The sequence below is a fragment of the Aquila chrysaetos genome, chromosome 2 (assembly GCF_900496995.4).
Source record: "Aquila chrysaetos chrysaetos chromosome 2, bAquChr1.4, whole genome shotgun sequence".
NCBI classification, from domain to species: Eukaryota; Metazoa; Chordata; class Aves; order Accipitriformes; family Accipitridae; genus Aquila; species Aquila chrysaetos.
The window spans coordinates 52,226,872-52,298,960 of record NC_044005.1 but is presented as its reverse complement, the minus strand read 5'-3'; the positions used below and the strand labels follow the sequence as shown (position 1 = coordinate 52,298,960).

Below are 72,089 nucleotides of genomic sequence, written 5' to 3'. Positions count from 1 at the left end.
GTTAAATATTTATGTTTTAGAGCAAGGACAGGATTTGACTGAAGAATAAAGGAGTGAATAAGGTAGACTGCATGCTGGACTACATTAAGAAGAGCATGGCTAGTTGATCAAGGGAAGTTGTAACTACCCTTTACTTGCTGTTTGGGAGGCCACACCTGGGATAGAGAGTCTACTTTTGGCCCCAGTTCAAGAGGGAGAAACTGGAGAGAGACTAGAGGGGCTACCAAGCTGGTTGGGAGCCCAGAACACATCACCTCTGAGGAGACACTGAGGCATCCAGGCTTGTTTCTTCCTGGTAAAGAAAAGCCTAAAGGGTGATCTAATAGCAGTAGAAGCAGAGTTACAAAGACGACAGAGCCAAACTTTTATCTTTTGTGGCAAGGTATATAAGAAGGGTCAATTGTCACCAAACGTGGCTTGCGAGGACATCAGGAAAAAACTTTTTGACTAGGAGGGTAGAGTAGGGGAACCAGGTAGCGTGTTATGGGTGCCTGATGCTTCTCATTAGTGCCCAGTGAAAGGACAAGAGGCAATGGGTGCAAACTGAAATACAGGAAACTCCATTTAAACACAGGAAAAAAGCTTTTTTATGGTAAGGATGATCAAACATTGGAACAGGTTGCTCAGAGAGGCTGTGGAAATATCAATCCTTGGATATTTCAAAATCTGACTAGGGAAGGTCCTGGACAACCTGCTCTAGCTGACCCTGCTCTGAGCAGGGGGGTGGACTAGACAATTGTGAGAAGTTACTTCCAACCTTAGCTATCCTCTGATCCCCTGAAGTTTGTCTGTGGTCAGAATTTGGAACCTTGCTTCTTCCCCCCACCCCCACCCCCGCCGAGTATATGATAGATACAGTCAGCTTTTGATTATCAAAAAGTGGATTTTCAGGTTGTGCATTAACTATGAAACTTGTGCAGAGACGTCAAACCTAGCTCAGTTTGAGCCAGCTCAGGTCCAGAACAGTCTCTCTGAGTTTGTACGGTGCCATGCATCGCTAACTTGGATCAGTACTACTTGAATGACTTTTCCTGAATATACCCTCAAAGTACAATCTGATGGTTTATACCAGCTGTATTTTGACACTGTCTGGGTAGTACTAGCTCAAGAAATTCAGAGGCACCTTTATTTAAATCTCCCTACTGATACTGAAACAGCACAAGTTTGGAGTTTGTTTAAAAATCAGGTTCTACTGGTGTCACACCTTATTTTCTCTCCCTATATACATCAGATTATGCTCAGTTTTTAAGAACACAATTTAGGAAGGAAGCCACTTTTCAAAAGAAAATATCAAATGTAATCTACATGTGTCACCATTGCGGAGCTCTTACCTGATTCTTCTCCCAGGTGTACCAGTACACTCACAGGTGTACCACAAGCTCCTTCTACTGAATTTTTCTGTAGTTTCTTAAACATAAAAGAAATAATCTAAGCAGTTTTACCTAGTCTTCAGCAATTCATTTTTTCTAGCTAATTTCTATTTTAAGGTGCCTGGCTCCCTTTCAAATGTACTACTTTAACATCGCACTATGCATCTGCTCAGTTTTTGAAGCTGCAGACTTGGGAAATTGTTCCTGGTGGGAAGACCTCCAGAGCCTGCAGCTATATAGCTATACTGTTCATATAACACAAACCACAGATCTTTAGCATATACATTGATGTTAATACATTGATATTGCCCTACCTATTGGAAATTAGCTGATAAAAAAAAAAAATTGAAATGATGGGTAGCCAGGAAATAGTGTGAGGATGGCCATTTTGCACAAAGCAGTTAATGCCAAATATGAACACCTAGGAGACTGAGCCCTAGTACTCTTCTTGACTGTGTGCAAGCAGGTGGTCAACTTTTCCTCTACCACCAAAAACCAGTATCTTGGAGGAAAAGCAGCTTATATCAAATTGCCTTAAAAACCCAGTTGCATCCCAAGACTACTCACTTTGTCTTTGACAGAAAGGTTTTTAGAAGAAAGCTTATCTTAAAACCTGTTTACTTTAACAATAGTAAACAATTTATAAGAACAAATTGGGTGAAAGATGACCTAACTGCTTCTTCTCGTACACTGATCTTATCAGTGCATCCTCACTTAGTGGCGATGTCTCTTAACACAAAGCTGCAGTTACTGGGATCCAGAGCTACATGAGCCTCTCCTTTTGGTCTTTATTGAAGACAAGTAATTAATCTTGTGAACTGAAGGAGCAGAAAGACACTACCCGACTACGTTTTTTTAATAGTGATTAGTAAGTAGTTCAAAAGGGCACTACACATTGAAAGCTTATGTCAACCCTAGTATCGTTTCAGTGACTCAGCTGCATTACACTGACAGTTAGATGGTGAAAAATGAACATTATGTCAAAGCCTGCACACACTGGAGGAAAGTAATAGTACAATCACAGCATGCTACGTGTCCAGGTTCAGTCTTCATAGACGCCAGGTCTCCTTCCCTTCCTTTCACTGGAGCGGCAGTTCTGCATAACACCGAACTATCACGGGGTCTGAGGAACGGCATTGGCAGAAACAAGTTCCTGGGAACCAGTCAGTCATCGGAGATGAGTCTTCGTGTCCTACCAGAAATGTGACTTGGTGGAGGAGATGCAGCTTCTTCTGGTTCTTTTAACAGAAGTTCACACGGGAGTGAGGGGCTGACCCATCTTGCCCCTTTCTGGTAAAAATCACACCCATATCTTCTACCTCACCTGCAGAGTCAGACTCCTCCAGGTCACATTAATCTTGTGCTCTTCTCTGTCCTTTGGCAGGGCCTTTAGAGGAAAGGCTGCTGCCAGCACTGGCCAGGTTTTTTGGAGTAGGTGGCCATGCTGTGCTACATGCTGACCTCAGCACTCTATGTGTGTTGGAAACAGACTGTAATGGACTGCAGCTGTAGACGGACATCCTTATCTCTGGATCGTGGTAGAGCAAGAAGCAAGAACGTGCCTTACAGCTGAGGCCCTACTGTGGATATGCAGGCATTTAGGCAGCTTTAAGACCATGAAAAGGCATAATAGAGGTGCCTGCTAAATTTTAGATGCCTTCATGATAAGGCACTGCTGGATAATAGCTTTCTTCATCACTTTTCTCAGACATAAGTTTTGTCTACATTGCATCCATGTTGGGTGCTCTCGATCCTTCTCAACAAATTGGAAGCAAATTTTTTTGGTACAACTGAGTTATATTTTGATACATTCAGCATAAGCATTTTAATGAAGTTTTGGAATTCTGTTTCCAGGACAAAGTTTGAAATTTTGATATATTTTCTTTTCAGTTCCTCCCTTTCCTTGGCAATCCCCTGCTAGCATTAGATTAAAGTATTTGCCTTTCTGAATTGTAGCCTAAATGGTTACAGCTGTTGAATCATCCCAGGCTAATCAGGATGAATTATGGTATCTGATATTTGAATAGACTTAGCTCTCTCTTCACTGAGCTTTGTAAATCACTTTGCCTATGTCTATACAACCTTTGACACGGAACCATGCTCCTGGCATGCTCCCGGCATGCTCCCTGACACAGCTGCCTCCCAGGCGGCTCACGGACAGCCCGTCTGGGCAAACCTGGTGGTGAGATGAAGGCTGTGGGATGCCGCTTGTTGGGACGGTCTCCAAGATCACCTGGGGCCAACCTTCCAGACTGGCTGCCTGTCTGTGAGAATGGCGAAACTGGTGCCACCGTCAGCCACAGGATGGTTCTCCAGGCTGCGCCAGGAGCGGTGAGGTCCATTGACAGCAACCAGGGCCACCCAAGAGTCCAGATCACCTGAAACACCCATACAGAGGAGGCACGTTCGAGGTCAAGCTGGGAAGTTGAGTCAGCTGGCAATGGTCAGGCTCGGGCACAGCTGGAAACATCACTCAGGCAGAAATTAAGGGTGAGGGTCTGTGTTTAAAAGCATCTCCCAAGGAAAGAAGGGTAGAAACCCACCTCTCAGCTCCTTCCCCACACCTCTCTGGCTCAAGGCCATACAGTTGTCTTGAAAGCCGGCCCCCAGACCAGGCAGCCAGGCCCTGGAAAAGAGGTTGACGCAGGGTCGTGACAAGCAGTGTAGCCTTGCCCTTGGAGATAGCTGGATATAAGCTGTTGTGCGACATGGCTCTCCCATTCTGAAAACAGGTTTGCCAATGTTTGCACTGCACTTGGACAATGCAGCATAGGGTGTATATGCTAACGTTTCTTATCTTACATCACGCTGTCTTTGAAAGCACAACTGGGCCTGGCCTAAGACTACGTGGCTTTGTGGGTCATAAATCTGTATAGCACAGACCCTACCCAAAGACTAACAAATAACTTTAAACAAGCTTTCAATATTTGCATGTAACAAGTCATTCATACTTTCCACATGCAGCTGGATTCCTCCGAGAGCGATTCATAATTCTTACACCCTAAAAACACCCAGAAGTCCCAGTTTTCTCAGCCAGATTGCACAAGTGCTTTGTTTTTCTTCCTTAGCACATTTAACTATGGTAATTATATGGAAGAACTTGCATTTGAGGTGAAGGATAAAAGCATTGGCTATTTGGAGGGCACTGTTTGGACTCACCTCAGTTATCCGCTATACAATTATTCCGTCTACTTTGTCTAAATGTTGAGTTTTGAACTCTGAGGTGCTGGAAGCGCATTGCTACATTTTTCTTTTTATTTATTAGCTACACTGATATTGCTGGTGATATTCACACCAAAGCGTGCCTCCTGACTAAACAAGATGGATTGGCCTGTTTCTGCACTGCTTAAGTCTCGGCTGTTTGGAAGGATAGGTCTTGTCCTTGCTGCACATCAGCAGTGTGTACTGTGCTACAAACACAACCCCGTCCTCCCTTGCACACAGACACCACTGGCCATGTTAATGATTACCACAATATTCACTCCTCAGAAGGTGTGAGCCCTGCTTCGTGCGAGATGTGGAGAGAGAAACATGCCAAGAGAACCAGAACTGGGATGGATGATGGGCAGCCTCTCCATCAAGTCTGTACCCCAGCACGGACTGGCCCCAATCGGTGCTTAGATTTTTCAGCCGAAAGAACTGTTGGTAAATACTAACGCAGAGAGTGAATGCAGACTATGCTGTACTCAGGGAGAATGTGGAGCTGGCATAGGGACGTTAATTAGCGTTGCACAAAGTGTTTCATAACGTCCCTGACTTAATTGCAGTGAGAGAGGGGCTCTGGCGTACACATTCGTTGAGTGCACAACCCTGCAGTTCTTCTGGGTCCTTCGCTCCTTGAGGTTGTGACTGCATTTCTCCCCTCAGCTTCACATTAGCACCCTCCTCACCTGAGGACCCACAAAGTCACAAGACCTTATTGTCAACCTCCTCCTGGCCCTGTCTATGCTAGCTGTTCACAGCTTCTAGGGAAGGGAACTTGATGGCATCTGGTGTGTGCAGGATGACGCTGTTCTGTCCCTTGCATTTGGGAAGAGCACCACTGAGCAATACCAGTTATCTCCTTGGTGCCTTGAGCGGGATGCTTCGAAGGAGTGGTGATGCTGTTGGCACACGCTTCTTGGAATTGTTTTGGGTTTCCTCTCCCCGACTCACATGTTCTACTTTTTTCTACTTTTGACCCTTTGACTCTCTTCCTCTTTGATGTCTCTGTAACTTTTTGCTGATTTTTTCATTTCATCATCCTTTACTCTGGCTGGGTAGCTGGTATTAGACATGAACTGAAGTCTCTAAGGGGAAATCTATGGTCATAAGCAAACGCCCAGGGAAAACTAAGAACAGAGCAAACAAATATGAGTAGCCCTGAGGACTCCCAGTTTTATACTATCACTAGCTGAGAGATGTCCTGAATCAGGTGTAGTTTCTATGTGTTTAGTAACCTGTAATGGATTTTTCATCCACTAACCGGTCTAGTCTCCCCTCAAACCCATCTGTGTACAACATCCACTACTGCCCATATTGCATGAAGAACCACGCTCTCATATTTGTTTGGATCAGAATTTACAGTATTCACTTGATGCCTTCCTGGTTTTGCACTGGAGAAAATAGTGAGCAGCTGATCCCTATTCACCTTCATGCTCCTTATGATTCTGTAAGCTCTTCATGTTTTCCCTTGGTGGTCTCTTTTCCAGAATAAAGAAGACTGGCCTACTCAGTCATTCCCTGTACCTTTAAATGATCATTAAATGAACTTCCATTTAAAAATATAATTAATTTTTCTGGTTCTAGGGCTGTTGCTTATAAGCAATTTATGTTTTCTCTGGATAATTAATCTTTCATGGATATAGAGCCACCACTATTAAAGGTCATCTTGTGCTGACTCTACTTACACAGAAAAATATCCATAGCATTATCACTTCAGAAGTAATTGTTTATGATATCCTTTCAACTGTCTTGTAAACGGGGCTAATAAGAATCTTTTACCCCTATACCACAAAGACATTCTTATTGGTATAAACTTGGAGGCTTCCTGTAATGCAATACAATAATTTCACAGTTTAATAGAGCATTGTCTTGCATCTGGTTTTCAGTTTAATTGAAGCAACATACTAGAAGAAAAGAGCATGCCTGAAAACTCTTGGAAGGTACAACTTGAGCTACAGCAAGCATAAGCCAAGTGCCTGCAAATGTTTGCTTGTGCTGTTTCTCTTGTAGCAGTTGCAATAACCATATAATGTGCATGTGAGCCTTCAAGGAGGCTTGTCTTGAAGGCTTCAGAGATGGTAGTTCAAGTGCTGCTGCCTATAAATAACATTGCCTCCCGTGACTCAAATTTATTGGCCTTGAGTCTTCTGTTCAGATTTTTGCTCATTTGTAAATGTAAAGCCCACACTGTCAAAGATAATCTATTAGGATGCTCTAAGAGATTTTCTTAACCACAATAGACTAAAGGATCCATTTTATATGATCAGACTGTATTTTTTGTAAATGGTGTTTCTTTTTATTGGCACGTGAAGCTCTATTGCTTGTCTCTCTTTACCTATATGATATGTAAATCATCTTGCTGATGCCAGCATCCTAAGAACCAGGTATGTGAAAGAGCTTTTGCAAATAATACTTCTCGCCCTTTGACCATTTAAAAAACAAACCAACGAAACAAAAAATCCTCCTGTAGCCAAGACGTGATCTGTTTAACTCAACAGGGGGTTTCCAGGACTTGGGTGAATTTTAACCACCCTTTTTGACATAAGTCAAGCTGTGCAAAGCAATGAAATTCTGATTGCTGTGTGGTGAGATGACTGGATAGTGTTACAGTTCCCTCATTAAGAGGTACTGGAGTTAAGCAGGGGGAGTTGAACTTTCCTCTGTATTAAAACAACAAGTGTGGGAGACGAGGAGAGCAAGCTGGAGTAAGGGAGTTCACCTTATAACAACAAAGACTTAACATGCAGTATATCAAGTCTCCTGAACTTTGTCCTGCTTGGTAGTTTATCAGACAACCAAGATGAATAAAATAGCAAAGAATGATTTAAAACTGTCCTGATTTCAATCTTCTGGCCTAATTTTCAGCTTCATTCTTTTTCTGTTCTATCATTTCATTACTGTGTGTTCCCCCTCCTCGAGATGTTCACAGTTTATACTAGTCTTAGAGTTCAAAATACATCCAGATCTCATTAGCAGAATAAAACACAGTGAAGATGGGTGAGATGTAAGGCAGGAGTTTTGCTAACTTAATGGTGATTTCCCCTTTTTCAGCATTGTATCCCATTTACACTAAAAAAGAAACGTGGCTCAAATGGTCTCCACTAATTGTTTTTGTCGATGTTAACAGTACCTAACCACTGTTAAAATCCATGACAATATGTCTGTGGCTTTTTGCAAACAGCAAAGAATTTTCATACCACCAAGACATGAATAAACCTTAAAATATGAACTGACACTCTCAATCAAATTTTACAGAAAGTCTGAATGAAGATTGGAAGAGTGACATTTCAGTTCACAAAGTTAACATCAGCATATTAGAGTTGTGGGGGACTGGTTCCAGAAAAAGAAAAAGACACCACAACAACTCACAAGACCAACGTTCAACCTTGCTGAATTACTTAGGAGCAATCAGTCCCAAAATAGTTTGCCCTGGAAAAAAACAAAGGATTGAAGTCTTGATGTTGAAGCAAAATCAAGACACCGAGAAACACTTCTGTAGATTACAGGTGAATGAAAGCAAGTCAAGGAAGATAATTATGCAATAAGTGAGCAACGGAACAGGTGAAACTGGGTTTCACAAGGAATTCTGTCCTACTCTCCTTGGGAATTGCAGCTCCCTCTCGTATCTCCTAGTCTTTCTTTCCCATGTGCTCAGGCTCTGTTATAGCCATGCATGCACTGACTGGCTCCTCTATATGCATAGATTGATTAGATGGGTACATCTTCTTGGTTGAGCTGTAACAGTCTTTTATTCAGAGACAGCACTAATTCAAGGGTTTGTAAGTATTTTTGCCAGGATAGTAAAGTGCAGAGTGGGATAGCGCAGTTTATGCAGAGAAAATGTACGCAGCGGTACAGAAGAAAAAAGAACCTGGTTCACTTGCAGTGAGTGTGAGTTGCAAACACTGTCAAAGCTTGAGCAAGGTGCCAGTTTTCCCAGCCAGACTCTACGCCCTGCTAATAGGGCCTGCAACACCTAGCAGCTGCAAAGGTCATCTTCTCTTCTGCCAGGGGATCTCAAACAACACATGGGGACTTTGTATCTCTGTGTCTAAAACGTGCCACGGAGTTAGAAGTCAGTAACAGAGGGCTGACGAGCAGACTAGAGCACAATCTTAATCACATCTTCCAAGAAAATAGAAAAATTTTGCTCAGTGATACTCCCTCAACGCTTGGAATCACTGTGTTTCCTAAACAACTTATTCACTTGTGGGTTAGATAGGCTAATGTCTGGGCTAATAGCCAGAGTTTAAAGAGGAAAAAAGCAGTCATGCACTTAATTTTTCCTTCCTAAATTATCTGCTTTTTGATTTATCTTGGTAGGTGTTTCATTGTGGCAAACGTATGGCTCTCCAATTACTTAGCCCTGGCGTGCAATGCTTCTTATGAATGTAAATTACTTGGAGCAGGGACCTCATGCTTCTCTATGGGGCCTAATACAATAGGCATAAGACTGGCTTCAACTGCTGGATACTGCAGCAGCATAAATATTCAAATAAAATGTTACTCTATTATCCTGTATGTTTGAAGTCTGGCCCACGCAGATCCTCTCAGCAGTCTGCAGGGTCTGTACTGAGGAGGCAAATTAATATGTTTCTCCAACGGAGCAAGAATGCATTCTCCATTGCCTTGGGTAACATCACCTGATAAATTCACTGCAGATGCTTCCAAATGTAGTGTGTGACTGGACTTATCTGCAGCATAACTAGGAAAAACAGAGAAATTTTTAGCCTGGATGCTTGACCTAGTAAATACTTACGACCTAACATAAGCCCCAATTCAGCAAGGTACTTAAGCACATACCTAAATACCCACATGAATAAAGTCAGCCACACTTTTAAGTGTCTTGTTGAATCTGGGCCATACAGAAGCTGAACACATCAAGCAACTACCCACATCAAGTTCCCGTAAAAGAAAATTGATTTCCAGAGTGTATTCCCTCTGGCTGTTAACACTGAAGAAGAGTGAGTGATAAAATTTCTGCTGCTTCTTCTTCTTGGATAGAGGCTGTGCATGTACTTGCTTTCACTGAAGTATTTTCCCTCTGGTATTAAAAGTGATTTGTGAATTTTGAGAACTAGGCCAGATAATGTGAAATAAAGATCCATAATACCAAAAATGGTACTATTTAGTCCCCAAACCTTTCATAATATCAGAAATAGTCAAGTAGGAAGATCCTAATACATACATTAAATAATGAAATAGATGAAAATTAGTAACAGGAAAGACTGTTGGATCTGGCTGAACTTTGTGGCATGTCTGTTCTTTAAGTGGTTTTGCAGTCTGTGGACTAGTCCTACTTTTTATGTGTGGGGCCTACAGCTTCAAGAGTGAGGAAACACTGCTCTGGAATATAATGCTCAGTTAGCCAGTGACTGGTCAGTATTTTGATGTGTGTTTTGTTGCCATTTTGAAAAATATCAGTGCAGTTGTCTAAGTTATCACTTACAGATGCTTCATGGATGCAATACAGAAGACTCTTCTCTATCTGTGGATCAACAATTTATCAGACATTCAGAGATAAGTGGAAGTTTGGACCACAGCCTCTTAAATTTTTTTAAGGTGACTAAAGTTCTCTCTTAAAGTACATTGAGTGCTGTCTTGGGATTTATACTAGGACTATTATTCCAGGGCATGAACACAGCAAAATCACTGCCTTTACTGAAATGATTATTCACAGTGCATTATAAAATAGTCTTGTTATGTGAAATTGTTAATTCAGAATGCCTTCTGGCTGGATTCTATGATCAAACGCGATTGCAGTGTATATGATCAGAAGGATCATCACTTTACTATTACTAGACACAGATACAAAAAAATATTTTGACTACTGGCCACGAAGGATTCAGAATGAATCCTCAGAACATTAAGTCTTCTGGAGATCAGTGCTGAGAGAAAACAGGCTTTAAAAATTATATTTTTTCTGACTCAGTTTAGTCAGATCTGCATTCATCTGCCCATCTTTAAAAGTGTCTCCAGTTAAACCTGCTGCTAGACCAGGTGATAGAGCTATTCTAACTTGCTGTACGGAGCTCAGGGTAATCTTGCTATGCAGCATTGTAGACAAACCCATGGTTACCAAGAATGCAACAGCACTGTCATTGCTGTTTTATCTGCATTGTGATAGTGCCTATGGACTGGGGAATTATCCTCTGTTCTAGCCAAATACGGTAACATGGCAGTCCCTTCTCAAAAGGGTTTAATCATCCAGCTAAAGCAATGATTTAATCAGTGTGTTGAAAGCAGTGATGATAGTAAAAGAAAAATAGGCTTGCATGGTTCCTTATTATATGCCGTTCTTTATATATAAGCCAGACATAAAAAGCTAAGAGATACTAATGTCTCTTTGGATGGGATGATAGCTTGGTTACCTTCAGGGCTTTGATAAGAAAGTGACCTTGTGGATTATGTATAGCTGTAAATGACTGCCTGAGAGAGAGGGTGAAATGACTGGAACTTTAAAAATTGCAGGAAACACTCCTTTTCCACACTTCTTCAGTGAAGTTCTGTTGCTTGGATCTCCTCGGGTATCTCTAGAGGGGCCCAAACTATATCTATGCCTTCATACTCATGTCTGTGAACAAAGTCTTGAGTTACGGTCTTATCAAAATTTTCAGTATAGCAATTTTTTCTGTAGAACACAGTCGATCTCTACAGACACCTAAGGAACCAGAAGTATTTCCTCACTGGCAGCCAAGACGGACCTCATTCCTTACTTCCCTGGTCTTAAATCAAACCTGAAGGGCTTCATTTTGTATCTCCATATTGACTTACTGGTCTAGAGAGTCCACGCCTCTGAGGGACTTTGTTTCTGTGTTGAGCACTGGTAGCTATCACTGACTTTGAGAAACAGCAGCTTGGGAAACGGGGCTACTGTGAGGCTGAGCAAGGACTTTGATCTCAGCTTGTCAAATAGCAGTCATCTTCCTTATGATGAAACCTGAGCACATTACTTAGTTTCCCATTTTACAGTTATGCAATGTTTTCTTAAGACCATTATTTGAATCTTCCTCCGAGTTGTGAATTAAAAGGTAATGCAAAGGTAAGATCCATTTCACAATTCCCAATGAACGAGAAGACTTCTGGACATGAAAGGAACTGGCCTCACATTTTTTGGCTGGGGACTCCTGAAACCAGATGGTATAGATTTTGTACCTAAGCTTATTCAGCGTTTACTGCTGGCTGCTATATTAGTCCTGGCAGCTGCTTGGAAACCTCCTATCCCCCTGAAAATTAACACCTGGTTTCAGAAATACTGAAGTACAAGTGATGGAAAAACTATCTAGCTTCACAAGAGGAAAATTCATGCATTACTACATGGACATTTGTTAGCCCAGAAGTAACTCCTCTTCTAGAAGAAGCAAAAGGCAAATCTACTGAAAAAGGTACCTTTGTCTCATGGAAAAAATTTCTAAACAATTAACAAATTTAAAGTGTCTGTAAATGCATTCAGATAAATAAATATTACTACGCATGGTTTAAATGTTTGGAAACTAAACATAAACAGTGTTTTCAGACTTGGGTATCTATCTCCATAGATCTTAAGTAGTGTTTGATGTTTTCAGTCCTGATAACTCTTACATCACCTGTTTGTGTCTGCAGGTGTTCAGATTTAGGGTAACAGTTTGTTCTTAATATCTTAGAGTCAGTTACCTTGTCTGCAAAGTGATGATCATGATTTCTGTATCAACTTTACTGTAGTTTTGTGATGCCTAGATACTTGTTTGTAAAGGTCTGGTAAGTGCTAAAGCCATCAATGTACGTGTGTGGGGAAAAAAAGGACTAGATTTTACAAAAGGATTGAAGCACCTTTGATTTTGCTTATCTCAGAAGGAATTAAGAACCATTCTAGTTTTTAATTTTTTTTTTAATATAAACTTAGATCAGAATTAATCCCCCTCAATTTTAGAAAATAAGTAGATTTTACGTATGTGAATGTCTAAGGTCTCTTTTTGAAATCGCACTTCCCTAAAATCTGCATATGTTCCCATGCCTGCTCGAGCACCGCCTCACACACCTCAAGGCAGCCCTGACAAACAGTCAAGTGCAATGAATGCCAAGCCCATGGAGCTCGTGCCTCGGAGACTGCAAAGACTCACGGGCTCCTGCCTATGGGGTGTTGTCCCTGTTACATACTCCAGCACTTTTTCAGCTGAATCTGCAGTTAGGGGGAATAGGAGGCGAGGTAAGGTGTTACTGGTGCCTTGAGCCAGGGGGGAAACTTCTCCTTTTGTCCTTTTCCTTTCCCCTTTTTGCCTCCTGCCCGTGATCAACTCTATGCATCTCAGACTGTCTCTAGGTAGAGATTTTGACAGTGCAGTACGCACTCCTCCCACCTTTTTAGGCAGGTAATAGAGGATCGTTACATTGTTCGGCTCCCCACACTGCTTTTTCAGTGCGTGAGCACCCATGTATCAGGCAATGACTTAAATTTACAGAACTTTACACAACTTGTTTTTGAACTGCTAATGTATGTCATGCAGTTAAGACCTCAGAGAGCTTAAACATCACCATTAAATTTACATTGTCTTCAGTTTGCAAAACTCAATGTGGTCAAAATCATGTTTAAAACACACTTTCACACTATAAATCAAGCTTTTAGATAACCTAGTAGAAAAAACACATGCTTTTTCTTAATAGCTGCAATTCCTCTTCCAGCTGTGCAGTATGTCCACACACTGATACAGAGGTTGGTGTTTGGCTCTGCATCTGTTCACGGGAGAAGACATACACATTCTTGAATTGCATTCGGGCACACCGTTTTACCAAATTTTACCAAAATGTAGTTGAGCTGCACATGAAAGCAACAGAGAAGGTGGAGAGCAGTACAGCTTTGTAGCATGTATTTGCAAAAATGCCTTTCCAGCACCCTTGTCCTTGCACTCCACTATGAACTACATTTTCTATTTTGGCTTTGACATGTGAATGAGTGCTAGTGCTCAGTCGACGTCTTCCTTGCCAAACGCTTTACTGATCTCTGGAGTAAGTGGACAACTACTCATGTAGCTATTGAGGATTCTTTTTTTTACGTTTTTGTTGGGCTTCATTCAGCAGTCAATGGGAGAAGACATCTTGTAAAAGACAAGCTGTATTTATTGAACATATTAGATAGTGAAGATATTGGTTTATGAAGATAATAGATGCTGAGGGTGCAACTAATCCTACAGAATTCAGAAAAGATTCTGTTTCTTTTGCAGACTGTAGCCTTTATTTAAGTTGAGTAACAAGTAGGATTGGTTGTATTTCAAACATGAACTTCATTAACAAGAAATGCAAGACACAACTGTGTATTAAACTTCTATCTCACTAACTTCTGAGCATGTTGCTTTATAGAACTGTATCACCTGAAAAGGTCCAAGTCTCTGAGACACCAAATTAGATGTCATGAGCATTTTATGTCTGAAGTTATATTTGTAGCTTTCATTGTTTGCATCTAAAAGGAAAATTCAAGTATATTAAAAAACTACTGCAAATGATTAGCAACTACCCAATAAAATCTATTAATGTATTTCCTGATGGGAGGAAGAGTTAACTAGAGAGTGGAAAAGTTAGCCATCAGCAAAGTATCCTCAGTATCCTCATTGTCTTTTGCATAGGTACAAGGTGAGAACTTCACTAATAATTTTCAGATGCTTCCTAAACTTTAAAGACTGGAGGAATATTTGGGATCACATGATGCTCTTCATGCACTGAAAAATGTATTAAAATATTAAAATTTCATTTAGATTTGGAAAAGGATCTATATGTTCACTCTGCTTGGAGCAATGCCTTTCAGGAGGCATCCTAAGGAAAGGCTTTTCTGTTCATGTATGTGTAGATTTGTTGACCTGCACAGATAATAGACAAATGAGGGCTGATACTGGCAAAACAGTATATGTGATATTAATTCATGTACTTGGTTCCACTGATTCCTGATACCAGAATACAGGTAATGCTATATAACACCGCATTAATCATCTAGTTATGCATATAGCAATTCATATCCCTGATACGTTCAGGCAGACTTTTTTCTATGTATAGTACAGCACACTCATATATAGCAGACTTCAAGCTATCAGAGAAATGCTAGAACTAGAAATCTGGAATCAAATCTAATCAAAGACAGAACTTCCAAACCCAATCTTGTACTTTGTTATGAGTAGGTATTCATGGGCCCAGAATGCAGAAGTTCCCATTTAATTGCTAAATTCAGTTTTATATATGTATGGAACAGCATCCCCAGAGGAACACAATCCAAATCAAAGCTCTGGATCCAGACACTGCTGCTAGAATTCAGATCTTTCGTATATACAGCTACACAAACACACAGAACACATTTTCCCATGAATTTATGCTCAGACCTGTAGCCACTTACTTGCAGGTTTAATTTTGTTGCTGTGCTATTGCACTGTTGTTTCCCGTTGCAGTAAGGTAAAGTCAAATTTTGAAATGAAACTGTTTCATGGAAGATTTAATAAATTCCTTATCCTGCGCTTGTCCCCTGACATCAAGCAACTCTTTGAGTGTCAGACAGCATAATTCTGAGCTCTGCTTAAAAACTGAGAACAGTTTAGTTCCGCAACTGATACTGTTGAAACGAAACCATGGCAAAACAATGAATGAACAAAAATAATCGCTTACAATGGCTGAAGCGCAGGGCAGTGCCTGTGGACCAGACTCTGTATCCCCATTTGCCAACTGGTACTTCTACTTACTCTTCTGTATGATACCTTTGTGGTGAGTACATTTGTCCTGGGAGAAGGATCCTCAGTCCATTTCCGCCTTGAATTTTGGGGTTGAAGACTGCATTCCCCACCTCCCAGAAGCATGCCCCAGCCACCGGGCTGTGGACATGCAGAGGCATCTACTTCCCATTCTGCCTGTTGAAATACGGTTGCCGTAGCAAACAGAACATGATACAGGACTAGAAAGAAAAAGCACAAGTAGCTGATCTTGTCAGTCAGTGGTAAGGACAGTCTCCAAGCACAGAGGAGATCCATGTTCTGGACCCTGGTCCTGGCTAGTTGGAGCACAAAAGAAAACCCAGAAACAATCCTGACGTGGGCCAGCCTCCTTATTCAGTCTGACCATTGAGCTTTTCTGATGTTGACATGCAACTTCTTGTTTAGGACTCTAACTTTCAGCCCCACTGACAAATGTTCTGCAATCATTACTATATACTTCTCCCTATATTTAGGGAGAAGAAAATTTAGCCATAGGTACCCGGGGTGTAGCATGCCTCTTGCTTTCAGACCCAAGACTAGGCCTAACATTATACTCATAGGTACAGATCTAGCCTACGAGATCAAAAAGAAGAGTCTCACTCTGAATGAACAACCAGATTCTGCTGTTTGGGTTCACTAAAGGCAACTGACTCACAAATAAAGAACAGATGCAAAAAAAAAACAACCGCAAAACCAACACCCCCCTCCCCCTCCCCCAAACTATTTCAAATTGTCCTCTGTGCCAGCAATCACCAAGAAAAGCAGTAAGGCTGTGAACTGTACATCAAGATACTGATGCCTGTGGCTTCTTTATACAAACATACGTATTTCAGGACCATATTTCAGCACCCTTGTAGCTAAGGGCAAATGAAGATTTGTCATCCACACGAAGAATTCACAAGTGTAAGAGTTGTGGCAGAAGGCAATTGTTAAATTTATTTACTTCTTTGTAAAAAAAAAAAATGTAATAGGCAAAACTAGTTAAAGTGCAATCCAGGTAATTATTGAAATCAGTGAGAGTTCTAAGTTCACAAGGCACCCAAATTGGATTAATCTGCTCAAAATATAAAGTTACAAAGAAACATTTAAAGTCTTGCATTTATGAACATGTGTTCTATGGTATAATTTTGTTTAATATTCGAGGCCTCTCAGAGGCCTCTAAATTTAATCTTGGACAAACTGGCAAACTTCTGCCTGACTAAAGAATGCCAAATAAAACCTAAAAAGGGATTGTTAGGATCAGAATTACTCATTGTCTCCAGCTGCTTTGTTCTGCACTGGTATTGTAAAGATGTCATAAATTCAGCTTAATTGGAGAGTTAAGCTAGGTTTACAGCTGTTTCACTTACTTGCAGCACTGCAAAACAGCTGAGCATACCAATGAGTATGGGCCTTCAACCGAATGACATTTACACTGGACCCCCCCCCCCCAAAGAACTATGTCTAGGCCCAGCTTTCCATATTCTTGTATGTGCTTATTTTTTTTTCTCTTTCTCCTGATGGCTCTCTTCCAGGACACTTTGCACGTAAGAGTAGACCTGGTGATATCACTACATCATCAGATAAAAGTAGGAAGAATGCTAGAGAGATGCAAACACATCTTTCAGCTTTCAGAACAGCAAGTATCTTTAGAGCAGTTTGAAAAGCATCCTGGAAAAAAATATCCTGATGTCAAGCATAAGCATATTTTTATTCACTCTACAAAGCAGGGCAGCATTCAATATGAATGTATTACCATTAAAAAAACACAACTAACTGAAAAAGCACACACCTGCCAGCTTTTCAGGCAAAGAGCTGCCTCTGAACTGCAATTTTATGTTTCCCTCTGCATTGTTTAATGGCAGCACTGAGTAGTTGGTTTGTACAGGGGCAAAGTGCCATCAGTCGGGATGGTAACTAGCAGCAGTTTGAGGCTATTGACCTGCCTCAAGGGAACTGTTCCATAGCACATCTGGAAGCTGGTGCATCACTGGTGGTATTAAGGAGCCACAGCCCACACCCAGGCGAAGGTACTTAAAAAACATCACAGCAACCTTATTTACTATGAAGAACATCAGCGCACACTGAAAAACCAAGCTTAACCTTTGCTAATATTCAGGCTAGGTAGTCTAAATACAAAATGCCTATCTGCAACACCTGGGATAAAGGTGAGAGACCTCAGAGCCAACTTCTGATTTCCAAGTGTGTCAGCTAACATTATAGTATGCTCTTTCAAAAAAATCTTGCATTTGTGTTGTGATTCACTCCGTGTTTTTATGGGGTTAGTTTTGTTACAATTGTATTTGTGCTGATGCAAAAGGTGTGACTTTCAGCTTAAAATAGATCTTTTTCTTAGCTTTGTGGTAGTTATACTATGTAAGCTCAGGTACGTAGCCTCATTTTCTCTAGAAAAACAGTATGGCACCTCCATTTATTAAACCACTTCTACTAGCTACTTGCTTCCACATACATTTCTGTTTTAACAGCAGGCTTACACAGCAGTTTGGGGTAGATGAAGAAAACTCGATATGGCTTCTCCTCTCCACAGACAATATGGTTATTCTTATGTTAAGGCTCCAATGCGTTTTCTTACAGCAGAGAGCAGCATCTTGCCTCTGTGCAAGGCTGCAGCTCCTATCTTTTGGTTTTATTAACCTGAAGCATTACACCCTCACGATTTTTCTTTGTGTCAAGCACTGTTTGAAGAAAGTGTGTTTATTCTGTAGGAAAAGAAAAAGGTTGCATCAGCAGTTGTTTATTTACAAAACTGTGGTCAAAGTTAAATTTATTTAAGCAATACTTACTGGTGTTGTTTTACATTCAAAGAAGTATATACAGCATCTTTTACTCTGTAAACTACTACTTCCATTTAATCACATTTGAAACTGCAAATGCTATTATCCCCAGAAGGGAAAATGATTCTAAGCTAATAAAAGAATTTTTAGTTCAATGGATAATTAATGTTTGATGCCTCTTTCTATACACTATATAGCAAGATATTAAAAAAAGTCCTAAAAATACATTCCTAAGAATAAAATTTGCAGTTAACTAGCCGAAAGGAAAAGGCTTTAGTAATTCCTATACTTCACCGTATTCTCCAAAGAAGTATTTTTCCTTTGTCTATGCTACAGCAGCAGCAATTTTTAAAAATTTATCTTTTTCATTTAGGTACCTTCAGAAAGCTACTGATTTTCAATACAATCTAGAATACTTTCACAGGGTTTTATATTTTGCTTATTATTGTTGTTTAAAAAAGGTGTTTGCAAATTTGAAAAAAGCATGACATAGAGTCATATTCAGTAAGATTTCTGTGCACTCAAAAGGAATGCAAGCGTTTCCTTGATGATGGAAACTAAAGAGTAATTCTCTTGTTCTCTAGAGCAACACATTAACTGACATTAAAATTTTCAATCACTTTTTTTCCCAGAAAAATAGATAGTTGAACTCCATGCATCCCACTCTTGATAGCTTGTATTAGATCATTAATTTCTTAACATAATTTTGAAGACCAATGATTTTATGTCTGCTTGCTAAACAAGGTCAGTCACTGAGGAACCATTTGTGGTGAACTGTTTGGCATAAATTGTATCACTTCATTCTCAGGGGACTGTATGTTCCTTTTGGCAGTTAACAAAACCTCTTCACTTCTGAAAATCTGCATGGAAAAAAACATATTCTGATTACAGCCTATTCTGAATTATTCATATTTTATCTGAAATGTTCTTTTTTTAACTCCCTTATTGCCTATGATGGTAAAAGAAATAAACAAAAATTACTTCATTTTTCCCTCTCATGTCTTCTTGAATGCAGAATACATGACAACTTTGTGCAGTAAGGACCACTCCTATTGAGTTACAGGCATATTCCACGTGCCTGAAAGTCAGTATTTAAAGTCTTGCTCCGGTTTAGCTGTCATTCTTCTTTTTTTTTTTTTTACCATGTTCACATATAACAATAATGTTATGGCTTGGCTTCTGTCACATGAAGTGATATTTAAGTAATCAGCAGTCAATTCACCTCATCTGGAACATAACCTGCCTGCCACTTTATCGGTTCTCTTTGAATTCAGTTTGCTGTAATCCATCATCGGGGCATTGGGGCAAATCAGCTGGCAGGCAGGCCACTGGTTATCACCTACTGTTTATTAATTAAAAAAAACCCAACTGTATTTATGGTTTTGGCCTGAGATATACATGTGTTCAGTTGTCTAATTGGCTTTAATGTTAACAAATACGGATGCATGTCCCTTTGTTTTAGTACATTCACAGGGCATGCAGGCAGTACAAGGCAAGAAGCGGGCATTTTTCATTTGCAGTGGCCTCATGACTGCTTCCTCCACTACTTTAGGAGAGCTGAGGATTAGTGACAATCAGAAACAGCAAGAGGCTAATTTTTTTGCTGCAGGGGTTGATATCTCAAATTGGGATCACCCATTTTCCTCTGCAGTCACTGCCAGAAAACAGGTGGAAAGGTGCATAGCTAAGGAGGGCATTCTGTAGCACATCATTTAGCATTTCAGAGCTGACATAATGTCCTGGTTTCAGCTGGGATAGTTAAGTGTCTTCCTAGTAGCTGGTACGGTGCTATGTTTTGAGTTCAGTATGAGAAGAATGTTGATAACACTGATGTTTTCAGTTGTTGCTAAGTCATGTTTAGACTAAAGTCAAGGATTTTTCAGCTTCTCATGCCCAGCCAGCAAGAAAGCTGGAGGGGCACAAGAAGTTGGCATGGGACACAGCCAGGGCACCTGACTCAAACTGGCCAACGGGGTATTCCATACCATGGGACGTCACATCCAGTATAGGAACTGGGGAGTGGAGGCGGGGAATCGCCGCTCGGAGACTAGCTGGGTGTCGGTCGGCGGGTGGTGAGCAATTGCACTGCACATCATTTGTACATTCCAATCCTTTTATTATTACTGCTGTCATTTAATTAGTGTTATCATTATTAGTTTCTCCTTTTCTGTTCTATTAAACTGTTCTTATCTCAACCCATGCGTTTTACTTCTCTTCCCGATTTTCTCCCCCATCCCACTGGGTGGGGGGAAAGTTAGTGACCAGCTGTGTGGTGCTTAGTTACTGGCTGGAGTTAAACCATGACACATAACCTGAAGAAAGTCAATGAAGAGGAAGGAAAAATACTGTTGTATATCAGGCTTCTAGGGGTTTCTTTCTGACTGAAGAAAAACTCAATGGGGAAAAAGCATGGTCCTTGTGGGAGGTGAGAGGGTTGTCAAACATTGGAATGGGCTGCCCAGGGAAGTGGTTGAGTCACCATCCCTGGAGATATTAAAAAAGCGAGTGGACAGGGTACTTCAGGACATGGTTTAGTGGGCATGGTTAATGGTTGGACTTGATGATCTTGAAGGTCTTTTCCAACCTAAATGATTCTATGATTCTATGAAAGCCAACGTCTCTCCTAGTGCAGCTAAACGGTATTGCTACCCTTCATGTGAAAAACAAAGTGAAGAAAAACCATTGGGCTCAGGCCTTCTTGTGGTCAACACCTCTGATCTACTCTCCCTGATAAACAGAATTAAAAAATTGGCAGTTCAGTAATATGTATCCATCTATCAATCTTTGTTTGAGTTCTCCATTGATGGCCATTACTATTAAATATGTTATGCTAATTAGACCAGTTTTCAGTAAAGTAAGATCCCAGGGAACGTCCTTAAGTTTTGCACTCTCCTTTCTTCTCTGTAATACATTTACATAAAATATATTTTTTTGGAAGACAGACAACAGGTATTTTTCAGAATATTGTTTAGGTTCGTGAAAGTTCTCAGAGAAGGTGGCCTTTTTGCCCGGTCTGGATTAGCTGATCAGAGTCAAGGTGCTGGAAGATCCTTCTGGCTTGTATGTAGTCGTGGAAAGCATGACATTTGCAGAGGAAACATTGTTCCTTCTGGAATTTGGGGGAGGAAGTATGACTGGCATCAAATGGGTGTAGTAGATCCAGGAGCAAATGCAAAAAATGTAAAAAATCTAAAAAAGTAATGGGAAAAGTTAGATGAATGCAGATAAAGTGGGTATCTGAAGTAACTATTTTTGGTGTTACTTATTCATCTTTACGGATTTCATTGGAAACACCTAAAATAAACAATTTTCTCTTACAAAGTTAAATAAATTAAACTGATACGCTTTTAGTTGATGGAATGTCAAGTGCATGAGGAATGTCTCTGAAGAGTGACTGCTGAGCTGTGAGTTATATGCCTTTATTTTTTTTATGAATGCAATCCCAACAGTTATAACAGGCAGATGGTGCCTGGCCTGTGGAAGTCAATTGACTTCAGGCAGGTTCTTCACAGCCTGACATACAGAGAGCTGATATACAGCATGTCCTGAAAAACAAAACTGAAGCTTAAATTGTAAACCCTAAAATCAGCAAATAGTCTGAATTTCAAATATAATTTATGGTGTTTTGCCTTTCTTATTTTTCACTGTTCAACACTGGGCCTGAGAACAGACAGAAACAGGCCTAAATAAATAAAAAAGTAATCTTAAAAACAAGTGATCCTAGAGACTTCTTTCTTTTCTTCATGAAAATAAAAGGTGAATGCCAAACACATCTTTGAGCTTCTAGTATTTACTGTTGCAATTAAATGATTGCCATTATATTAATAGTGACAGCCACAAGAGAAAAGTTTCTTCTTAAAATTGTCATTTCCATCTTCTTTTTCAAGCAAGAGATTTGCTTAAGTTCCATGGAGGAGAGGAAAACATACAATTTGCTCCTTTGTATTCTCTCTTTTCCTGTTTCTGTACGAAAGTATTCAACCACACCTGAATTATCCTATAAACAACAGAAAGAATATACAGCTGTAACAGGAGAGTCAGTCTGTGTACTCCAACCACTATGATCAAGCCTATCAACTACATTATAGAAGAGTTTACTTTTGCTGAATTGTTATGTTCTGTTTTAGAGATATCTTTTCACCACTGAAGAAAACATCAAAAGATTGCAGGCTTTGAGATTCACATCCAGGATAAGTTTCAAAGTCTTTCATCAACCACTGAAACAGGATTAGCACCAGAAAGTATTTAACAGTCTCTACCTGACCAGAGAAGAAACAGAGGGACCTTTGGCTTAGCCAGAATCTATAAAATGTGATTCTGAATTTCAAGATATCACACATTTAAAATGGAATTCTTCAGCGTTCTTTGGGAAGGTTGACTCTAAAATTATGAATTGACAAAGAGCTGATGAAGAGTCTGACTGAAGATAATGTCAAAATCCAGAAACAAAATAATTAAACTAATAGTTAGGAAGGACCGGCTGGGAGAGCCAATTTACCAAGTTAAGATGGACTTATAAAAGTTTCACGTCAGAAAGGAAACACTGCTTTTCAATTACATTTCCAAATATTACCCTTGTTTCAACTTACAGTGTATTAGAGGAGTGGATAAATTTAGTCTTTAAATTCATTTCTTTCCTTACAGAAACAGAGAACAAAATGTTTACTGGTTTGCAGTTCAGCAGTGATGGCCCCAAGCTTGGCCTCTTTTTAGTCACTGAAATGTATGGAACTGTTTTCAAGAAACCCACATAATCTGGAAGCAAAAGTGACAAAATAATGTCACTGAATTTGCCTTCATTCAAAAACACTGCAAAAGTGGTTTGTTTTCTTCAAGAAGTCAGACCTGGATGGTGGCATTTTAACTGCTGAATTTTCCTAGCTTTTATCATCGGTACCAGATGATGTATTTAGTTCTAAAACTCAGTTCAGTATTGCTGGAAAACTGGGAAGATGCTGTGCTGCAGCTGAAGCCATGAAACACATCCAGTTCACAAAATGAACTCATGTATGCTTAAAAACTGCAGTAGTTAAACAGTGAAAAATATAAAATTCTTGAAATAATATTTGAAAATAAGGTAACTGCTTGTAGAAAATAGATGCAGAACTGCTGCAGCTTTTTAACAGGCAAAACATGAAAATGTGCCTATAAGGCACAGAACTGCCTTTTTATAAAGCTGCATAAGCATGACAAAATTAACAATTTCAACTTTTCAAGAATTAATTTAAAATACATTTTGCATTATTCTTTTAGGTATTTAAATGATATTTCCTAACAGCATTAGAACATTGTGGATTCTATCAGAAAGACATAAAACAGTCCTGTTCAAAATCAGAAACATAATGTGAGTTTGCAGTCTTCTATGATTCACTGTAATGTAATCATTAATCCATGTGTTAATAGAAATCAAATTATTTAAACAGTTGTGATATTTATGAAATTTAGTCATTTAGTTAACTTATAATTTTTGTCCATTGCAATGCATAACGTACAGCAATATAATTTTTTCTTGTTCTACAATATTCCTGTATTAAAATTGGACTATTCAAAAATAATATTTACAGAAATATTTACTGATAAAGAGATGAAGATCTATATTCAAGGAGAAATTTTAGCTATTGAAGTTCATGCTTGTTCAGTAAAACAGAACCTATAATTTAATATTTTTACATTGGACTTCTGTTATCAATTGCTTGCAGTAACTAATGTCATAATTTTCAAAACATAAGAAAAAAAGAAATCTGGTAAATAAGTAGATTTGAGACAGCACTTTAAATTACTATTTTCTGTGGCTAAAAACAAAGAATAGTCCACTAGAAACATAAAACTATCAGAACCAACAAAAGTCTAATAGTATTAGACTTAATAGATTTTATTATTCAGTCATTTTCTATATAGCAAGCACATGACAAAAGATATAGTTACTAGTCTTCAGTCTCAGCATCTGTCATTTTATGCAGATCACTGCACAGTTTCAACTTTGTGTTATGTATTTTAGCAGTTTTAGACCTATAGCGGAGGTACTTTTGCAACTCATACAGTTTGTAAAATGCTTGCCCATACCAGTTTCCCCCAGTGTGAGATTGCAAGGCCCAATTCTCAGCTCAGGTAAGGTCCTGTGGAGCTACAGATTTATCCCAGCTGTAGATTTGAATCTGTTGACACGCTGAATTATTGTTGATCCCAGTGCAAGTTTCTATGGGTATACTATGAGCATTACAGTAGATGACCCTATGTAGCTCCTGAGTTGTAGCCGTTTAGTTAACTGAAAAAACAAATGTTTACTTCTAGAACGGCTGCTGAGCCATTAACTGTGATTATTATTAAACTGCAGAACCCCTCCCCTATGTTTTAGTGTGCTTATCCATTCACAGAAAAAATGTTAAGACCCTGATTTTAAGATCTGCATCGCTGTTGACGATTAATGGCAAGTGACAGTCAAAGCTGAAAGAACAAACCCTGATTTTCAAATATCTGACAGAGTATGAAGAACTGGCAAATCTTAAATTCTCTCCTGCTGTCAGATATCATACTTCTACTTGGACTGCATTTTGTGCATATCGCAAAATTAACTAAAATATCAAATCATACAAACTTAAGAACATGCTTCAAATAAACCCGATTCCTATCTGGGTGCTGATAATTTTGAACATATTAAGACAATGTATTTATCTTATTGATTTAACATTTAAATCTGCAAACATCCCATAGGCCAAAGAAAACAAAAAACTAATAAATATGCTGAAAAACTCCATACCTCAGTATGAAATCCTGACCCCTTCTCCAACTAAGTACACAGTCCAAATACACTGAGAATGCCAAGCTACAGGGGCCCCTCTGTGGGGAAACCTGTATTTCAGTCAGCAGCATCCGTCAGCCAAAACAGAAGTGTAGGGACAGCTAGAGAAAGGATGACACTTTAAAGCAGTGGCCGATTTCACAACGAGTGTGCGTTTCTGCGTGCAATTAAGTCAATGCCATACTTGTACTAACGTGGCATTTTATCCGGGTTTACGTGCAGAACATAATTTAGCACTCTAGGCTCATTTTAGTGCAGGTTTATGGTGCTAATTAGGCTCCTGGTGCTGCAGTCCACCCCGACCGGGCCATCTGGTGTCACATCTCCCAGCAGGGTCACACAAGGCAACGAAGGAGAGAACAAGTGTGTTGTACAACTCCCTCTGCTGCAGCAAATGAATTCTATCACGCCTGGGAGATGATTGCCAGCTTGAAGTCCACAGCTCTCGGCCCGAGGCTTGTTTAGGCAGCCAAGCACCGCGCCGGTGCCTCCGACCGGCGCCACATTCCCTCCATTTTGGGAAACCTCTGCACGTGGCAGCAGCCAGATTTGAAGGCGAGGTAAAGGCCGTCAGGAAACCGCCATGCCCGTTTTCTTTCTCGTTGATTAAGGAAGGCCCTGGGTGGAGGTTCACGTTAACTTGTTAAAGCCGGAGCTAAAACAAAGCTTCCGTGAGCGTGCAAGCCAAGCGGTTTGACACGTAGTTGCTCACGAGGGGAAGGACGGTCGCGGAGTCCACCTGGGAGCTGTTGTTTATCACCTAGGACCCGTTTATCACCTGGGTCTTGTTTATCACTAGGGTCTCGTTTATCACCTGGGACCAGCTCGGGGGGGTGGTGGGGGGTTTTCTCACCTCACTCACGCACCCTCCGCGCCCCGGCCTGGGACTTTGGAGCCGGTCAACCGCTGTACGTGGGGACGTGACAGCCGCCGGCACTCGGCGGGAACGGGGAGGCGAGGGCCAGACCCAGCGCCCCCGAGGGGCTGGGGAGAGCAGCGGGCTGGGACCGCCGCTGTGGCGGTGGCCGGGTGAGGGGAGGCGGAGAGGGGCTCCGCTCGCCGCCGCCTTCCCCTCACAGCAGGAGGAGGAGGAGGAGGAAGGGGGGGGCGTCGCCGCCGCCGGCGGGAAGTGCGTCACGGCGGGAGCGCGCCTGCGCCGGAGGCGGCGGATTCGAACGGCGGCGGTTGGGCCGGTCTCGGCGGTAGCGGCCTGAGGAGGAGGAGGAGGATGAAGCGTGCGGCGCCCCGCAGCACTCTGCGGAGGATAATAAAGACGCACAAGCCGCAGTTACGCCTGGCCACCAACGCCGACCTGCTGGTGAGGAAGGAGAAGGGCGGGCGCCGAGCGTTGCGGCCTGGAGTTGGGTGCGGGCCCGCTCCGCCCGCCCGCCCGCCTCCTCAGCGCCGGCGGCCTCCAGCCTGCCTTCTGCCGGTACGGGCGGGGGCCGGCCCGCCGTCCTCTGCCGCTGGGGCAGCGCGGCGAGCTCAAGGGGTGAATCCTCGAGCTCCAGGAGGGCACCCCCGGGGTCGTGGCGCAGGGCCGGGGGCGGTTGTGCTTTCGGCGGTGGCGGGCGGCTGCAGCCGTTGTGGTTGCCTGGGGGCAGGTGTCCCTAGTCGGGGACGTTTGGTCTAAACGTTTTATCGCTCGAGAGACGTGGACGCGGTGGACTGTGCGCGCTGGAGCACGTTGGAGTTGCTGCGGCGTAGTGGGATGTCGAGTTACTGCTACTCGTGGTGTTTCTGCAGTGAGGTACAGGCAGAGAGGAGGCAACGTTTGCGGGGAGAGAGACGATTGGTTAGTCTAATAAAATACTAATAAGTAGCGATTGCAGCTTCCTGCTTCGCTGGTGGCTACTGTAGTGTACGTTTCTGACGGTGAGTTTGGAGATTCAGGGGCAGGCTGATGCATAAATATTGTGTCACTACATGTACACGCTGCTGTTCAAAGAGTTCGGTGTAGACGGACTGAGAAATAGGAATTTGGATTATGTGGCTGTAATGCACAGATGTTGTTTATGTAGAGCAATTTGGTTGTACAGATATCCATTGACTGGATTGTGATTAATGAGTTGCTAAGCTGTTAAGGCATCCTAACTGATCATATTTTTGTAGAAGGCCAGCTAAGTAATCTTTGTCCAAAATGAAGGAATGACAACTCTTGTTAGTAATGTAACGAGGAGAGTAAGGTGTTGGGGTTCTGCTCATGGTTTAAAAACACCTGCCATAAAGGTGTAGGGATAACAGAGCCATATCAAACAAGTTTCAGAAAACTGAGGCCAACAAAGCTGGATTCCTTCTGACCTGCAGTAAGGGATTTGGGGCACAGGACGGGTTTGTCTCACCAAGAAATCACTCGACTACAGCAAGGAAACCTGACCTAAAGAGAGCTTGTGGTAGCTGCCATACTGAAAACCCCCCACTATTTGTGCATAAAAAAAATATTCTTTGAAGGGACTTAATAGGCTTAGCTTGCTTGACTGTCACACCTTCTTGTTTTCAAATGCATGTGATTGTCAGAGCATTAATGCATACTGTACACTAGTGTGGTCCCTGACTTGAATTGTAAGTCCACGTTTCGTATGTGTATAAAAGTTGTGTCTTGCAGCAGCTTGAAGGTTGGTATCTGGATATATGAAGCTAAATGTAAATATACAAAATTAATGAGATTAATATGAACAATATGGTAATTACATGAGAGGATTTACATGTAAAGAGTACTTATTTTTTCTAATTGACCTAATAAAAATAGGAGCGCTTCCTACTGCTTTTGCTATCTTTGAAGTATTTTTATGGACTAGGGACCTGGCACCTTGCTCAGACCCACTCAAAGCTTACTCAGTAGAATGCAGTAGTCAACTAATCAAAGTTACATAATCACTAATAACATTTTTTGTAGTCATTGGTAACAGTTGGTCTGTGTTTCCATGGTCATGCTACAGGTAGTGTAGCTGTCTGAAGAGGGCTAAGTGGGACCGTCCTCCAAATCTTGGCCATTGGTTCCCATCTCTTCCTTGTCCTGGCACCAGCATTCTGTGGGCTGCAAAAGACAATCAGTGAACTGAATTGACTGAAAGTAATTAACAACAACAATCTGATCTAGTTTAAAATATGGCTGTGCAAATACTCACTCCAACACAAAGGATGAGGTGAGAATGAATTTTAATCATGTAGTGGAAGCTTAGATTATCTCTTCTGGTGATGTTAAATTAAATGACACAATGTTAGGAGGCTTGGCTTTTTTATTTTACCTTTAAACAGGAATGTCCAGGGTGGTGATTGCCCATGATGTTCTTCAACTAGGCATGTGGCTAACAGCTTTTTAGCTCTTTATTTCTATGAATAAATAATCAACACAGCTGGAGTTTTGCTTTGTTTCAAAAAAGAAGAAAAAAAAAAAAGAGGGGGGGGTTTAGTCCTGTAGTTAGACAAGTAACAAATTTTGAGAGTATGTTTTTTAGTGTCTCTGTTACTCCCTACAAACCTTGTAAGAGTGGTTAGATTGCATACTTTAGAAAATTATATGGTAGCTGTCTTACCAAGATGAAACCATATACATTTTGAGCAGAGTGCTTGTGTCTTCTGCAGGGAAATATGAGAATTGGCTAGTTCAGTTTCTGGGCTATCTTCCTGAATGATCCATGCTTTCTGTTTGAGTCTACAGTGGTACTTAGCCAATCCACTGAGGAGGTCTGCCTACCTGGCTTATGATATAATCAGATTGTTTTCCTTTTCCTGACCTTCAGCAATTATTTTTCCTCAATAAACCAATGTTTTCTTACATGATCGTTACTAACAAGTTTGAAAGACATAAGAATTCAGATAATTTTGTTAAATACTTGCATGGAGTTTCCTCTTCATTTTTCAGATTCTTTTGATCAAGTCTCTTTCTGAAATTTGAAGCTTTGTCAGAACCTAAGTGTTAACATCTTTCTCTGTGTGCAGTGTAGCTAACAGATTTCATCAATCTTTCTCAAGGAGTGTGATAATATCTTTGAGAGAAGAGATAGGAATAGTGTTTAAGGTTTGTCCAATGCTCTTACCACTCAGTTATTTACCTTTTTGAAAATAAGAGGTAAAGATTAAGATTTTAGTACTGAAGTTCAGATATTCCCCCCCCCCCCCCCAATGGTCTGAGAAGAAAAAGCTGCAAACTTTGTTCTAGCTTGAAATTGTAGAAGAAAAGCAGGAACTCAGCTGCTTGTTTTATGCTAGAAGGGCAGGTTCGTATTTACATTGCAGAAAAAACTTAAAGTATTGCATTGAATGACCCCTTTTTTCTTTGTTATCGGCATAGAATGATGAATAAGTGTACAGTGAAGGCAAAATATCAGTCTAAAGAATTGTTCTGAAGTCATGGCAGCAAAACAAAATTACGGAGCTTGTCCCTACTATTCATTAGTTCTGTTGAACAGGTGTGTGGAAGTTGCTCTGCAACTTGTGAGTTTTTGTGGTGAGTTGTGAGTTTTTACATATGTTCTTAAAACTTTACAACCTATCTTTTATGGGAAATAAGCATTCTGTTGTGTAAGGTGGTTTTCATGAGTAGTTCAAAACTGTTCTTAAATTTTATGCAGAGGGACAATAATCTAATACACAGTAAAGCAATGTCTTTAAACAAATGTGGTATCACGTAGGTACTTTTCAGTAACTGTCCCATTCATGGCATTCAGTCATTCTGCCTTTCGTTAGCCTTTTTCAATTGCCTTGAATAATCCGGAATATTTATTAACGTGTGCTCTACTGTGGAATGTTCTGATTTTAGTTATGTGACTATGTTTAAGTCTACGGGAGTTCAGGGGAAGCTTCTCCACATGAAACAATTCACTTTGAAAATAGGAAAATAAAGGTACAGTGATTCTGAGAGAAGATGCAGTTTTTAAAGGTGGTTTTAAAATTAACACTTTTGCCTTTAGGTATCTCAGCAGGAGGACTTCCAAGTGTGGAAGCTTTTGTTCTGCTTCCCTCTTCTCCCCCAGGTTGTTTCCAGAAATCTAATCTCCATGTTGATAAGTCTAATAATGAGAGTTCTAATGTTGAACACTATTTTAGTGTCACTGCTTGATTCTGTCGGAGGTTATTTCTGTGTGAGTAACTAAAGACTAGTTTAAAAATGGCTTTGATATTTTGCTAAATAAATCTGCAAGAACATCTGCTTTTTGTGTAGTAGATGCTTCCAAACGATGCCAAATATTATGCAATTTATCTACTGCACGCTGGCTTCATTTAGTTCAGGAGTTTAAAAAAAAAAAAAAAAACAAACCTAAATTGCTTGTCATATGAACACTGAAATGCCTGTCCTCTAACAGATTCTTTGTGCTGCAAACCCACTGCCAAAGTGTTTCCTATAAACTCTTAACTTGTAGCTTTCCTTGTTGTATCTTATCTAGGCTTTGCAGATCAGGCATGGCACAATAACTATATCACCTAATTCATATAAATAAAACTGTTATATATTTCAGTAATGTTTTTCCGAGCTCTTGATTGAAAAAGTATTTTGTACACTTTACATAGCAAAGTTAATATTGTTTGAAAGTTTAATTTACAAAAGGTGCAATTACCAATTTTTCAGGTTGGACTATTAAAATAGTTCACATAATGTCTGTATAACGCTGGAGGTTTGTATTATAGGTTCCTTATTACACAGGGGTGCTTTTGGCTGGAAGTTTTTAGTCCAAGTTGGAGTAGTAGTTCCTTGCCTGCTGAAATTTTTGCTGCTTCTGTACTAGCAGAGCAGCATTCTGTATTGAACGGAATACTGCCCTACCAGTTCTTTTCATGTAAAAAGGTTAAGTGATGAGCTGGGAAAAAATGGATGGAACCTCCTGACAGTGCAGAATTTCTTGTTCTGGAGAAATTAATGTCAATGCTCCTTTGCACTGGAAAGGGGCAGAAGTCCTTGAACTTGTCTGTGGTCCATTTGGTGATAAGGCAGGGATGAATTTGCTGTTCATTAGAAGTCTGGCTGTTGTAGTCACTGAAAGCTGACTATATTTACTAGTAAGCAAAAAGGCTCCGTCTTATTCTCTGATATTTATGTTTATATTTTATTATAGAAAACTGCTAATAAAAATCAGATGTGACTTATGTTAGGTCAGTTGTTGTTTGCATGATTGTTTCTAAAGCACTTTTACAATTTAAATATACTAAATTTTAACTATATCTACAAGAGTCTTGCAGGAAGGAATGTCTTGGGAATTTAAGACTTGAACTGAGTACGTTGTTTTCCTGAAAACACCTTTCAGGAATCTGGAAGCAGTCTAATATGCGAATCCTCTGTGTCAAACAATGAACATATAAGAAACCAAACTGTGCTTAAACAGTTTGAATCCTTCTTTTTTTTTTTTCTTCCCTCTTTTAAAGGTGCATTTGAACTTCTTACTGTTTCTCCATCGGCTAGCAGAAGAAGCCAGGACAAATGCTTTTGAGAACAAAAGTAAAATAATTAAATCTGAACACACTATAGCTGCAGCAAAGGTAATAAAGCATTTTTAATATTTTTATTTTTGTTTAATGCAAAATGTATTATGACAGCGTATACAAAAGTTTTCTGTATTAGTGTTGGTATGCTTTTATAATCCAAAACCTGTAGAAACGTGATGTTCTTTAGTCCATCATTGGCATAATTCACTGTTACCAAGACATCAAATTAACTCTCCGTGCCCTATTAAATATAGCCCTATTTTTCTTGAATATTCCATGTTTAAATTCATAGTTTCAATATGTGGGAAAGTCTACACAGCAGTCTACCAGCAAGCATCTGTGGGCTGAAAGCCCAGGGAACAGAAGCAAATTCCAAAGTTGGAGGATCTTTATTTCAGATGATACTATATCAAGGAAGCCTCCTGTCTTAACTTCAGTAATATAAATGGAGCTTTATGGAACGAGTGAGAAATAGTTCAAAGAGGTTCTAATATCTTACACCTTCAGTTCTTACCTGCTTAGTCTGAAGGATGTTTGAAGTGGATTCTTGCAGCATTGTGTGGCTACTGCTTGAACAAACAGATTCTCTGTGTGGTGTTGTGTTCGGCAAGGGAAGAACTAAGAGAGGATTAAACTGTGGATTGCTATATGGGTAGTTCAGCATAACAAAAATTGTTGTATGAATATCTGTGAAGGAGGAATCCTCTGCATTACAGAGCATGGTAAGTTTTGTGTACGTGCAAAAGAAGGGAAAGAGGAAGGCGTTATGCAGCTTTCTCTAGAAAGAATTAGAGTAGTGTCAAAGTATGACCGAAATCCTTTTGTATTCTGTAGCTGGTTTCGCTCTCTAGGATATGTCTGCTTCACCTAGGTTTCATGAAGGAGCTCAGTCCCTTTAATTTGTTATCTGTTCAACTACCTACTACTGCTAGGCAAATTGGAAGAACAAAACTCAGTGTTATCTAGTATTTGGGTCCTGTGGCTTCTGTTTATCTTCAGTATTTTTTTTTTCCTCTGGTGAAATGTTTAGTTTGATACTTTCTATTACTATAGTAACAGAAATATATACAGGATGTGTATGGTAGCCAAGTGAATGTTACAGTTGGAATCTTATGCATTTGTAATTTCTTTTTAACTGCAATCTTAACATTATTTGAACATTTTTGTGTTCCGTTTATTTTTTTTCAAGATGAGAAGAAAGGAAAAACTGCCTGTATTTTAATAATGTTAACACTTAAATGGTCCCACTTGGGCTTTGAAGTTCATTTTTCAACTTAAACTCCAAACCAAAAAATGTCCTTCCAAGGGTCTGGGCACTCTTGATATAGAAAGAAATAAGGCATTACAAACAAAAATTGAGCATAGTAGCTGTATAATTGCAAATCTTACTTTTTTTTCTTTTTGTCTAGGCCTAACGGGGTAAGAGCTTCAGGGAATCTGCTGAGGGCTTGAGAGCGCTATTGCCGTTTCTCAGCATTCATTTTTAAAATAAGCCTTTTATTTTGCAGAACTCTTGGTGATGAATGTTCTTATTTAAAAAAAATACTTTCTGATATGGCACTTTTCTGTATGCTTTTGCTTTATTTCTAACCTTTTCCCTAGACTTTTACCCTTGGTGACTCTGTTCTTGGAAACAGATTGTTTGGCTAGGTGAACCTTTGGTCTGAGTAGCCTAGCATTTTCTTACTTGGATCTCTTACTGCTGCCTGGATTGTAGTGATAAAAGTGGTGATAAATATACTTTTTTCTTTTTGCAGGTTATTTTAAAGAAAAGCAGAGGCTAGAAAACAGACCACTGGAATTTCAAAGCATGTTTTCTGTGTTTTCTTACTAATGTGAGATCCTGTGAGCCAGCTTTTGCACTTTTGGAAGTATTTAGTTTTATTGATGTCTGTCTCCTGACTCTGAGTATCTTGCTGTTTCTTTAAAAAAAATAAATTTAAGAATCTTAAAATGTATATTTTCATACACTTCATGCGTAATTTTAAAATGTGTGTCACTTGTCATTTAAGACTTTTCATGTGCCTTGTTTCTTCCAAAACAACGGAGGAATGCCTATACCATAGTCACTCTTCAGGTACAATGTGTCATTTATTTTTAGAAGTGTGAAACTAATCTAAAAGATGCAGGTTTCACTAAATCCATTATAGATTATGCAGTTCAAAGCAGATTTACTAGCTAAACAAAATCGTGGCTTTAAAACAATTGCTGTACAAACTAGTGTATTAAATATCTTGGCTTTAATTTATTTATAAGTGTCTTAACATTTTTTTTAAATTACTTTGAAAAGTAGGCTAAAACTTCTCTGTTCTGGGGAAAGAATACATATTTTGTATTTCTAAATCATGCTCTGAACTGTTAAGCTGGCCTATTGTTTGATGTGGTGTATGAGACAAGTTGGTGGTCTCTAATTCAGTTGGTGCGGACAGATGCGCATTATGGAAAAGAAAAGATTTGGCACAGCTGATGTTTTTGAAGTTAGATCCTGTACAAATAGTGAAGATAAGTTGGCATGAGTGCCAAGCTACTTCCTCTCCCCTTTTGAGTGTCATCTTAACTTGTCAAAAGTCTGGAAATGTACTTTATATAAGAATATCTTTCTAAATTAAAATCATATTCTATTCCTAATCTGATATTTTTAAACAGTTGCTGAACACTTTGCTTAATAAATCTTTTAATAAAGATGTAGCTGAATCTTACGGTTTGAGCTGATAATACAGTTTTGTGGAATATGTGGTAGCTGATCCTTCATATGCACAGTGAGCTATTCTTAAAGAATTCTTAAAAACATGTATTGAGTAGTCTAATTTTGTTTAACACGTTACTGAGTATATTCTAGAAAGTCAGTGAAAAAGAATTACATTTTATAAGTATTTTTATAGTCTAAGGAAACTGGAGCAATGCCAGAACTTCAAATTTCATATCGTGTCCACATACTTTTAAAACTCCTATATAACCTATGAAAAGTCATCCTTTTACAGTATGCAGAAAGGATTGATGACTCTTCTGCTTTACTTAACTCATAGGGCTTAGTTCAGTCTGCTGCTTGTAAGGTTGACTAGATTCCTTATTCTGCATTTTCTCCTCTTACTCCCTTGGAATCCACAAAGAAAGCTGAGAACATATATGTGTAGAGGACATTTGGACTTAATAATCTGAAGTACATTCTCAGAAATAAGGGAGATCTGACTAGGTATTTATATTTTTCTTTGTAATTACTGTCTGTGATTTAACAATTTTATTGCAACACTAGATTTTCCTTTGTTATAAATGTTTTCTCTTAATTTTTCCCTGAAATATTTTCTTATAGTCTTGTACAACCACATACCTTTCCTCATTGTACAGTTGTTTAAGTGCTGTAGCTTCTTTTGGAACTTGTTTTGATATCCACTTTAACTTACTCTGTTTTGATTTGCCTAGGAGCAAGATCCACTCTGAGATTAGTGGAATGTTCTCATTCTCATGTGGTAAATGGATGATCAGCTACCATTGGGGAAGGGAGGCGAGGAGGGGTTAAAACCAGCCACCAGTGTACTTTTTAAATATTTTATACAGTGGTTTTGGCCTGTATTCATGGTTAAGAAGGTGCCTTTTTTTTTTATAGGAGAGGGACTTTTTTTCTATAAGCCCTGAGAAGTCTCAGTCAGAATCTGTCCTGTCACTAGATTGCCAGTACTTTGTGAACATTTCGTGATAGCTGAAGCAGGCAGGTATTCAAAAGACCTGAATAGCTTGGCCAGGTATTCAGGTTTCTCTCTTAAACTTTAAATAAATGCATACTGAAAATTAATGTGGTTGATGTAGTGTGATTAAGCATTCAGAAATATACAATGGTATTATGTTTTTCTAGTATCTTCTTCTTGAATGTTCATCATAATTTATGTTCAATTATATTCACATTTGGCAGCTCTTCTGTACTCCTTCATGTATACATAGGGTCTTTTCTACCCAGTACTCCTTACTTTGTTTTTTAAAAACAAAACTCCTTACAGCAGCAATGTCTAAATACCCATGAACACTTCCAATTAATATAACCTTGGAGGATATACTAATAATCTCTTTTCTGTTATTGACTCTCTGTTTAATGACGAAACATCAAAGCACGTAGTTCTAGAAAAATGTCTTTTTAAACTAGATCTGTGGTAGAAGGCCTAATGAAGTTTGGTTCTCATATTTGAATTCCTGGTTGATTCTCTGCTGTTAGGAGGAAAAAGGCAAGGGTTATTGAGGAAAGAGGCATGCTGATGCATTAGTAAGGTGTGTCTTCTGCTCAACTGTTTTCATGAAACCTTGAGGAATTTAGTGTTCAGAAACCATTGAGACTATTGACTCACTATTGAATTTCCTCTAGTTTTAAAGGTAAATTCAAGAGATTTTAGGAAGGAGAGGTGCTCAGACAATACCATTATGACTCTTGATTTCCTCAGGAAAGCAAGACAGGCAGCCTGAAAAATTAAAGGCACACTAAGACATTATCCAGTTTTTCCATTATCTTTCTTCTCTTTGCAGCTTTCCCAGTGTTGTTCTGTTTCACATCCTACCCTGCCCTTTCACTATGACCATCAATGAAAGAGGGGAAAAGTCAAAATGAAGAAGCAGAAGAATTTGGCAAAAGTACTTCTGGTGGCCCTTGTTTTCATTTTCAGCTTTTCATGTAGCTAATGTTAGTCCCTGGACCAGTGAGTGGTATCGTGAGTGAATAAGGCACAAAAGAAGAAAAGTGTTTATTGATAAGCAGGTGACTGAGGGGAAGAGATTGTTTTCCCTGGTGGGGTGGTGCTGCTGCTATTTTTGTTTCATCTCATGTATGGAGTGACTGATGAAAGAGGATCTGCTCTTTTCCAACTTGAGTAAGTCTTCTCGTGAGGAGTATGCACTATTCCAGCTCTCATGGTCACATCATTTTGCTTCCAAGATAAGCGAAGAGAGAAGATAGTAGTGAAAGCTTTAAAACTAGATTCATGCATACTTTTATTTTAATTTGTAGGGCATGTAAGTTCAGTATTTTCTGAGTGGTATAAATCACCTGATTATTAGGTTAAAACTATTAAAAAAAAAAAGTGTGACTATTAAGAATGGTATATCAGTGAAGGTTAGATCTATGGAGACATCTAGCTGTTTAACTCCTAATGGAGTCAACAGGAATATATGAATTTGTATACTTTTGTGGGTCAGGGCCTGCCCATATAATCACTGTTCTATTTGAATCTAAAGTTATATTGGATCAAGTCTACTGTTTTGATTCAGAAAATTGGCACATGTGCTAGAGAGGACATTCGTGCCTTGGAGTTTCACTGTGCTTGTATGTGGAGGAGTGCATCATTGCTAAAAAAGAATCTTAAGTTGCATAATACAAATAGTAAATATGTCTGGCTATAGTGATACAGTAAAGGAAAAAAATTCAGAAATATGTATGCTGTAATAAGAAAATTCTTTTTCTAGCCATAAGGTGGGGATAGAGCAAAAACTGTCTCTTTCTTCCCTGCAGTAACTTCCCGTTAGAGAAAATAATCTGTTTATGCCTACTAAAAAGTATACTATAGGTTGTGACACTTCCAGATACTCTTTTGAAGACCACTAAGCCTGCACTGCTGACGTATGTAGGGCAATTAACGTTTAAAAAAAATTGATTCACACAAAGGGTGTTTTGATCCATGCTGAGAAGGTAAAAGTTAGATATGCGAGGCTTTGGTGCATCTTGAAGATTTTTCTTTCTTCAAAGCCCAATGTTTCAGCATCAGGTAGTTTTGTTAGGTATAGGTCTATAGTTATTTGTACAACATAGCCCTGTTTTTAGAAACTGGTGTGTTCTATGGGCAGTTTTATGCAAGAGGTTTTTGTACAGGACATTGCTCATATAGCAGCCTTAACTATAAAACATAGCTCGTATTGGTTGAATTGCTGACTCGGCATTCCGTTAGTCTTTTATCAGCTTAGAACAACTAATGATAGGGCATTGTAACTCCTAAATACATAGGGTTTTGAGGGTCATGACTTATGAGTATATATTTAGAAAGTGTGACTTATATTACAAATAAAAGTGCTGATTACAGTAAAACAAAATTCCTCTTTCCAGAGTTGTAAACTATATGTCAAATTTAAGTTCTTCAGACTGTTTCAAAGCACAGTGTGTAGTTGTTTTTCAGTTCAATATGCTATATATATGTATTGGAACATAGATTCCTTGATATATTTTAATGGTACTGTACTTGTAGCTGCTGTGGTAGCCTACTTGCCTATGATAAAAGAGCTAATAGGACAAATTTTTTGCATGTTTGAGTAGTTGCAGTTCTAGGGTGAGAAGATGCTGACAGCATTTTTGTTGTGCTAAATACAGAATTGTTACGTTTTGAGGGAGTTGGTGAAGAGTCTTCCCACCTGACAGCTCGTGGTTCTGCAGATGTAGTCAGTTGGAATTCATTCATTAACTGTTTGGTGAATAATGTTGGGGGTATGTCACTTTCGTTACAGTCCACATTCATCAAATTCACACGGGCTTTGGTACATAATACTCTCCTGTGGGCTGGGTTATTAATGTTATCCTGACCAAACTGCTGAAAGATCTTTCTAGGTCATTTGATACCTGTAAGATCAAGTTTCTTACGGAGAAGGTCACTTTCCTGGGGGAATGATTTCAGTGCGGGGAGAACTTGGTAGAGCATAGAAAAACGCCTAAAGAGCCCTAAAATTACTTCTCTGGTTTACAAAAGAAATGTAGACACAGTCTTACTACTGGGTAATAATGTGATTGCAGCAGTTAAATAAAACCAAGAGCACTTCCTACAGGAATGGCTTGCTCTTAACCTCCTAGTACTAGGTCAGGCTATACAGAAACACTCCTATTTTGTTTCCTAAGTGTGTAGAAAGCACAGGAAGAGATGTCTTTTGGCAACGGAACAGATCCTGAATCAAAAATTAGAAAGGGCAAACACTTCCAAATACTTAAAATAAGGAATAGGGTTGGATTAGCTGGAGATTCCAATCCCTTATATCAGGTTTAAATTGGTCTAATTGTATTTATGCTCTAAAACTGACAGCCTACTTTGAATTTTTTTTATTTGTTTAACTTCAGCAGGTAAGTACACACACAGATTAGATTATGTAACTGGAATCAGTTTTAATGAGATTTGTGCAAGTTTTATAAATAAACCAGATAAAGAAAAATGTTTAAGTAACATGTAAGCCAGTTTTTAAAATTCTATTGTGTAGCTGAAATCTTCTTAGTACGAGCAAGCCTCTAGTCGTAGCTGTTGGAGGGTACTTGTGGATAAAAGCTAAAGTTAACGTACTGATGGTGGCTTACATTTAAACATGTTTAAATTCTTTATTCTTCAGTTTGTTTTCACTCTTCAGAGAAAATTATGTGTGTACAATGCTGTTTCCAAAATTGGTCAGCTGTTTAAATATTACTGATTTCTGACGGTTGGTTAGCAATTTAAAATGAGTTAAAGACAGAACCTAATTAAAAAAAAAAAAAGAGGGGGGGGCAGTAAGGGAAAGGTAAGCATATGGCATAGGGAATGATTGTCTGGCTAACCTTAACTGTGTTTCTGTAGTTTCACAGTTTGTTTTTCACGTTGAAGTTTAATTGTGTGATCCCGTGCTTTCCAGAAATAAAGAGTTGGATTTTGGAAGAGGAGGGCAGTAGTTTTTATGTACTCTAAGTAACAATGCTCTTCTAAAACTTTTTCCAATAAAGTTAGTGCTTTGTCTGTTCAACCTGAACTTAGGTTTTCTGGGATATGGGATATCTTCTTAAATTGTCATCTGAGTTCCACATGGTAATTAATTTTGATGGTACTTTTCCTGTTACCTATTCCAGAAGTTTATTTCTACAAATTCATATGAATAAACCTTGAAAATTCAGATCAGAAGCAGACAAAAGATGTTCATCTTGCTTGGTGTAAGAGCTTTACAGGAAACTTCTCCAGAATTACTAAAAATTTGCAAAATACATAACAGTATATGTAAATTAACTTACCTGCTTTTAGGTAATTCATCTTGATTTTGTTTCTCTTATTGTTTCCCTTTCCTTTTCTGGGTAAGACTGGAGATCACAGTGAAGTTTTATTTTAGGGCAGCAACAACATTTAAAAACGCATTACTGCCAAAAGAATGGATTAACTATCAATTTTCTTTGAAGGCATGTTAGTATTCTTAATGTGAATTTGGGCAATAATGCATTTTTTTTAATTTAAATGTTTAAATGACCAACAGGTTGTTCACCTATAGATGTTTGTCATAGATTAATAAAGTGTGTGTATAAGTGGCTGCAGAATTAAGAACGAGAATCCCTCTTCACCACTACTCCCATTAAGGATGAGAATCTCTCTTCACCACTACTTGTGGTTTTGGGGGGATTGGTTTGTGGGTTTTTTTGGGGGGTGGGATGTTTGTTTTTTAGTGGAAAGAAGGGAAAGTTACCAAAGATGGTTAACTTGATGAATAGGCACTCCTTCAGTTTGTTGGCTTTGAAATGTATACTGAGTTCAAGAGAATTTAAGGAAAAAGCTCCAAAGGAGCCATCAACAGCTAGGTGAAGCTTTCTTTTCCTCTCTTTGACTGGAGCTTATAAAATGGGAAGGAGAGAAGGAACAGTTGGCTAAGAACGGTTCCAGATAGGAAAAAACCACAACCTAGCCCCATCACTGTCATGATTTCAGATTTATACAATGTCTTGCAGACAAATGGTCTGAAATTAGTTGAAATCAACTGTCTCGGATGATACCTGTGCAGAAGTGTCGTGGTTTGAGCCCAGCCGGCAACAAAGCACCACACGGCTGCTCGCAGGTGGGCATCTGCTCCCCTCCTCTGGCATAACTCCTCCTTCACTGACCTCGGTGTCTGCAGAGGTTTTTCTCTCACATCCCACTCCCCCACTCACTGCAGGCTTCCCCTCTTAAATCTGTTCTCCCAGAGACGCTACCACCATCGCTGACGGGCTCAGCCTTGGCCAGAGGTGGGTCCAACTTGGAGCTGGGGAAGCTTCGAGCAGCTTCTCACGGGAGCCACCCCTGCGGCCCCCTCCCCTGCTACCGAAACCCCACCACACAACACCCAACCAAGAAGAAATCTCCAGTCTCCCAGTCAAGGCGGAACAGGACGCTTCCCCTGGTCTCAGCCATCGTGGCTCCGTGGCGTGTGCCCTCCTGGTAGCCATGGGGGTGTGAAGTAAGGATCTGCTCTGGGCACGTATACGGGTCTTGGGAGACCCACCGCTGTATCCATAATGTCCTGGGGGAGTTTCTTTGGACATCGGTACTGGAACGGCCTTGGTGTGTGTCCACGTGAGTTTGTGGCAGGTTTGCCCTGGAGAATTTCCGAGCTTTTTCTAACCTTTCCTGTAGGTTTTTCTGTGCTTTTATGGACATTAATATAGAATATTTTAATTAATTTGCTTTAGGTTATCCTAAATCGTGAGTAAATTCAAATATTAAATGTTCTCCCAAACCATTAGTCTTCAGGGAGAAACGGAGCGTAGGAGCTAGTAGCCCTTACACAAGATTTCTGAAATACCATTGCTTACTTTTCCCTGTTCACTTTAATATTTCTGTATATATGTAGCATAAACACAAACATTGTGAGGTTGTGAAAGTAGGACCTAGGGTTTGATGATACTTTTTGTTGACTGCAATTTTTGAATTTAAGCCTCAACAAGGTATGGAATAACTTACTGGCTTGAGGTGGTGTTAATTGCACTATAATTTTGTACCTACAAACACAAAGAAATTTTGTTGTTAATGTTACTCTTCACACTACCATGCCTTATGTTGAACTTTTTCTTATTTGTTAAACAGCTAGCTGGCAGTGCAGCTATAGCCAAGAGTTGGAAGAATAGGCAATATTAAAAACACAGGATGAGTGCTAGCACAGCAGTTTTACTTTGGCATATTATTTTCATGAACCTAGCATCTTTTGCAAGGTTTTCCTGGAAATAAAAAGAAAACACCTTTCCAAATCATCTTTACTTGGGTAGAATGGATGCTTAATTACACTGAACTTCTCCAAAACAAACGTTCATGTATTGACCTGAATTGTACCTTGGATATTTCTGCTAAGATGGTTTTTTCCTACTTCTTGCTTGCCCACTTTTACTCACAAGGGAAGAGGATGGGATAAGCTTGGATACTCCTTTCTTCTAAGGAAAACTCTTCTAATGGCTCTTTTTTTGTGAAGTTCCTGGTGAAGCAGAAGGCTACGTATTTCTAAAATGATGTCTCAGAAATTTGGTGATTTACCAAGAAGGTATTGTTTTGTCTCTACTAACTGTATTTTAAAGCATTTGTTCTGATGTGTAAAGACCTTCTCTGCATGTAGTGGATTTTAAGTATACAACTTTTAAGAAATTTAGATTTTTTTTTAAATTTTTTTTTTACAGTTCAGAAACTAGGTATTTTCTAATGTATAAAACTCCAGATGGAACTTAGAGTACCTGGGGCTATGTTTTTTTTCTCTGAAGAACCCATCAATTTAAAATATCAGGCTACTCTTTGGTTGATAATGGAGAGGATTTTTGTTAGATTATTTTAAATTTTTATTCAGGTTTTGTTTTGGTTGGTTTGGTTTGGGTTTTTTGCTAACTACAGGAGCTAATAGAGATTTTAAAGGTTTTTTTCTAAATATTTGATATCATATTCCTTTATTCAAGCATGAAAATCCAATTATGACTCATCTCCCAGAGAAGTCTTCCAGTTTCCATAACATTCCTAATACTCTTAATTTTGAAGACTAAGCAGAGTTTCTTCCCAGTACTTTCTGTTCCTCTTTTTCCAACCCCTAACTGCAATGCTAAAGGGAAGAGAGGGAGAGGAGAGGATGGTTGCAGTGTTGCAGAACATTTACACGGGAACCCAAGCAATAACAGCAACAGGTACCAGGCTTTGAATAGTGAACAGAGTAGGTGAAGCAAATGCTCCATGTTCCTTATCAAACTTAGATGGTCCTTTGGGGAGATAATTCACAAGATGAACCTTTGTTAGCAATGCTGTTGCTTTTGCTTAAAAACTGTGGAAATGCTCCCCCCCCCCCCCTTTCCCCCCCCCCCCTTATTAGCAAAAAAGAAGAAAGCATCAGATCCAATGTAAATATGAACAAAGACAATTTAATTTTTTCTTTAGTGTGTTAATTATTGATTGAAAAACATTTTGTTTCATTTTCTTTATATTTTTTTCTCTGTGGAATACATATTCTTCTGAGGAAACTTCTAAAAATTAGAAGCTGAATGTTTAAAGCGGTACTGCAACTAGGACTTTATAAATTGTACTAATACCAGTTTGTTAAAAAACTAACATGAAATTATTGCACAAACAAGCAAAATACTCATAATAGTAAAGAAACACTTTTGAAATACCAACTTTTTTCACGTTTTCTCTTGCAAATTCCATGTAAAATTATAGTGTTTCTTAAAAAGCTTTTGTATAATATTTTTAGAGCTTAGTATGTTTAACTCTTGTCTGCATCCCGACAAAAAGAAATGTGGACCATGTTTGAGACATAATTTGTGTAACAAAATATCTTTATTTCTGAGTTAATTTAATTTTTACATGCCTCTGTTACAGAGGAAGTATACTTTTAATAAAAGTCATGTGTTTAGAGCAGTAATTTTTGCATTCACCATAAATTATTTTTATGTTGTTACTGTTTGATGTGAAGTCTACATTTTCTATGAGTAAACTTCTTAGCAGTTACAGTATGGATCTCATCTTACTGTATCAGTACCACTGTGTTACCAATCACTATATTGGAAATAAATCTTTAGAGATCAGTACCAAATTTTGAGCAAAACTGTGACTGTACTTTTAATACAAGATGCACTCACAATCCCTTTTTACCTAGGCTTCTTGTTCTGTCCTTGGAAATGCAGAGAAAAATAAATTTTGGTCTGTTCTTATTTCCCATTTAAATAGGGGCTAGCACCACATGAAACACTTTCCTGACCTTTACCAATGTCAGAACATGAAACAGAGGAGGAGGATATCCTATGGTGTATATAGTACATTAAGGGGATTACCTCATCAGCATGAAAGGTCCATAACTAATCTACACCAGAGACATGTGAACTGTTGGAGGAGGACATTCTTGAGGATATAAAGAAACACATCAAAACATTTTCTCTGAGAGTTGTTCAGCACGTAAGTGGAGCAGCCGGCATGGGAATGTTTCTGAATTGCAGTGTCAAATTTGTTCTCTGTTTCCAGTGGTTTATATATATACACACACACACAGACAGACACATACATACCCATCCACCAAATTTCAAGGCTAAGATGGCGTTGATAAGACACAACCAAATTCTGCTTCTTACGGAAGATTAAACTGGGGGAGAGGTTGTTCCTAGTGTTTTCCTTACAGTGAGAACCAAGGTCCTCCCTACCTTGTTAACTGTGGAGACCTAAAAACAAAAACATTGCAGGAGGTAACTGATTAAGAGGGAAACAAATTTTTTTTTTCAAACTTCCTAAACCGGTTTGAAACTGTACCTTTACACTAGGAAAGTTTAATATATTCTTTCTCCAGTCTTGCTTGAGCTTGTATGAAACGAGTAGACAAACTATGAAGATTCAAGCTCTAGCACTAGGCAAATAAGGTGCAGTTCTACCCATCCACCATGCACAGCCCTATAACTGCTGCTATGATAGACTTGCTGTAGCTTACAGCATTTGTATTATCTTAATACATGTTTTTCTATTTCTAATCCTTTTTTCCTAACACAATGCTTGGTGATAGATTTGAAAATTTGACCAAAAACTATAAATACAGTTTTCCAGAAATAAAGAGCTCACATAAATGAGTCAACCCAAAGTTTTATTAGCCATGCTTAAGTCTTGCAAATAACATGGTTTTTAAATCTTTGGGTTTGAAAACCCTGTTGTAATTTTGTGTGTGAATCCTTGTTTGAAAGTATTCCTTATTATTAAGAGAAAAGAACCCAACACTAAATCTATGGAGACTTGCCAAAAATTGCTTAAATTATCCTTATTATGTCACAGTAATCTATTATTCAAACATGTGCTAGAATTGCTGGCTCTTATATGTTATAATATATCCCTTGAGTAGAAAAGCAAGATAACAGAGGAAGGCATCCTAAACAACTAAAAACATAATTTTTGTCCTGTTTCCACATTATTCAGTTTCAGGTGTCTTTTTTGGTTTCTCTAATAAGAAATTAGATTTTGTTACCCTATAAGACTGTCTCATGTGCTGATTGATCAAATTTTGTAGTATCTCTGAAATTCTTGTCATTAACTATCAGTTTTAATTATATTTCTTTTCAACAGCAAATGTATCTTATTTAAATGTTTTCTTGCAGCTTGCAGTACTCTCATTTTTAAGCAGATAATTCACAAATTTTTCCTTCTTTACCCTGAATTGTTGATGAATATTTCGGCTTCTTCAAGTGTATTCTCCATTCAGAATTGTTTGTTGAATATTCTTAGTGAGTCTCAGTTTTTAGCTCACTGATCAGTCTGTTTTCGCTGATTGCCATTTGAAAGGCAACAGTCTGTAATCAGCCAGTTAGTTTGCATGTTATGTTTCTTTGTCCTGATTGAACATATGTAATAATTCTTAGCTGGAAGCTTGCAGAAGGCAGATGTAAACATGCCTTTTAGTAAACACTTTCTGAAGTGTGCTTAAGCTGCTTAAATCCATATTCCTGATGAAAAACTTCATTTCATTAACTTGGGAGAAGCTAAGCTGAAATATATACATCTTTTTAAAAATCTAAGTTAACACTTGTAGAAAATATTTCATAGTAGTTGATCAGTTCTAACTGCAGAGCTATGTAAGTGTAATAAATAATACAGCTTTACTGAAGTTCAGGGTTTTGTTTTTTTTTTTGTTGGAGCAAAATACCATATTTGTACAGAACATAAGTAGTAGATGAAAGATTTGATCATGTGCATTGGGGAAAACCCTTCCCCTTAGGAAAAGTTCAGGAAGAACAGATGTAATCTCCAATATAAGTGGTTCTAAGAACCGAAGCCCTTTGATCTGAAAGGAAGCCAACTACTAAAAATTTGCAGACGAGAACTTCTTTACAATACTGTGTGCTCAGTTATGATTTAGACAGGCAAGCTACTTTCTCTGGTTATCTGTTATCTGTTCTGCAGTACAATCCAAATCTTAGTTCAAGTGAGGTAAATAACAGAAGTTATTAACATTTAAGAGGTCAGTATTAAAAAATGTAGAATTGTGTATCTTGTCTCCAGTAATAGGAGCCGTTCTTGTCACTGCCTTTAAGCATTGGATTTTCTTAGGGGCTCAGCTGACTGGGCATTGCAGTTGCTGAAGGGGAATTTTCAATTTGCTGAGATAAAGAACTTTTTAGGTGAACTTTCTGTAACGTCCACCATTTTTACTTTTGAGGATTGTTAATATCTTTTTTTTGTCTGTAGGTACATTCTGGGCTAAATTTTCCCCATTTAGACTTAGGTTTAGATTTAGGTGTAAATCCAAAGTCATACAAAGTGATTATACTGCTGAAAATGGGGGCAAGATTTTGCCCCAGTAGGTTTCAGGGATCTTGCTCTGAAGCATAGTCTCCACACTGCACTTAATTTTTCTATGATACTCGATGTTAACTAAGTAACAGCAACTGTACTACTGCTAAATTGAGGGTTTTGAATACTAGGCTTCCACACTAGCAGATATTTTTGGCAAGTATGTACCTTTACCGCAAAGTTGTTGCTATTATGGGATTGTTTTAGTCATATGCTGAAACTCATTTTCTTAAATGCGCTTTTAATTCTTTCTTTGTTTTGTTTTTATTGTTTGCATAAGAACACCACATGCTAATTCACCACATGATGTGTATGTGCAGTCCAAATATCACAAAGTCAGTTCCAAAGTCCAGACATTTACCAGTCTCCCTCTCATAAAGCATATAATGGCAAAATCCTTATTCCAAATTCAAGTCAACCAGAACTTTGGAGTATCTTCAGAGTAAAATACTTTTCAGAACAGCTGCAGGAATCTTGATATATAACCCACAGTGGGGTGGACATAACCCTCTAATACTGAAAATATACTACATAATTTACACATGATGACAAGATAAACGTTTTTATAAGAGTTTCTTCAAAAGAAGAAGGAGTAAGAAAACAACTAGAAATAAATAGAAACACTTTCCTGTTCTTCTAAGCCCACATCGGGTACAGCCATGATGGCAGCCAACACCTTTTTGGCATAGAGCCGTGCCAGTTGCTTCATCCCAAATTCAGAGAGACACAAAACTCAACTCCTCTTCTGGAACTCTTCCAACCATTTGGGGAGTTTGCCTTCCTGAAAGAGGCTGGGGGAAGGAGAACATATAATCCTTTTTCTCTTGCTTCCTGCTTGTTAATAAATTGAAAATGACATAGTCTACAAACATATACTTGGGTCCCCTCCTTATTTTGCTAGATTCCTCAAAAAGCAGAAATCATCAGAATCTTAAGTGTTATTAAATATTTTTATACCAATTGTTTTGTCCAAGATCACATAGTTCTCTTATGTAAAGCAAAATTAATGCATTTTTAAAGTGTTCACTGTATTTTATGAGAACGTATCACAAGCCATATAAAATAAGCTACTTAAGTTAACGTGAAGGGGAAAAAAGTTTTTTGGAATTTCCTAGGATTTTATATAGCCAATTTTGTAGCAGCATAGATCCATGACTTGATAAGGGTTTAGTGCATAATCTTTTCAATGAATGTAGCCTCAGTGTGTGTTAGAATGACAATCCTTAACAAATTTTCAAGAACAAAATATTTAGATAACTGTTTCTACCAAGAAACAGTGCCGAAGAGTTCTTCCAGAACATTATTTTTAAATCCATAAATATTGTAGCCTTTACAGGAGAGAAAGTGAAGTATTCACACACACACATATATGCTAACACATACATGTATGGGTACTCTTCTACATGCATGCATAAGAAGAAATGTCTAGCCAGCCCATTGAATGTCCGTCCTGGCAAGACACAGCCTCAGATCACAGTCCTGTGTTTTCATTCTCATAGCTGAGAACTGTAAACCTCTTCTGAACTGAAAGAAGAGCAAGAATGGAGTTCAAATGGAGATTCTCAAGTCGCAAAGGCTCTCTGGTTCACTGAGGTCCTTGTATGTTACTCCATCAACAAAAACAGTTAAATTCTGGTCATGGGGGACAACCAGATCTGTGCCATTTCATCTTACTTTCCCACATCAGAGGTCCTAGCACCGAGTGAGGTATGAGCTGCTGTCACTGTAGTTACTGTCATTGCTGAAAAGTGTTTTGAGTCCCATTGATATCCAGAATATGGTTGAACAGTTTCAAAACTTCTCTTACCTACCCCAGAAGCATTACGTTGGACAGTATTCGTACCATTTCAGGCAAAGCGGCAGACATTATGTCTGCTCCCCCCAAAAAAGTCTTGACCAGTTTTGTTTGGTTTTTCTAAATTTTGAACTGTGATGACTGGCCATTTATGAGCGGAAGAGTGCTGTTCCGTGTTATTGTTTAATATTATTAAGGAAATCTGGGAATGTGTCCAAGTCAGAATCATTGTAAACTTAGTGGAAAGGATGACTGATTTTACCCCGACTCTTGCACTTCCAACCTTTCATCTCCTGATACGAGTGAATTTTTTGAGTGCCAGAAGGTTTTGCTATCCTTTGTAGTGAGTAAAACATCTTCATTTTGCCAACATGCATTATTTGGATATGCTTTTGAATTGAATCGTAATTAAAGCAAGATGCCGTCTAGAAGAGAGGTGAGTCCCGTTGGAATCTATTTCTCATCCTTCATCTGAGGAATATGACTTAATTGTGCTAGCTATGGGGAAGCCCAGTTGCTCTTCTGAAGCCAGGAAAGGAAAAACTAATTTGGTTTCAACAGGAGGTGCTGGAAGCTGTCTTGTGTTCAGTTACATACAGGTGAATTTTATTTTAAGTCCCCTCTATTAAATATAGTTCTATGCTGTCCTGGTTCTGTTTCATTATATATCCAGAATATCTGGAGGAGTCTTATGATTCTGTAAAGATGAACTCACTTAAAGCATTGTTTCTTAATTTCCTGTCAGACCCATTTTTACCAGGTCGATATACTGAACATACTAGGTTTCAATCATATGTTAAATTTTAGGTTGGTTAGATTATCCGGCATTGCATTTTCTGATTCATTTGGAGGGTCTTGCTGTTAAAAATTTCATATTAACACCTGGTTATCTAAATTTACATTAAAAAGAATTTAGTCATAATTTTTTTCATTTTTTAGGTACTACAAGTGCGAAGAACGTTGTCTGTTGTGAGAAGAAATATAAGGAGCTTGTCCTACATGTATTGAGAGACTGGGTTAAAAGGCCGCTGCTTTCAAGCCTGAGCTCCTAAAACAGAGAAGTGCTTAAGTCAGCTTTTAGATATGTTAAGTGGGATTTTCCCAAACGCTGCATTTTAAAGATGGGTCTAGACTACATTTGTTTAAGTAAAATATACATGGCCTATAGAAAAGAAATGGTGGAAGGGTGGTCTAGACATAGCAAAACATTACTTACAATGCAGTAAGCTATGTCATGCGTTTCTTTCATCTTACTGTACACGTGATGCAATTCACCTTTCTGCTATTTTGATTGATCTCACATTCACACTGTAGCTTGTAGCATGAAGCCAGTTTCAAAACTTTCATAGGTTCTGTCTTTATTAAAATATTTTCCTGCTCTAATTTGTTTTGGTAAGTTTAAATCTCTCTTTAAAAAGACCATATAATCCTATACTTCCAAATATCAAATTTATTGGGTTATATTGTTCCAAAGCAAAAGGAAGGTTTTTGCGTCATCCTGAATTTCTCTCATTTGATTTCCATTTCATCCCACGTGGACTAGTAGCTTTGTTGATCCAGAGTTTTTTGAATTTTAACTAACAGTCCATTTGGAGTTGGGTAAATGTTTTTAAAGCAAATGCTGCAGAGCCATGAGATAATTGGATTTCCTTATTGTATTCTTTTCATTTCATGGCCTTTTCTCTATAAAGATAGAGGAAGGAGATAATCTTAAAACAAACTGTTTTGTAAAAGTGTTTTAATGAAATTAAACTTAAAAAGCATACATTTTCAGTAAATGTCTGTGCATGAAGGGTCTTTCTCTCTTTCCCTTAAGATATGCAAAGGATTGGTAGCTGGATGTTCTTAGTGCTGGGGCTGAGCTTTGGGATCTTGCTTTACTAAAAAAATCTCAATTTTAGGGCTCTGCTAGAATTCCTGAAAGCTTTAATCAGAGCTGGATATTGAGATAGATATCAAGTCAGAAGAGATTAGTTTAGCTGATAAGCCCCTGTAAAAAGTTTTCTTTTTGTGCTTTGCTTAAGCTTCTATGTCTGTCTTGACTTCTGTGGGGTGCTGGAAAGTACAAGAAAGAAATAAATGCTAATTCTGAACCTGATCTGGCTTACTCAGGCAAAAGCCCTATTAGGAAACATAGTTTTTAATCATAGGTATTTAAGTGAAGCAAAATATTCCATCATCTACCATTCTTAAAGCCGTACCAAAATTGTGATATGCTATTCAATTTCTTTGGGTTTAAAAATATTAATAAAAATAATATTTGACCTGACAAAAGAATTTTCTGATGTTAGACTCCGGCACTTTATGTGCTATCATGAAGATTAAGTAGATGGCTCATCATTCCCAGAGACTGCTAAACTTGTAATATGCTGAAGCTGCAAAACCTTATACCCATTTTGAGGTTTTCATGGCTACTGTAACTAAACATATTAGATATAGCAAGAGCAGCTACATTAAAAGCATTGCTGGAAGCAAGTAGAAAATGCTGTAGTGTCCTTTTCTAAAGAAGTTACATCGGCATTACTTTTCAGTGGGCATACAGAAGCAAAGGATTATAAAATATTGGGAAATAATTATCATTATAGATTTTTTTATTCAGATAATTATGAAGCAGGAAACGCATGAAGCAGGAACTCTGGTCATATAAATGCAGACTGAAACAATTCTTTTAACCTTCCCACCTCTGAAAAGCTTCTGTAATTGAATCAAATGCAGTTGTCCTGAACGAAGAAGGTCAAGCTATATCTTTCCAATGAACTGAGGATGGTTTTTTTCCAGAGAGAAGGGAAAGCTTTGGGTTATACACTAGTCATTACCTTTCAGATACAATGCAAACTCTTTCTGTCAAACAGGTGTAAGAAAATAATTGGGCCACTTGCACACTGCATTCTTTATGATACATAAATCTGCTCTTTGCAGAACTGTTCAGATATTTTGTAGTGGGAGAATGGTCAAGGAAATAGTAAAAGTTTGGAAATGTATTTCAGGAATTGACGGTATGGGAACCAGTAAAGAAGGATGAGAATTATTGTTTGGTTCCAGAGGCAGTACTATATAATATAAGGGAAAGAAACATACAGTAGAAGAAACTAGCACTGAGTCTTTCCTAAGGGAGTTTAGGAGCAGGAAAACACAAAAAGAGAAAGCTGGTGTGAGTAAATGTCATTGGTTTTATCTAAGTTCAGGGGAGGGAGGAACAAGTGTGGAAAAGGGAGTGGGTGATGAGGAGCAACTCTGCTTCAATTTTTGTTCAAAATTTAAAAATATTTTTGATTTGTTATAAGAATAATAGGTTGGATAAGAGGGTTATTTTCCCCTTGAACATTATTTTTCATTTGATTGAAATTATCAGTTCTGCTTCACGACAAAAGCAGGCACATCATAATACCATTATGATGGGGTTACTTCGTTTGGTGTTTTTGAACAGAAATCTTAGGAGGAGATTCTTTCTCTTGATATTTTCAGTCACATATTCCAGACTTTAGTGGGTCTGATAGGTATGGTATGAGTCAACACCAAGATTTGTAGGGGCTTGATTGGGTGAGGGATCTCCAAACATTTCAGTTCTAATTTTCAGTCTACCTTTCTGGAATTTGTGGATACAGTTCACAAATACATATTTTTCAACTAAATGTAACTCTTTCAATCAGACTGTGCAGACTGCAGGATTAGGCCCTGTTTTAAAAAGGGTAAGTATCTTATCTCCTGTTATACTTAGCTGAAAGTAAATCAGAAAAAAATTCAACTTTAACCATTTTAAACCAGATGATCCTTTTCATCTGGAGTAAGTTTATCCTTAGGGGGACTACACAGTACAGCCCTTATAGTAGTACTTCATTAAAAACCATGTATTGAATAACCACATTTTCAAAAGAAGCATTTCAACTGATTGCAGAAATACAGCTGTCCTTGCAAAGTCAGCATGCAAGGGAGGATCATGTAGATTAGCACAGACATAACAATGTGAGCCTTTCGGGTCAATTTGAGGAAATGGCAAGAGTCGTAGTGGCTGGGTGCGCACCTATTCAAGGAGACCACATAATCGTTTCATCCTGATGATATCATTTCATCAGCATGCTGGTATTTAAGCTGCTTTTTCCTCCACACATTTTACTCATCTAGTTATAGCTTTCTTTAGACAAGTAAAATGATAGCCTTTTCCTTCTAAAACAGAAAACAAACTGGTCCAAATAGGATTCAATTTTCTGTGCAATAAAGATTAGCTGATGAATTATTTTTCAATTGAAGAATAAAATGTGGGAAATTCTTGTACATAAGGACTTCCATGGACTTCTGTGGAGGGGAGAACCAAACCAACAAAAAGACACTCCATCCCCGCTTTTAAAAAGCTGCATTGTGCATCATTTGAAATAGTCAAGATTTCTCTGGTGTTCCATTGAAAATTGCAAAGCACCTGGTCACTTCAATTGAATTACTAATCTTCAGGGCATAGGCATGGCAAAAAAAAAAAAAAAAAAAATCAGTATGGTATGGTTTCTTGTAACCACATCTACTAGTTTGATTATAGCAGAGGCCAAAACACCCCCTGCCATCCCACAAATGAGAAAGCCTGGTAGTATATCCTGGCGGGGTAATGCAATGCCACGGAGACATGGACTTGGACAGTGTGTTAGCTCTGCTAAATCATAGGTTTCATGCCCGTTTGGGAAGTTCCCTCTTTTTAATTTATTTTGAATCTGACCAGATAATCTGATCTGCTGTTGTCTATGCAGTGCAAGGATCAGAAGGACTTGAAGGGTTAGGAAAGAAACTGGAGAAGAGCTACTTCAACTAGCACTGCTGCTGAAACTCATGAATCTTGCAGTGACAAAAGCACAGTAAATTAATCATAGTGAAATCCTGTGCTAATTTTCTATTGTTTGCATTTGTGCATGAGTTATCTTTTGGACAGATAGTTTGAGTGTTGCACTGTGCATCACTGTGTAGTAGCTGGAAAGTGTCTAGCCTTTGTAGTGATATACCGCTCACCATACACACCCACACGTAAGGACAGATAAAGAATTTGTCTTCGAATTGTCTGATCTGGGCAGTGCTAAGAGTTGTCAGCCTTTTGCAAGAGACCGAGTCCTTTTTCGTACTGAGGTTTATGACTTTCTATCCTATCCAGTTCCCCAGCTATGGAGAAGCATGGGGTGAATATGTATACTCTGTGCAAATGAGCTAAACCCATGTCACAGCATTATAACTCATGGTGAAAAAGCTTCTTGCAGTGATAACTCTTTAAACATTTTGTATCAAAAATAGTGAATATAAATAGTTACCAAACTAATTTTTGTGGTGACACAAAGATGATGATCAGGTCACACAAGGAGCTCATAAGGTTCTTTGTACATAGAGTCATGCGTTCTATAACGATGGAATTGATTTTGCTACCACCAATTTCTGAGTAACACTCCAGAGGTGAACAGTCTCACAGCTACCATCAAGCAGAATATGATTGATGGGAATCCAGTAAGTTTGGGAACCAAGCCCCTGAATGACTTTAGTTAATTTTATGGTATGTTTATAAAGGTTGTAGTCATGGCGAGACCAAGGAAAGAATTACAGATTGCTTAGAAAAAAATAGTAGGAAGTTCTGTTTCTCTGCAGTCTCTGAAAGCAAGGCTCCACCCTTCCACTTTGGTTTAAAGGTAGTGTAGGAGCAGGACTGAAACTGAGTTATCTTTCCTGTAGAAAGAGCTCGCCTTGTGAAGAAGGAAAAAAAGAAAAACAGAGGACATGGTTTGTCTGACTAACAAGTAGATAGTCCATATCAAATATTAATTTATACTTTCTTCTTCATTATCTTTGTTATATTCTTATTGTTTCCTTTCTAAGAGTTTAACTCCTAAAGTAATGCGTGAAGTCATTCAGTTTTTGTCTTCTCACTCAAAATATTTTTTTGTCTGCTAACTTCCTTTGTTTAAAAATAGGTCATACTCTGCTGAAAGTCGAACTTATGTGTTATTACTGTATGTGAACCTTTTGAGCTGGTAGAATTATTTGCAAGTGTTTAGAACCTACTTCTAGGAGAGTGAATAGAGTTGAGTAATACCCACAGATAGAGAGGACTGTTTTGTAACAAAGTCTTTCTTTTGCTAATACTAAAGAACATTAGTGACTTAAAAATTCCGAAGAATTAAGCAGAGTAGAATGAGATTAAATGACAGTAATAGAGGGAAGGAAGGTATATAGTGAACTTTTGTATAATAGCGTTACTGACTTCTCTTCAGATATCCAAATTAATATTCACAGTGCAATGCTATAAGCACCTGTTTATGAAGATACCAAACTCTCTGTTTTGGAAAGCAAATAATTATTTTGCTTGAGAATTCTGGCTAATCATTCATTTAAATGCTTACAAGCTATGGATTTCAAGAGAAGAATAGGTCCCAACTGCCCCTCACAGAAATGAGGTGGACATGGCGTGTCAACACATGACTCCAGCACAAGCCTGAAATTTGATTTTTTTCTTTTAACTTGGATGGGTAAACCAAGATAAACCATATGAAAATACATTCAGATGCAAAATCTGGTCTATTTTTCCCATAAAAGATGAGGGAGCGAAAAGCAGCCAGTGATGTACCTGTTGTCCTCTTTTCTGGTCATGTGCAGGAGCTTGCTCAAATACTACCAGAAAGATCCCTTCGGGATGTCAGGAAAGTCTACTTTTTAGTCTCAAGGGAGCAATGGTCCCTTGTTTGTGTTTCCAGCCAGTTTAGGTGCTCTGCAAGTTGCTTATGGCCGTAAGAAACAAAAAAAAGATGTTTAAAACCTGTGGCTATTGCTTTTATGGTCTGGATTTAGAGGGAGAGGAAAGCGTGACGTTGCCTGTGGCAGCGTGCTTGCTTATTCAGCACTGCTGACCCTGAGCCAGCAAAGTTCTTGTCCACTGCTCTGGAGCTGTAAGAGTTCAGCCAGTAAATTCGATAGGATCACAGTTTGCCCTTGACAATAAGGGATTTGACAAAAGGACTCTGCTAAAAGCAGAAAATAGTGAAAGGGGCAGTCACTACCACTGCTTTTACCAAAGGAATTTGCGAATGTTTGTCTGATGGTAAATGCCAGGCTGGGTTGTGATCTGCACGGTGAGCCACGACAGGTCTCTCCTCTTGAATGCATTTTCAGAGACTGCTTTTAAAACTAAGTATTTAAATGGCATGCTGCTCACCTCTCTTTCAGATACTGGAGCTTTCAAAGATATTGAAAGGGTTTTGTCTTTGAATTTAATGGGCTTAGGAGTTTATGACAAGTCTTTAAGGTACCTAGGTGACGCAGTGCTTAGTGAAACACCACCTCCCTCTTAAATGCATTGCATGTTGTGGAAGTTTCTGTCCCAGGTGAGGTGTCCAGGCTTTTTAATCATGGATGTGGTACAGTTAGGCACCCAAAGAGGTGATCTTTGGAAACAAGCAGGGAGTTTCCTGACTTGCCAGGAGAAAGATGGAGAGGACAGAGCGGGGAATCTTGCCCCAGGGAATTTTTATCCTCTCTTGTAGCTGGACATACAGAAAGGTAATTTTCCCCTCTGTGAAAAATGAAGAAAACTGTATATTAGTAGTGTGGAACCAGAATTTAATCCCTCTCCCCAGGGAACGTGTTTCTACAAATGGATTTGTCAGGAGAGACTGAGAAAGATCTGCTCCTCCGTGGCCACTACCCAGTTAGGGCTCTCAGCTGGGACCAGGCAGTCTGGGATCAAGCTCCTGTTCCACTTGGAGCGTGGCGGGGCTTCAGGCAGCTCAGCAGCTGCGGCTCATCTTCACATATGCAGACCAGCAGAAACTTAGATCCTCCCTGGATTAAGTGGCAGTTAAGTAGCTGAAGAACATCAAAGATGCCAAAATGTAGGTTAAGTGTGTAAGGAGGAATGCAGACACCCGTGGACGATCTGAACCTAAACACTTCAGCTTCCTGAGTATTTAATATCCTCAGCAGAAATGCATTGCAAACTCTGCAGCTACCCTTGGATAAATTCATAAACTATGAACGTTTGCTCTCCCAGCAAAAAAAGGATGTAGCCAAGTACTTGATTAACCAAGTGAAACTTTATGTCCATTATTACCTCCAGTTCGTACTACTATTTCATAATCCCAGAGAACTACTTTTTAAAAAACTATACAGTAAGCCAAACGTTTAATAGAATCATAATCTGCAATCTTTGCCACAGTGCACTGTAGACAAGTGGTGTTATTGGAAGGAACAGCACATTGAGGAATTGTTTCCAGATTATTATAGTACTTTCTTGCTCAGTTTTTCCATACAAATGCTGTTTGTATACAGTCATCATCCTCACTTGAGGATTTTGAGATTTATAGGAAAACCATCATGATAAGTGTTGGGTAGACTCCCAGTTATATGAATATGCAATAATGTTCTATGGAATTTTATCGCAAGACTTTCCCCACTATTATGTTAATAGGCAGCATATTTATCTCATTTGCTCAAACAGCATTTGCAAGACAAAAAAAGCTAGTATCATCATTTGTCTCAGAGTTATTTTCAAGCTCGAGAAGACAGAAAAAAGTAATTTTGACCTGAGGAAAAGCTGAACGAAATGTAGTGTTTTCTCAGAGAACTTGGCTAAACCTTTTAAGATTTGTGGAATAGGAAGTCCATATAGAAATCTGATTCTCTTAGAAATTATTTACACCATATAAACTTGTGACTTCAGCTTTTTTTCTCCTCCCTATTAAAATTTTATTTGTCACTTCACTAGAGATCTTTTCAAATGTACTTGTTCTCATCAGCTAGTGACTGTATTTGGTTGTTATACTCCTGCTGAAGACCCTGCTTCCTACAACTCTTGCTCTTTCTCAGATATGTATACAACGAGGGTAATTAAGTTTTAGAAGGTAAATGACTTTTTCAGTAATACATTGTCCTTGTTAGTGATGCTAGTCTCTAAGTTGTGTACCTATTGTCATTTTCACGAACAATAGTAAATTAAACCTTTTTCCTATAATTTCAAAAGGTTCCTACTCCCCACTGCTTGATGCTGTCCCCGTCCTTGTCAGAGGTTTTCAAGTCCTGTGTTACAGAACAACCACGTTAAAACGTTCATCTGACGTTTGGCCAAACTGGCAGCCAAGAGAGAGGGGATGCAAAAGGGGAAGGTCTTGAAGGGGACTTGCCACCAGCAGAGCCGTTTCCTCTTCCTCCAGCAACTGGTTCACTGTAGGAGCTTTCCAGCCGCTTGCTCTGACCTGTCTTTCGGGAGGTTTCTGACAACTTTGTTGTTTACTCTTTCAAACTGATACATTTCACACAATAATTTAACTACCTTTGTTTTTACAGAGTTACGTTTCCTACTGAAACTGGACACAGCTAAGTTATCAGGAGCTAGATTGTGCTGGCCTCGGGAGGTACGCAGAAGAGTAGAGGTGCCATAAAAGTTGTTTTTCTCTGATCTTGCATATACCTTACAATATCCATCTCTAGGGGTGAGAGAATAGTTTAATCTACATTCTGTCACGTATTAGTTTTGCTGATGAGAGGAAAAATAGTGTCTTCATGGTCCTGCCTGATGTTCCGTAACCACCTCTCTGGCTGCTCAGTAGCAGCGCTGCTGATGGTTTTAGGCAGCAGCTACTCAGACATTGCAAACACACATCATGAACAGAAACAAAGTGGTATTTAGCTGTCCTCTTCATGATGTTCAGTTTTGTGCTTTCACAGAGAAAGATCCTGAGAGGAAGAGTAGGGAAAAGTAGCACCTCTCAGCTTTTTTATCAGAGTTCTTGCAGTCTGGTTGAACAAACACGAGCATCTTGGCAGAAGTAAACACAGATAAAGCACGTTTTGCTAGGTAAGCATTCTGCAAACCTGAATTTTGGGGTCTGTCTATACCCAGTTACCACAGGGCAATATCGGATGATGTCATCTAGCTTTAAAAAAAATTAGCTGCTCTTAAAAATTGTCAAATGTCTGTAAACAGGATATACCCAGCCTTACGTGGGTGTCTCCTGCCAAGAAAAGGGTTTGCTCCCAAGGAACAGGTAACAACAGTTATTAGGGCAGGAAACTAAGCCAAGAATTTTGAAAGATGTTAAAAAGAAAGGAAGGATGTGGGATTGTGCAGAGTGGTCCAGGACACTGTAACTAAGAAGAATAACAGATTTAAATGTAGCATAGGAAAATTAGGCTGATTTACGGGATTTTTTTGCTAATAATGAAGTCTATTAAACTGTAGAAAGTTTTCCAAGAAAAGTGGTAGAATACCCATCCTTTGGGATATATAAAAAGAGCCTGAACAAAGCTCTCTAAACCATAAAATAAGGAAGACGCTGGCGCTGACCTGCAAGATGGAAAAAGTGAAGAAATAGCTTTTTCAATAACTAATTTCCACGAGTCTATGAGAACATAAAACTAAACAGTTAAAAATAAGTGAGGCAGAACTATTGCTGTAAACACAAGAGATTTATCTGGAAGCACTAATTGGTTGTCAATAAATCAGTTCCCTGGTGAGAAGAGAAAACTTTAGAAAGTATTTCTACACCATGAAATTGTCCTCAACTGAAAACAAATAGAAGACTTATTTTTAGCAGTGTATTCATCAACTGTTACTTGAATGCATGTTTTTCTCCTTTGCCCAGTAAAATTGTGCTGTTTGTTTCCTAATGGTAACCAAAGGAAAAGGTCATCTATGAAAAATTAATGTTTCTTTATGAGTAGAAAAAGGGACTTTTGGAATACAGGCCTTCGTCTCTCTTCATAACAGAAGTGGACAGCCCTTGTGAATTTTAGCAGTATTTGGACTGCTTAATAGTCTAAACATCACTTAACAGTCTAGACATCGTACAGGAGAGCCACTGTGTTAAAGAATGAGATCAGAGCAAGTCTTAAACTTACCGAAAGCTGCCTCTAGTGATATGATCTCATTTTCTTCTTCCCACAAGAAAAGCTAAATGAAGGAAAAGTTGGCCTTAGAAAACATCATCAAAATAAAGACATTGTTAACTTTTTTAGTGGGGGGGAACTGGTGATGAGGGTGAGATATGAATATTAGGAAAACTATGGTTACTGCAAGTGCTTTGGGAATTTAAAGTGCCATTAATTATTTTTTGACAGTGAGATTAAAGGTATAACAGCATTTTATTAATTTGGCATGGAAGGCCTTCAGTCACTTGGATTTTACACTGCTACTGCAGTTGGATGGTACCACCTTTTGTTCCTTTCCTGGGCTTTGTGTTAAACAGAGTGCAGTCTCTCCAAAGATTTGGCCCTGAATCTCCTCTGCCAAAGCGAGAAGACCACCAAGATTTTCCGCAAAGCCCTGTGAGGTAGTGGTCCCAGCATGCCATTATTCATGAAATATTTTCAATTTTTGCGGTATGTATTGAGACCATTTTGGCCACAGTTAGTATATTTCAGTCAAACAAGAAAGTACTCTTGCTGAAGTGAGTGAATAAATTCTCCCCAAGGCTATATGTGTCTCATTACCCATGATTTCCATTAAAGAAAAACCAACTAAAAACATAACTCGAGAATTAAAAAAAGGGAGTCACACTCTTTGTCACATCAGCCAGCCCGCTATTGAAAAAGACTCCTCTGTGAGTTTTCACATCTCCAGCCTAGTGGGGAATAGAATTTTAAAGCATTTGAAACGGTTAGTTTAATAATATTAAAAGGTTTTAAAACCACTTTTATTATGAGGTAAAGGATATTGACTTTTCTCATGATTTCCCAGTTCCAGCAATCTATTATTAATTAAAACATTGTGTGCCACTGGCTTTTCTTTCCTTTTCCACTTCCCTTTGCTCTTTACTTTTCAGTTGGCCATGGGGTTTATATATTTCAGTGTTGAAAACAATAGTTTATTCTCATTCTTGCCATGACATGCAACCAGCTCTATCCTAAAGGGAAACACGGCTGTTTAAAAATAATTAGAATAGAATAATCCAGCTGATTAGGTCTATCTCTATGGCTAGGCATTGATCTGAGCTGGCCATATTGCAAAGCAGGTCTCTCTAAACTCTCTGTTCTTAGACTCTTGTTCTGAATCACTCTCCGAAAGAGTCTTTCACCTGTGTCCGCTGTGGGTAGGACCAAAATGACAATTAAAAAAAGACTTGAATTGGAGTGACGACAGTACAGGTAAGGATTAGGAAAACCTTTTAACACCAAGAATTATGAACTGTTAGGTTGCCTTGGAAGGTTGTGAAGCTTTCACAGAATCAGCAGCTTACAAGGACAGGTTGGAATATCTATCAGGAAGGCACAAGTAATGGCTGAGCTTGTCTTAGGACAAGGAACAAGCTAGATGATCTCTCCAGGCACTTTCCTATTTTTGAATCAAGCTCTGGGCCTAACTCCCTTCACTGACTAGAAAGCAACCCTGACTGGGCTAGCTGCCCAAGGTTGGCTGATGTGAATGCTCTCCATGCAGGTCTAGCACTTAGTAAATTCTGTTACTACACTGTGTCATTGAATTTCAAGGGTATTTGCTGAATGCAAAGCGTGCTTCTCATTCATGTCTAGAGGCTGATTCACACAGAATACAGCAGCCTTCTATTTCTCCCAGTTACTCCATTCACTTCCAGTTACTTCAGGTAGCAGAGATTTTTGCCAAGCAACCAAAGATGCCAGCTCTGCTGTAAAGCCCGTATGGACTTTTATGAGATTTATCTGTTTGGGGTTTGGTGGTTGGTTTGGTTTGGGTTTTTTTTTTCAGATTTCCCAAGCTTTAAGAGAAACAAATGTAAAAAAAACCACCCAACCCCAAACCAAACCCCAAAACACAGTGTATTAAGATTTTAAAGGCAAGCTATTATAAAAAATGTCATACCAGTATATTCCTGTGGAACCCTAATCCATTATTCTTATGTGTGGCTTATGATAACCTTAATTTACCTCAGTCTGTAGTCCTGTTTCGAGAGAATACCCCCATCAGTTCAGTACACTGAGTGGAGCTGCTCTGGAAATGAATCAGGCTTGTGTAGTGATTGTCTAAAAGGCCCAGTCTTTGCAGAAGTTGGAAAGGGTGCCAAAACTAAAAGCATATGTGCATTATGAAGGTGTTTGTCTGCTGCAATAAAGAACTGGCTTCTATTTTTTCATCTGCTACAAAGGGATAAGATGGTGGAAATTTCATTTATCCCCAGTCCTTTGCATGTAGTTACTGCATATGCATGACTCATTTTCTCCGTGTCTGACTGGAGAGCATAAGCTCTGATTTGCAGAAAAGTTAAGTCCTCACATGTGTCACTGGAATCTCTGATCCCTGTGCTTTCAACATATGAAGAGTTATGCCATGCTTAGTATGTGAAAAAATTTGGCCATGGTTGTCTTAACTTTGACACCAGAAAGTGATGGCTTGTTTTCTTTTACATCTGTGTCTCTGACTCTTGCAAGAAAAAGTACTCTTTTCTAGTAATTTAGGGAGCAGATACCACAGTGATAAGAACCACAGATAAGTTCATGACAAAGAAGGGTAGCCTTTTAAGTTCAGCATCTAACATTAAGTTGCCTGTTGCAGACAGAGAAGGATAATACTAGCTTGTGTTGCTGTCAAAACTGCTATCTCCTAGAGGGGACTTTACCCAGAAATTCATCCACCTTTCTGTGAAAGAGCTTATGTTTCTCCTTTAACTTGCTGGAGAACCTTAATCAATGAGCGGGTGTTTTTGAGAAGTGCAGTGAGAAAGAAAGAGATAAAGTATAGCAGAAGCTAAGTTTGCTGCCATTTCCAGTTACCAACCCTTTTGTGCTCCACCTGCAAGACAGGGAAATTGGTTTGGGAGTTTGTTATGTTTATTATGAAAGCAAAGGTTTATGGTTAGGGAAATTAAGCAGGCATTGAGTTGCAGGTCACATGAAAATTATCCTGAACTGACATCTGTCTAGGATATTCTTATTCTTGCCCAGCTAGAAATTGTTGTCTAATATTCCTTTGAACTAAATGTACAAAGAGTACAAGAATTATTTTGCCTTTGACTACTTCAATGAGTTTCAGTGTGGTCTTTTAGAAACCTTGTGATAGGTTAGTGATTTGGTACTGCTGACTGTCCAGAATTAGTCTCTGAAATGAAGTTTTTGGTCTAGGAAATCAAAAAAGTGGTCTATGCTGGAGAACGTGGATGCTAAGCAGTTTGCCTGAGGAAGGACATGCCAGTGAGGGGAGCAGAGCCATGGGGTTCTGACGAGCAGTTCCCTGCTACATCTCCTGAACAAGGTGGTTGTTTTGATGTTCGTTACTCAGAGCATAGAGGATAAGCTCAGTAATCAAAGTATTTCTCCTACCAAGGAAAAGTCTTTTAGCAACTGTGTGCTAATTTTCGTTAGTTTATAATCCTACTGCCTTCTTATCTGAACTGCCCATTTATACTGACTAGAAATAGAAGGGGTTTTTTTGTGAAAATGTATTATTTTAAGGTTTTTTAGGGGGTTTTAGTTGGGTAAAAGACTTACTGTGTCATTTCATAAACACACACACACACACACACACATGCACACATATTTATAAAAGCTTGATTTAAGTCCCTGTTTTCTTCTGCTACGTTCTCTCTGAACAGGACTTTCTGTAACCACGGCAGCAATTGTGTAAGAGATGGTGGTTATCACCAGCAGTGTTGCTATCTTTTAGACTTCAGAAACAGCCTTTTTTGCGAATCTTGGCTCCATTAGTGCCAAGAAAGCTGTATCTTGTCAGATTTCTTGGCTGATTCTCTTCCTGATGTGACCTCTCACTTTGAGATGCGTCAGTGACATTGAGTTCTAGTGCAAAGCGTACTATGAAGTTGTGGGATCGCCACAACGTGACACCACAGCAGGGCTCTTCTAAGCTGAGAAGATTTTCTTAACTGGTGAGTTAACAAGATGATAAACCAAAAATACACTGGGACAGATTCAGTTCCGTAGGCTGGCCTTTCTGTGCCTCGGGAGTTCAGTTGTATCTGGCCAAATGAAAATTGCCCAGCAGAAGGGAGTTTTTAGTAGACATTAGATTGGCACGGCTCTGATTCTTACCAGTGCCAGCCTATACAATAATAATGACAGAGGCTGGAGGGGATGAGACCGGAGTGCTACTGTGCTCCAGATAATTCCAGCTGGCAGTTTGCCACCTTAAGACCATTGTCATCTGGTGTAGGTTAGACCAGCCCGAGGGTTGCTCTTAACGCACGCACGCTGCCTCCGTGGCTAGTGCTGGCGGAGAATCAAAGAGTCGTAACCAGATCTTCCTGATTACTCTCTTTCTCTCCTGCACAGATCAGCTCTTGGCCTCAGCAATGATTTGCCTCTGTGGGCTCAAGAGTTGCTTTCCAGACGATTGTAGCAATGTTCAGTATAGTGGGTGCAAAAGTAGAGATCAGAATTGGAGCTGGGTAGGAAAAAGGTTTTTTTGTCTTACAAAAAGTATATAGATAAAAAGGCCCTTTTCTACCTCAAGAAAAATCCAGAAACCTTTTAAAGTGGTTCATGGACAGTAAGAGAACAGAAAGCATAGACTAGACCAGGAATTAGGTCACTCACGTGAGACGTAGAAATGCAGTTTTGCCTGTTTCTCACCAGAAACATGAATTAGATCTTTCATGCACCCTGTCAAATGTGTTGGCTATTCTGAAGTTAGGCGTACCACTCTTTCTTTATCCATACTTGGAATACTGTTGAACAGGTGAGAATCTTTCTTTCTTCCACTAAAAAAATAGTGCAGATTGTGTTGTTTTTGCTGAAAACCTAGATTTAACTAAAGCAGCATGTTTCTATGTGTGCACATAAAAATTGTCTTGTCAAAAAAGAAAAAAATCCTGACTAGCTCTAATTTAAAGATCTGGATTCCTTTCTAAGGTCTAATTTATCCCATGGCTCCTGCCAAGTTCATTTTTTCAGCTGTACAAGAGTGTACAGACGCATTTCTCTAAGTGGGAGAGAGATGCTAGTTATTTTTTATTATTGTGCACCGAATGCTGAAGCGATCATGTTTATCCTTTGAATTAAGAAAGTACACAATCTCCTGCTATTTGCAGCACTGGAAAAAGGTGAGGAACAAACTTCAGAAAGTTTGTGGTTTAGATAACTATGATATATACTGAGAGGAGAGCTTGCTAATCTCAACTTTTTCCTTTCTTTCACTGATTCCCTCTATCCAGGGTGACTCAGCTCCTTCCTGCCTTCCCTGGCACTTTCCAGTGTGTTGGTGGAGACGCTTGGGCTTAGTTTGTTTCTGCTTCAGGCATCAAGATGTCTTTCGGTCCCTCATTCTGTGCGACAAGAACTTGGCCTGTCCAGTCCAGTACTTTTTTATCTCCTTTAAAATCCCACATCTCTTGTTTCTATGTATAGCACACATTTTAGAGCATATACAAGCCTTAGAAATGGAGGAAAACAAGCATTTTGCTCCCCAGAGTTTATACGGTCTCACAGCATAGGAAGCATCACAACCTACTTCATAGGGCCGGTAAGTCGGTGAGTGAACTGAGCTGGAGAGTTTCTGTGTCCATCAGCAAAGCAACCAGGCATGCCCTGAAGAAGAGCCGTGGTAAGAAGGGACCAGGTTTTCTCTGCTGTAGTTCTCCAAAGGAAGGTGTTAGGTGGTGTTCTCCTTCCCCACAGTATGTAGGAGGACCTCCTGTGCTGTTCAACCCAAGACTGAAAAATTAATATGACATATTCATGCATCGGCTACTTTTGTTTTTATAACACGTTCACCACCTAGCCTAAGGCTCTATACTTCTGAATCCTCGGTGGGCATTGCAACAATGGATTCACGCGTCCATCAGAAATCTAGCAAATTTTATTGGGAGTCCTTTTTAGCAGATCATGATTCAGGCTCAAGTTTAATGTTTCTTTTTTGGACATTTAAAAGCTGAATAAATAGTGAAAGGAACGGTGCAAAGAGTTATAGATGATAATATCACAAACCAACAATAAATGGGAAATAGATACTTTAAACTAGAATTTCATCCTAAATAGAGTTGTGTAGCAAAATTTATGTGGAGTGAAAAACCAGAACAAATTCTGGTTTCCTGCAGAAATTTTATATTGTGTTTCATGCAGCTGAGAAACATCTGTATGGCTGTTTGTTTCATAAGAGGGAAATTATGCTGTGTATGAAGCAAAGTGAGCCTAGAAGCTTTCATTTGGTCACTCCGAAAACATTTGCTATATTGAAAATATAGAGTCAGATCAAGACATTTTGGCACCATATACCTAGGTGAAGTCTTAGGTGAAGTCTGGATGTCAAAATCCAAATTTCTGTCTTCCACACAGAAAATTTAATTGAATTTAACTGTCTGCATTCCCAGAACTACCCCAGTCCTGACAGTTAGTCTGCTGAACTCCTAACTCACATCTTGTGCCTGCTTGGGGAACAGTTAAAATGACAGCATCTATATCAATAAATTAGACTGCATTGGGATTGTTCCTGGACATGATAACTCAGTCATCTAACTGTTAAATTGTTAGAAGGGTTCCTAGTATGGTTTTGACCTGGACCAGCTAGCGCTATCCCAAACAATTGCTGAGTACAGTAAGGATTTCCAGAGGCCAAAGGTTGTTAAGAGATCACAAGCAATTTGGCTGCCGCCAGCATGTTTTGGAAGATGAGAATTTAGGAGTATGGATGTAGGCTGCTCCATGCCAGTTGGACTCAGTGACAGAAAACAGTCCCACGCTCATTTGATTTAGTAGTATAGATGTAGCCAATGTGTTTTCTATCTGTCTCCCAGAGAGGCTTAGTTTAGTAGGTGTTGTTGACAAAACTAAACGCTTCCCAAAGTCGGGATCTTCAGAAAATGAAGTTAGTGTTGTCATTTAATGTCCACAATGTTCCATTTTCCCCTCTCCCATAAAAATAGTTCCCACTAGGTTATCCTGGCGTAAAATACTCAGTTGCCTCCTGACTGAGCTCCTAAGGGAATGCCAGTCTGCGTTCCCAAAATGTTACGATACAGGACAACCCTCAAACCAGCCTTCAGGGGAAGAAATTGGGATGCGGAAGCTGAGACAGTGTTCATCAATTTTTTTATTTTTTTTTTTTGAGTAGCATCCCAGTGCAGAGAATTTGTTCCATCTAAGAGAGAACATAAAGGCACATAGGCAGAAGTCTGACACGTAGCCCAGCGAAGAAAAAAATCAGTTTGTGGTGGGAAGACTAGGGTTCCAGGCCTTGCTTCCAACACCAATTCCTCTATTCTTGCAATCATTGGGATGTAGGACAGACACTTGGATCTCACTGCCGTAATCTAAACCTTGAACATGTAGGAGTTTCTCTTACCTTCAGTAACTTTGTAGCTCTGGCTATGAGTTAGATGTGAAGCTGTGTCCATCTCTATTTTCCTGAAGAAAAGGCTTCTTCACAGAAGTAAGTAGTAAGAGGAGAGTGGTGTGAGGTCAAATGTCCAAAACCTCCTAGCCAGGCACTACCATGTCTTCAGGGTAGAGCTGCTCTACTTTGTGTTATTTGCAATGAGGATACTGTCTTTTGTAGATCCGATGTCACCTGTATATAGTTTACATCAGCAATATTTTTCTAATAAATATGGCTAGGAGTTCAACACTTGACCTCTGCTTTTACAACTCCATTTAATCAGAGCTGCCTTTGTTTTCTTTATCCATGTTGGTCTGAGGTAGACGCTGAATGTCGACATCCAAAGTTATAATTAAGTACTGCTGCTTAATAAAGAAAGGGTGAGTGTCACAGACATCTTTTTCAATTTTATTTTTTAAAAAATATTTTTAAAAGATTGTTCATCTTTTAAAAGAAGACTTTAAAAGAATATTTTAAGGTTTTTCATCTTTTTAATTGTAAAACCTTTTTAGGTTTTAAATTTTAGGACTTCACATGACTTAACTTGACTGTGTTTTCACATGCAGTCAAGAATTTTCTATTTGCATGTATCTTTATTGAACAAATTTGTCCTGAGACTGCACATCCTTTTTTTTTTTTTGGAGTGATCCAAAGTGCCTGATATGTTGAAAGTTCAAATTGTAGATGCCCATGGCAGTTCAAGCGCATAGGTTAACATACACAAACCATTCACCTTGGAATACTTTATGTATAATTTTAATGTTATCTTTTTTAATGGGATGTTGGTTTGCCCCGTACAGCTAAAGCCTGCATTATGTGTTATTCCTTCCAGTAGACTTTTAACGTGTACAGCTTGGCTGCAAACAAAAACCACAGGCTAATTAGGACAGAAAAATGAGACTAATTTGAAACTGTTTCTTTAAATAAAATTTGCCATCCCAGCTGTACATCATGTCAGACTTTTCACAACACGATAGCCTAATGTGTGCTATCCATGTCTTTGAGTTTGACCCAGATGAAGCTGGTTGCTTAGCTGCAGCGGCAGGGCCCCGGGGATGGCCCCAGGGATGGGCCAAACCAGACAATAAACATGCATCTCCAGCTCCTTGGTCACTTGAATGACTTTGTACCATTGGACCTTTGGTTTGAGAAGGAAAACAAATTCTGAAATCGTGTCTCCTGGATTTCTTCACCCAGCTCTGACTGCAAATAGTAATAAATTCATGTATTTACTGTATCACTGAGGCCCACTTTAATAAGTGTTTACTCTGTGTTTCCAAGAAAAAAGTTGTACAAGTGGTTACTATGACAACCACTGGCTCTGTAAAAGCATTCAGCTTTATAACCTTTTGATTCTCATTTTAAATCATCCCCCCAGATTTTGTTCTAATCTTAATTTAACTTCGTGTGTCACAGTCATAGGCTGGGAGAGGATTTCTCTACTGAGAGAAATGCTTCGGTTTAAAATGCTGTACTTTGCACATCTGCGGTTGCAGCCGTATTGCAGGTGGTGACAGGTGTGTTCCCATCTCTGGGTACACAGTTTGTACCTTCCTCTGGTCAGATGGGATGCAGAGGACGTGATAGTTACTGGGATTAAAAAGAAAAGGAGTTGAATGTCTCTAGCAGACATCTATTGAGTATTTTTTCTTCTGATGGTAGACTGTAGAGCATTCGAAAATCCTCTCTTCGGTAGATTGAATTTCTTTGGATTTCAGTTCTGTGCTAACTTGCAGCGTTTCACAGATGTGACCTCGCAAGCACTAGTCCACCAGCCCTGAAACAAAAAAAGTCAGGAAACCTGATGGTGGGCAAATATATTGCTGTTTTTAAAGGCATACATGGATTCCTTGTTTAGTTCTTAAGCCAGAACCCATGTTTAGGGCTGAGTGGTTTTATCCTTGCTGGTGACCAGTAGCTCTGGTCATGGCTGTGTCCTTACTATGGGTCAATGGCTTAGTGATCCAGGCTCCCTCTGTTGTCTCTTCTCTTCCTGGAGGTGCCTTGGGTCTACACCCTCTCAGCAGTGGATGACCTGGACCCCTCTTACTCCTTTATGGACCTATTTGACTGCTGACTAGATCCAAGTCACCGCTGAGGTACTACTTCTGACTGAGAGGCAGATTATTCCTCTGAAGAGGTGCACTTCCCTTGCTGCACCCATTTACCTGTGCTTTCTTGGACGTCTTTACTATCTGGTTTGGGTTTGTGTCGTGGGGTTGGTAGTGGGGTAGGGGCCGCAGGGCCAGCTCCTGTGAGAAGCTGCTCGAAGCTCCCCCAGCTCCAAGCCGGACCCGCCGCTGGCCCAGGCCGAGCCTGTCAGCGATGGTGGTAGCGCCTCTGGGAGAACAGATTCCAGAGGGGAACGGCCCGTGAGTCGGGGGAGTGGGATGTGAGAGGAACCCCTCTGCGGATACCGAGGTCAGGGAAGGAGGAGGAGCGGGGGAGGACGCGGTGAGGCGGCAGGCTGTCCCCCCCAGCCCACGGAGGGGAGCGGGGGAGCAGATGCCCCCCAAGATGGCCAGGACTCCGTGGGAAAGCCCGCGCTGGAGCAGGCTGTGCCTGAAGGACTGCAGCCCGTGGAAGGGACCCACGCTGGAGCAGTTCGTGAAGGGCTGTCTCCCGTGGGAGGGACCCCACGCTGGAGCAGGGGACGAGCGAGGAGTCCTCCCCCTGAGGAGGAAGGAGCAGCAGAGCCAAGGTGGGATGAGCAGACCCCAAGCCCCATTCCCCATCCCCCTGTGCCGCTGAAGGGAGGAGGTGGAGAAATCGAGAGTTGAGTTGAGCCAGGAAGGAGGGAGGGGTGGGGGGAAGATGTTCTAAGGTTTAGTTTTTATTTCTCAGTATCCTTGTTTTGATTTGATTGGTAGTAAATGAAATTGATTTTTTTTTCCCCCCAGGTTAACTCTGTATTTTGCCCATGACCATAAGTGCTGAGTGATCCCTCCCTGTCCTTGTTTCAACCCACAAGAGAAGATTTTTGTTATAGTTTCTCCTCCTCATCCCACCAGGGGAAGGAGTGACGACGGCTGCGTGGTGCTTTGTTACCAGCTGGGCTTAAACTATGACATTGTCCTGTCCTATTTTCATCCTACAGCTAATGTCTTAGCAATCAGGCAACAAGGAGACAGCATAAGAATTTTTTTTCTCTCCCTTGCTATCTGTGCACAGGGTAACTAGAGGAAACCAAACCCCTGGCTCACCAAAGCAGTTTCTCTGAAATCACAGGTACTGCCTGAATGAAGATCTGTAGGTGTGCTGGTTTTGGCTGGGGTAGAGTTAATTTTCTTCACCGTAGCTGGTATGAGGCTGAGTTTTGGATTTGTGCTGGAAACAGTGTTGATAACACAGGATGTTTTCGTTCCTGCTGAGCAGTGCTCACCCAGAGCCAAGGGCTGTTCTGCTCCTCACCCCACCCCACCACGAGCAGGCTGGGGGGGGCACAAGGAGTCGGGAGGGGACACGGCCGGGCTGACCCCGACTGACCCAAGGGATATCCCAGACCATGGGACGTCATGCTCTGTAATACAGAGCTGGGGGAAGAAGAAGGAAGGAGAGACGTTTGGAGCGATGGCGTTTGTCTTCCCAAGTCACTGTTACGTGTGATGGAGCCCTGCTTTCCTGGAGATGGCTGAACACCTGCCTGCCCATGGGAAGTGGTGAGTGAATTCCTTGATTTGCTTTACCTATTAAACTGTCTTTATCTCAGCCCATGAGTTTTATGACTTTTCTGATTCTCTCCCCCATCCCACTGCAGGGGGGGAGTGAGCGAGCAGCTGCGTGGGGCTTTGTTGCTGGCCAGGGTTAAACCACAGCAGTAGGGTATGCCCCATGTATGTTTAAAAAGTCAGATTTTTTTCCTCTCCTCTACATCCTTTAAAAGATCTCATCAAAAGCTTTTCCCACCAGATTCTTTCTCCAATGAAGGAGCTTCATACCTCCTAGTGAGCTTTCAAGACCCAGCTCCCTTAACATACGAAAAACTACTCTGAAGTCATTGCTGAATAAAGATCTGCAATCAGCCCTTTATCAAGTGTCCTTCACTGACAACTTCTTCTTGAATCCAGCAGGCATGGACCCAAGCCTTTCCACAACCAAGGAGTTCCCCAAAGGGGATCCAGGCTGGTAGCAATAAGAAAACAAGGTGAGATTCAGGCGGTCACATACAACTTAAGTTGGTGATGGCTCTTCTCGTTGCTCGAGAGGAACACATCCACATAAGGTTTTGTGTATGTATTTACTAAATAATTAACAACAGCCTGTGCTGAGCTTTGTTTTCCACACTGGGGAACATATCAATATCACAGCTACTAAAACTAAAATGCTTAGGTAAAAAATAAATGTGTTTTTTTATTAAGTGACAGCATTGTCATAATCAAGCATAATAAACTTAAAGAGATACTGTCAACACCATACCTTTGGTAAAAAAACCTCACATATTTATCTCTGCAAGTCAGAGCAATATATGGGTCAATGTTTCAATAAAAATGACTTATTGAAGGTCTGTCTGGTGCAGGTTGATGATTTTCAGATTTTGGCACTATGACCGCCCAAAAAAAGAGCGTAAAAGACAAAATGTATTAAAGAAAAAAATTGTTTCTGCTTTCACAAATATCTTGTCCAAAAATGTGACCAAAATTACAGAATGCCTGGGCCAAAATGTAGTGGGTACACCTGCCTCACGCCTTGCCGTGAAGCTGCTCTCCCCACGTCCCTCGCCGTGGCCGGCTGGCGCCGCAGCCCCCCGGCCCGGGGAGCAGGACCCTCTGCCGCGGCTGCGTGGGGAGCTCAGGACCCGGCCGCTCTTGCCAGTTACAGCCGTGCCAGGTCCCTCAGCCCCCGTGCCTTGGAGACTTTCTTAATGAAGTTGCCTAAGTAGTAACGGCTTGATTTAAAATACATGGATAATGAAATTAAAGGCAGCGTGGAAGAAAGTGGCTGGCTGGATTTACGTGTCAGAAGCAAAGTCAGTTATATTCTCAGTTTACAGGGGAAAAAAAAGGAAAGCAAGAAAGCATAGCTCGCCACCTTTGGAAATGATTTGCTCTCCGTACTCCCTGGCCAGCCTGCAGGCAAAGCAGCTAACTCTGCCGAGAGCATTCACACTCTAGCCCTGTCCGGAGGTGTCTGCTCAACCCAATGCAGGTTTCACTCACCCCCCCTTTTTTTAAAACAGTCCTCCACACAGAGAGATGTGTAATACTGCGTGGACTCACTGTTTGCTCTGGGAAGTGAACTTCTGATGCAAAGACCATGTAATAGTAAGTGGCTGCTGCTTTTCGAAAGCTTAGTGATCAAACCTGGGCACCAGCTTGCTTGCACAGTGCGTTTTGGCTTGTGTTGCCTCATATAGGTTAAGTTTTGGGGTTTTTTTAACCGTGCAAACAAGTTTTCATTTGCTAGAAGAAACCTAATTATGATCAGATGTCCACAATTCCCCCACCACAACCTAATGAAAATCCTTAATTATATATAAATAAATGGGCTCAGTGCCCTGATCTTTCCTTTCCTCTCCCTCTGCACAGCGACCAGGCAACACGCAGGCTGTGACTTTTCAGCACGGGGGTGTTGTCTGGTCGCTCCCTTGGGGGTTAGGTTTTCCCACAGAGCATACGACAGCGTGGTGAGGTGGGCAGAGGTGGACGTGGGTATGGTGGTGGGCAAGGTGCTTTCTGAGCAGAATCGTTTACACCTGAGCTGTTGCTCTAAAGTAAACCTCAGCCATCTACAATAGTTATCCATCCATATGGATTTGTCAGGACTTACCACATAGATAAATACTCAGGATGAGTTGGTTAAAAAATATTCTTGGAAACAGAGTATCAGTATAAATTAAAAGTAATTTTCATGTTTCTTTTTTTTTTCCCAACAAAATTAGGTTGAGGAAATTAATTGTGATTGCAAGTCCTCACCTTCTCCACTTCATAATTGGCTTCACTGGTGCAGGCTGAGGGAGTAAGAGTGGGATTCATCTCAGAGGATACGCCAGGCATTTGTAGGGACATGAGGTGATTTTAGCTCTCAGAAGGATGCTACTAATTGAAAGAAAAACAGATTCAGACAGAGAAAAGAAAAATTTATATCTCCTTGTAGCATCACCTACCTCAGCCCTTTCCTGCATCAAGTTGGAGATGCCACCAGTACCTTAGTAGTGAGTTGGTTCAGTTTGTCTCTTTGTAGAGATTGTTAAAATGACCTACAAAAGCAGACATGACTGTCTCTTGCACTGAGGCACTTACATGAGTTGCCGTAAAGCTATTTGATGTTAATGCATTT

At 39.5% G+C, this 72,089-nt stretch overlaps 1 protein-coding gene and 1 long non-coding RNA gene across 2 annotated transcripts; both read left to right on the top strand.

Moving 5' to 3' along the window:
* The first annotated feature begins 25,981 nt into the window (after positions 1-25,981).
* On the top strand, positions 25,982-35,060 carry CENPW (centromere protein W). The gene is made up of 3 exons (XM_029999813.1): positions 25,982-26,168; positions 31,211-31,324; positions 33,028-35,060. Exons 1-3 carry the CDS (start codon positions 26,079-26,081, stop codon positions 33,052-33,054), a joined length of 231 nt encoding a protein of 76 aa, XP_029855673.1. The 5' UTR covers positions 25,982-26,078; the 3' UTR covers positions 33,055-35,060.
* Positions 35,061-40,235: 5,175 nt separating this feature from the next.
* Positions 40,236-48,949, top strand: LOC115334909. The gene is made up of 3 exons (XR_003921297.1): positions 40,236-41,515; positions 43,177-43,401; positions 48,506-48,949. It is a non-coding gene; the product is annotated as an uncharacterized LOC115334909 (long non-coding RNA).
* Positions 48,950-72,089: the final 23,140 nt, after the last annotated feature.

Bases quoted from the DNA above. Each gene is read 5' to 3' on its own strand.
- CENPW (XM_029999813.1), top strand. From the start codon at position 26,079: ATGAAGCGTGCGGCGCCCCGCAGCACTCTGCGGAGGATAATAAAGACG. The intron at 26,169-31,210 runs GTGAGGAAGGAG...CCTCTTTTAAAG, and splicing joins CCACCAACGCCGACCTGCTG to GTGCATTTGAACTTCTTACT. The intron at 31,325-33,027 runs GTAATAAAGCAT...TTCTTTTTGCAG, and splicing joins ACACTATAGCTGCAGCAAAG to GTTATTTTAAAGAAAAGCAG.